General features: G+C 32.7%; 1 protein-coding gene and 1 non-coding gene across 2 annotated transcripts; both read right to left on the bottom strand.

The window, feature by feature from the left end:
* Positions 1 to 4,196: 4,196 nt before the first annotated feature.
* LOC105785710 (homeobox-leucine zipper protein HOX3) lies at positions 4,197 to 7,274 on the bottom strand. Its single transcript, XM_012611837.2, has 4 exons — positions 7,025 to 7,274; positions 6,580 to 6,776; positions 6,348 to 6,427; positions 4,197 to 4,715 (listed from the first exon to the last, which is right to left on the bottom strand). Exons 1-4 carry the CDS (start codon positions 7,179 to 7,181, stop codon positions 4,379 to 4,381), a joined length of 771 nt encoding a protein of 256 aa, XP_012467291.1. The 5' UTR covers positions 7,182 to 7,274; the 3' UTR covers positions 4,197 to 4,378.
* Positions 7,275 to 34,674: 27,400 nt separating this feature from the next.
* On the bottom strand, positions 34,675 to 34,781 carry LOC128032676 (small nucleolar RNA R71). Its single transcript, XR_008188926.1, has one exon. It is a non-coding gene; the product is annotated as a small nucleolar RNA R71 (small nucleolar RNA).
* Between the last annotated feature and the right edge of the window lie 37,308 nt (positions 34,782 to 72,089).

The following is a 72,089-nucleotide window of genomic DNA, read 5'->3' as shown; positions in this document are numbered from 1 at the left end:
GCCCCTGTGATGAGTGAGCAAACAGCTCCTCCGTTAAAATTTGGTGTTTATATATAAGGTATATTAATAAATTTAGCCCTCAACCTTTACACTTTTATTTAATTTGACCCCTACTCTTTTATTGGAAGTAAATAAGAATTTTTTAAACTGATAAGGTTAAAAGGTCGAAAAGGGCTTAGTAAAAATTAAAATAATCAATTAACCCTTTAAAATTTTAAAAATATATATTTAAAATCATAAAATTATAAAAAGTTATAAAAGTTATAATTAATTTTATTAAAAAATAACAATACCAATTTCAATAAAAGAGTTGGGGTCAAAATTTTTATAAGCTTATAATCATTAGATTTTAATGGGTTAGTATTGCTATTTTTAATAAAAACTTTATAACTTCAAAATTTTTATAACTTTATATTATAAATTTTATTTATGATTTTTAATTATTTCTAAATTTCAAAAGGCCTAATTGATTTTTTTTAATTTGTTACTAAGGCCTTTTTCACCCTTTAGCTTTATTAGTTTCAAAATTTTATAATTTACTTCTAATAAGAAAATAGAGGTCAAATCGAATAAATGTATAAAGATTGAAAGCTAAATTTGTTATTATATTTTATATATAAACCTCAAATTTTAACAAATGGGCTATTTTACTTACTCATCTAACATAATATACTTATTTTTTAATAAAGAAGCTAAAAGACAATCCAAAGTGCAGTACAAAGAATTTTGTGATACTTTTACCCATAATAATCTAATTAATGACTTTCTTGTTTTTGATATTACTAATGAATTCTTAATGGGCATGGTATGTAAGGGACCAAATGCAGCACTTGGACATTCAACAAATGCACGTGCACGTGCAAAACTAATTGCAAACAAGCAGCCCACCCGTCAAGGAACGGATCCTTCATTCATTGGGGCTTGTTCATATTTTGTCGTTTGAACCGAGGATGACATCCCTGGGGTCCAATTTTCATGATTCCCAAATAAATATATGTTGGTTTTATTTGGTCCAACCTCCCCTCTTAATAGGCATGCTATGCAAGGAACCAAGGGCCTCACCATTTTCACATGCATAGTTATGTGGACAGTTAAACCACCGGTACAGGTTCAGCACGTGTTTCGTCAAATAGTTGACTCGACATCAATCTCGAGCCATGATCATGCTTCGGATAGGGTTTAGACATAACTAGGTGAACATATAATTAAATATGAAAGAAGAAGATTGTGGGATTAATAAACATGGATAACGCCAATGAGATATACGTATGGCAAGTAGGAGTTGGGTTATGGAGGTTTGCATGCAAAGGTGGGGCATTGCTTTAATCATCATTGTTTATTAAGTCCAAAGCATTCCATGTGAAAGAACATTCTTTTTAAGATAGTGTCACTCCGACCGCAACAAAAAACCCTGCCATTATGGCAAAATGTTAGGCTATATTGTTATTTATTTATTATTGGTTTCTCCCACAATTAGCATTTGTCATAATTCATCTTTCTCTGTGTTCCTCCAAAAAGGAAGAGGAGGAGCAATTTCCAAAAGACAGCTAAGGCTTGTATTGAACAATGTCATTTCCATTGGATTTTACCCACTTGGATTTTAATTGAGAAAAATATGGAACATCTTTGATGGGAGTTGGGGACATGATGAGTTTTTGTTTTTGGGTTGGGTTGGGAAGGTAAAGAGTGATTAATTTGGTGGCATAGTTTTCCAGCACCGCATACCCCTATTGTAGTGAGAGTAAGGCGCAAGTCAAAGTGTTGAGGCCCATGTGATTTGGTTTCTTACCTTAATATGTTCGGTTGGAGGGAGTCCGGATTAACTCAGGTTGTCAGTTGAAATGAAGATGCTCTGAGAAACCTACACAAGGGGAACAAGAAAACCAGTGTCCAAGAAATCAGGAAGCTTTAATTTTAGGCTATGTCACATAAAAATATGACTTCCTTTTACAAAGAAAGGGTTCAAATATGGATCGGAGAAGGAAAACAATGCCATAAATGTTAGAATTCTAATTCAAATGAATTTTATCTTTTGAAATTATGGTATGAATCAAATGAATAAATTTCAAACAGGTGAGGTGTTTGTCCCCAGACAGGATGAAAGGGTGTCTCCTTGGGAAACCTCTCCTGTTTTGCAAGCTGTTATTGCCCAACTCAACTCTCATTCATCAAAGATTTGTGGGGGCCTTGTACACTACCTCTCTCATAAGTCCAAACCCTAAAATAAAATGTACAGTACTTGTCCTACAAGATTTCTCTGTTGAAGGAAAGGCCTCAATATTTTTAAAGTGTAGTCCAATGAGTTTACTCCATGCTTTATTATCCAACGTATACACAGGCCTCGGTACAAAAAAGGCTTTGGTCCAACTTCATTTTTAATATGGCTATTTTTTTAATTTACAAATAGAATAAAGAAATTATTTTTTAAATAGGAATTAATTATATATGGAAATTTTTTAACCTTGCCTATATAATTAAAAAACTCAACTTTAATTTATCAAATTATTGACTTTTATATATGTTTGGGAAGGTTTAAAGGTACGAATCTAGTTTGACTCGACCATTTTAAGTTTATAATATTTTATATTATATTATTTTTATATATTATTTAATTCATAAAATTAAATTTATAGTAATATATAATACTACTATAGTGTAACTATTGAAAATATGAACATAAAAGGGAAAAATGTTAAGATAATTGTATATAAAATTTTAATAAATAAAAATATAAAAATATTAAATATTAAATATTAAATTAAAATAATATCAATATATTTTTAATTTTTATTTGCAGTATATATGAAGCAATTTGAATAAAATTTTATGTCTATATTTCTTATCAAACCGAATTTGAATAAAATAAAATATATTAATATTATACTTAGGCCCGAATCTAGCCCATCCATAGACAAAATAATTAAAGTATATATAATAATCTTTGGATTTATCAAGAGATAAAATATGAAAATAAAAATATAAAGCACTTGTGCTTTTGTAACTTAATTAGGAAGTTTCGGTATCTGAACCAGCTGTCACTATCCTTCTAAATCTCGCATTGATAGTATTAGATCTTCGGCCTACTAACTTAAGATTTTGGGTTCCAGTGAGATGGGCTATTGCTTGCTGGCTTCTTCAACTACACATCAATCCTCGATCTCTCTAAATTGTAGAAATTAAAATCAAAAGCTATGCTCCATTTACCCACATATATATATATATATATGTGGACTTGTTCAAGTGGAACTGAAGTTGAATCTCCTCCGATCCTTCCTTTCTTTATATATGTAGCATTGCAACAAATTCCTTTGACTATATATATACCGCCCACTCAAAGCTGTGAGAAGCTATTACCTTCAAATTTGGCCGCTGGGGACAATGCCTCAACAAATCTTAGGCCATGAACACATAATTAAGTTTTTCATACAACTAGTCTTCTGCTTATAAACCTCACTCGTCTCTCGGTGGAAAGCCTGATTTAAATTTTATCAATTCAAACTTCTCAAATAAGATTTAATTAGCCGACAGAAGTTTAAAGCTTAAAACCATCTTGACGAAATAAGCTTTAGACATTAATTATAGTACATATATATATATATATATTATAGCATGATATAGTCCACCACACGAGAGATGTGTCGACCAAGTGCAAGCATATTCTTCTGCCAAAATCATTTGAAAGTAACATTGCTCATCTTTTTACCGTCACTCATTATTGCGATGCCAACCAAAACCCTTTTTTTTTTTTCCTTTGGAAGTGCTCGTGATGACTAATCAAGACTTAATTTCAAGGCTTGGTTACCAATTTTTGACTTATTTACAATGGTTCGTAATTCGTATAGCCTCAATCTCGATTGAAATTTGGCTCATGAAAGCAAGGCATAAATAATTTTGACTTAGCACCAATGAATTGATTGATTGACTAATAATAGCATGATTTATATATGCATTATTTAATTTTCCCAATTTTAAAACCCAAAACCAAATTGAGTTCTTTTTTTTTCCTATTCCTAATCCTAACTCCAAAATTACTTCGTTTTTTTTTGGGGAGGGGTGTTGTATTTTCTTTACTTTTTGAAGCAAAATAATGATCACAAGTAAAAAGTTGGAGATTTCGAACAACTTTTCGGCTTTGGGGAGTGGGGTTGTTGTCGGCTAATGGCACTTAAAAAGTAGATATGTAAATAGGCAGGCAATAATAAAATATTGATCAATAAAATAAAGAGAAAGCAAAAACAAAGTAAAATCCCTATGTAGATTAGATGCCGATATGTAGTATCTACCCCTTACAATTGTGTGTAAACTAATATGAACATTCCCTAAATCATTTCCCCTTTTTTAAATTAAGTTGATAAAGTGGATCATTAAGCCTGACTAGCTAACAAGCCGCCGAAGATGGCCTTGATTGGAGGGCTGATGTTCCTACCTTAGAGGACAAAGTGGTGGCGGTGGGGTTGGTGGCGGCAGTCATTTTGGCGGAGCCCTTTTCGATGGCAGCAGTGGTGGTGGTGGTCACACGCTCGCACCGAGGACACATAGTCAGGGTGGACGCAGGCAGAGGCTCACAGCTGTGAGGCGATATCACGGTCGGTGGTGCTACTTTCATGGCCCTAAGCTCTTCCACCTCCCTTTGAAGCCTTCGGTTTTGCTCCGTCAGTGATCCGAACCATCTCTTCAGGTACTCACATTCCATCTCTGTCTGCTTCAACTTGCTCCTATATATTTATTCATTTTGGTTTTAGTCATTAATTAATAAGTTGTAACCAAGATAATAACCTCTATCTAACTTTCCTGACGTGCCAAGTATTTTACATTTCATGTGGCGTCATAAACCTAAATGAGTATCAAATAACAACTTAACAACAGATACCCAATTTAGGTACCAAAGTTCCCAAATAAGTAAAATCTTTCTTGTGATTTTCTTTTACCCATTTTTTCCCCTTCCTTTAAACTGATGATGAATGGAGAGTAATAAATTCAAGCTTGGATTTTACTCGTATCTATTTCAAGTTCATTTATTATCTTATTAAATGCTAACCATTACATACAGACAAATCAATTATCACTCAAAACAAACTGCAATTCTGATCAAACAAAAGAAAATGCATGATTATAATATACCAACCTATCTTTCCCTTCACTCATTTCATTCAATAATGTAATACACGTATGTAATAATTCATCAATGCATGGCTAAGTCCAAAGAATGATGGGTCAAACCACGACTTTATTAGAGAAAAGGGGGATGATGATGATGATGATGATCTGACTACCATTCGGGCCTGAAGCAGACAAGCAATATTTCTTAATTTGCTGCCATCATTGTGATAATACCCATTTCTTCTTTTTTTTTTTTTAATCCCCCATGCTCTCTATTATCAGCTTATGAAATCAGACCACATCATTAGTTCTTCATAAGTCTGTTGATCTGCTTTTCGGTCGTGTGTCGTTTTTTGTTTCTATAACCTGGTTTTGTGTTTATACATGGATGATTGCTTTTGCGTCTATGAAATAATAAGAAAAAGGACTTAATGAAATAGTTCTACATCTATCTATCTACCCGGTTTTATTGCTTACTTTATTTTTATATTCATCTAAATTTTATGCTAATTAAGTTTTGCAATGAGAAAATTATATTGATGAAAATAAGAAACTGCAACTTCCTTTTGCAGCATAAAATCATATGAAATTTTAGGTGAAAGATAAGTGAAGGAAGGCCATAAAGACAACGAATGGCAAAATGTTTGCTTTGCTTATTATGTCATGCATACACGACCAAAAATGATATATAGTATAAAAAATAATAATAATAGTTATCCTGTAACTTGTTCCAAGTTGTTTGAAGGCCCTAAAAATCTGAATAAATTCATAGAATTTTACGGTGACAACGTGGTGTTGTATATATAGCTTGCTTTTAATTACTCTAATAAAATGTATATCACAGAGTGATAGTGATATATCAACGTCCAAAGACAACCGTTTTGTCAGGGAAATGACAAGAGAACCCCATAAAAATGAATCTAAGCTTTGAGAAACAGGCCTAAGGCTGATTAGCATCATAAATTATTATATCTCTAATAACTAAATCTTTGAAACAAAATCTTTTGTTCAAATATTTCTACCTATATTATTGTGTGAGAAAAATATACGGATGGAATTATTATGGAATTATTGATTAAGTTTTATTTATTCTGTTATATATATCTACCCTAAGCTACTTTAGTAACACCACCAACGAAATAATGATTCATTGAAAAGGAAAAAAAAAAAAGAATGAGAATTCATTTAAAAGTAAAAAATATATATATTAATTTATGTATATGCATATGTGTATACGTATAGGGTACCTGGCCCTACGGTTCTGGAACCAAACTTCAACCTGCCTTGGCCTAAGCTTCAGCTGCAAAGCCAATGCCCCTTTCTGCTTCTGAAAACACAAAAATCCAAAAAGACATTAAATGAAAGAGATGGTGTGATGAATTTATGGGGTATTTTTTATGTTAAAAGAGGAAAATGTTAGTTTGGTGTTAATTAATAAGTTTGGAAAGGGTAGGGTACTAGTTTGAAAATTTTACATACAGGGTTTAGGGTATGGTTTAGTCTGAAACTTTCTTCAAGAAGGCGAGACTGTTCTTTTGTAAGACGAAGCTTTTTTCGAGGAGGGGCACCATTATTGCAGCTTTCTTCTTCATCTTCCATGCTTGCTGTGATCCATTCATCTTCTGCTGGTACTTGGTTTATATCCAAATCTCTCACCGTACAACCCCCTTGATCACCTTTAACGTAATATTAAAAAGAAACGAGGTAAATAAATCAAATTTGATGCAAAATCAATCTATCTTCATCACCCATGGGGACGACCATCTTAAAAAGCATAAGAAAGAAAAGAAAAAAAACATTTTTCTGGAAACCATGCATGGAATCCGGGTATAGCATAAGATCAAAGACTGATGATACTAAAAGGGTTGACATATGTGTGTGTGTCTATGTTTATCAGTATTAAGAAGCAAACAATATGGCTTACCAGAAGAAGGGAAAGAAGGGGAAGAAGCGAAACCAGGAACAGATATCGTCAACTCCAAGTGTGAAGAGCCGGTGGGTAAAACCGCCATGAAAGTTGCAGAAGAACAAAGAAGAGAAAGATAACGATTGATTTTAAGGAGATAAAAGGTAAAGTTCATAAAAAAGATAAAAATAATAAATAAATAAATAAAAGGGAAACAAAAGGAGACAAATAACAAGCACAAGAATATGAAAAGAAACGAAGGAAGGAGGAAAAAGATGGGGGGATGGTGTGATAGATATAGAAGTCTTAAGTAATAAATAGATACAGTAAATGAATAATAAAAATATTTTAATGAGGAAAAAGGAAAGCAAAATAAAAATATTAAAATTAGCTAGGGTTTTTGACTGTGGTCGTCAAAGTCAAAGGCCTGACCCCATCTGATGTGAGACACGTATCATATCAGATAGATATTGGAAAATCTTAGGTGGTGTAGTACAATAAGGGGTATGTTTCGCTGTTTATAAAGTGAGGAGTCTCATTGTTGGGTTCAAAAGTCAGCTTAAAATGATTGGGAGCTTAGACTGGGGAGCCTATTGGTTTGGAGGTGCCCTTCCTATACCCTACACCTCAGCCTCATTACATCTTCATGGTGATGGAGGCATCTGGGCCATTCATTTGGCTGACCTTTTTGGTGATCAATGAATGATTTTAATAATCAGAAAGTGTCAAATGAATAATTATTGCGAGGGCGCAAATTAATGATGTTGGAAGGGTGTACAGAGGAATTGTAACGTATTAGAGCATAAATGCAAAAGGGAGAAGAATGGGGAAACAAATTAAAAGACATTAAATGGGAGAGAGGAAACAAGGGGTAAGGGCTGTGTAAGCCTAGGACTATTTTTGTTTATGTTTTAGGGATCTCTCTCACTCTTCTTTATTGCTTCTACCTTTTTACACCCATACTTAATTGTACAACAATTATTAACTTGTATATTTCCCTCAAAACTTTCCATTTATTTGGTAAGTTTCATCCATTAATGGAAAAAAACGTTATTCAATGTTTTGTGGAGTTGGTAAGTATAATAACAAATTAGGTAACTATACCATTAATCATCTACTTCTTTCATTACAGTTATTTAAGTATTAAATCTCTAACGTCATATCATGTTTCATCTAATTTTAGTTTCTTTTCATTTTGTTATCTAAAAATATCTTTATTTGAGTATTGATTGGAGTAAAAGAAATATTAAACATTAAAATTAAAAATCTGTTACAAACTAAAATAATGCATTAAAATTTGTCTTTACTCCTTATCAAAAATTTTATTTTTCATATTGAAAATTTAAATTTTAAAACATCAAAATCAATTGAATAATAGAAATTTCAGAGCCATGGATGGTGTGAGAGGATGTGTTACTACTTAATTAATTTAATCTTCTTCTAAAATTTAAATTTTATTTTATTTTCTCAAATTAAAATCAAAACAAATAACTCATCTTTAATAATTGTCTACAAAACTCAAATTTCTTTTGATTATATAATATTGAATCTTCCATGCTAAGCTAAAAGAAAAGAAAAATCATTACAATTAATTAAATTAATTAATTTTATCTTCCAAGCCGAACAAAATCCATAATTATTTTCATCATTTCTTTAACGAAATAACAAGCAATTAATTTAATTAATTGCAATCTTTCCTTTACCTTAGCATGAAAAATTTGAAATTATATAATAATAAAATTAAGTTTCCTAGACAATTATTAAATATGAATTATTTGAGTTGATTTCCTTAAAGATACTTTGTAAACATAAAATAAAATTTTAAATTTTAAAATAAATAATTTTAATTAATTTCAATATTATAGTAACAAATCCATTAAAATTATCAATAGATAAAAATTTTAATAATTTATTTAAACGATTTTGATATTTTGAAATTTAAAATTTCAATATTAAAAAATTAGAATTTTCAGCAATGAGATCAATAAATACAATTTAGCACAATTTTAATGCATTATGTTAGCTTTTACTGTTTTTTCAATTTAATCCTTAATTTTTTTACCCCGATCAAGACTTTAAAAATATTTTTTTCAGTGACCAAAATGAAAGAGACCTAGATATTGGATGACTAAAATGAAAGTGTAAACATGATGAGGGCATGATTTGGCATGTATTGTTAGCATCATTAAGGGTTTAACACTTGTAACTAAAATGAAAATACCCTAAACATTAGGTGATAAAATTGTAAGGATTTTTTTTTACCAAAAAAAATGCACACCAACCAAATTTATAATTGATAAATGTGGCGTGATAATTATTCATCTCATTTCTTAATCATATAGATTTAATCATCTTATAAAATAACTCATCAATTACCATTTCATATAACATGGACATAAAAGAATTAATACTATAGCGGTGAATTACTCTGATATTGAAAAAGAAAATCTAATTGATATGTAATAAATGCAAAATTAAAGGATTGAATGTTATTGATTAATCTTTAACTAAGGTTAAACTTGTCTACACTCTAAATTTTGTCAAGTTTGGTCCAATTCATTGAATTTTTATTTGTAAAAGTAATAAATATATTAAAAGCGTTTTATAAAAATAAATTATTTTTTTCAGTTATTAAATCCGAATTCATAAAACCGTAGGTCAATGCTCATCCATATCAAAAAGCTCTTGCTTCACAACAAAATCAATGCGAAACCAGCTAAAACATTTTAGCTTTTGTTATTAAAATAATGGCTTGGCTTTCACCAAAAATAAAAATTAAAAAAATAATGGTTTGGCAAATAAAAAGTTTAAGAACTATATGTTTTTGCTTTTGAAAATTAGCTTTAGGATAAAATGACTTTGGTATCCTCATATATCTAATTTTTTTTATATATTTCAATTTATTACTGCACCTATTTACAAACTCACATCTTTCCCGCACCACTTTTTAAATACACGTTATTTCAAACCATTTTCTTTTCTAAACCAAGCTTTTAATGTTAAATTAGCCTCAACCCCATGTAATAGCATGACGGTTAAGGGTATTCATTACTTTAAATATAGCTTAGATTTGAGTTGCACTAATCGCGCTATATATAAGTTTCTATAAGGAAAAATTAATTTTTTTAATTTTCTTTATTTTTTCTTTTTTAGAATTATTTTAATTTTTTTCTAATAAATGGGAAAATTCTAGGATTTATAGAAAATTACTTGGCTTTTACATGAAAAATATTTTATCTTTTAATTTACTTTATTATTACTTGGGTTTTATCTCTACAACTAAATAACTCAATTTCGTGTAAAAATTAGATAGTTTTTGAAGCAAAATCAACTTAATTTTGCAGAAGATAAAATGAATTACCAAAATGAAAATTATTAAAGTTTAGTAGCTAAAATGAATGTACAATAACATTGAATTAAAGTGAGTGACCAAACTAAAATTTATTTAAGTTGAATGACTAAACTAAAATGATTGTTAACGCCATTACTTAAATTGCTAATTTTATTTTATTTTGATTGCCTAAAATGAAAATATATGAAAATTAATTGATCAACTGTGTGAATTACCTTAAAAGAAAAAGGAAAAGAAATGGTAAACCAAAAGATTATTAAAGAAAAATGGTTTAATTATTTAGTGACGAATTAAAATTAACCTCATGGTTTGACTCACTAATATAGAAACGAAAGGAAAAGGGGACAAATGAAGCAAAGTGTTGGTGTGGCCAAATTTGACTGATCATATAAAATAAGTCAATTGCACATTCCAGGGGTTTTGCATGTTTTAGGTGGCAAAAGAAATCTAATCATCAACTTGGATTTGAAGTTGGGACTTGGGACCTTGACCTCCCCAAGTTTTTCTGTGTCCACATTGCAAAGCAATTTCCTTGTGTTTTCCCCCAACTCATATTATTATTAATTAGTTTTAATACTAAAAATATCGAAGACTAATTTCATTTTTTAGATAGAACTTTTTTATATTTTATTAATTTAGTGTACAGTTAACTCCATACGAAGGAAAACAAATTAACCTTTGTTTAATTCAATGAACCCCTTCTTGACTCATAACTTACACTTCCTTTTTCTTTTAATTATACAATAAATTCGTCAATAAATGTCACATAATTCGGGTTTTATTTTTCCAATTTCAATTCCTAGATTTGAATACTAGGTAAAAGTGGTAATAATAGGGAGTTGGACGAAATTTATACCTTAACATTTAATATTATAGCAGGAACTTTCATTTCTAGTTAAACAACTTTCTGAAAGAAAATCCTATTCCACATGTTTGAACATGTAAAATCCCCTGAAATTTTCCCTAAGATAAATGCAATAGAATCTTTTTCATTTTTTATTTAAAAAAAAAACATTAACAATCTTGCTTTCTTGGTAATTTACACTGCACCGCTGACCCTATCGTCTCAAGTGGGGATGAGTATTCGATCGAGTCGAGTCGAATCAAGTCAAAAAATTTGAGTTAGTTGAATTGAGGAATCTTATTTTAGCAACCGAACTTGATTTAATTTTTTTCGAATCAAATTGAATCGAGTCAAGTCGAGTCGAGTTAACGAATCATATTATTTATACTAAATGTTGCATTTACATGGACCGATTATTTAATTAGGAGACAAAGTACAAGATTATTTAACTACATAAACAATATAATTATTCTACATTTTAACTTAACGAGTAAATATTTATCAAAACAACGTAATTTTGTCTTTTAACTTAATGGTTTTGACTTTTAATTTTAGAAAAGGTAAATATTTATCAAAACGATGTAGTTTTGCCTTTTCTTATTCGGATTTTCGGATAACTCGAATAACTCAAACTATTTAATTCAAAATTTAAATTTTTATCGAGTTTTTCGAATTGAATCGAATTTTGCTCACCCCTAGTCTCAACTTGAGACTCTCAAGTTCCATTTGCCCCTGATTTGCGCAGCTCAAAAAAGTTCAAACTATAAATATATATTAATAATAAAAATACAATATCCTATCATTAAATAATTATTTGATACATTGGTCATGAAAATTTAAGGTTTATATTGGGATTGAGATTTTGTCACATATTTTATTTATTCTTTTAAAATTTTAAGACATTTGGTAAAATTTCTATCTTATTTGTAGAGTTAAAATATCTTGAGTTTATTTATCAATTAAGTATCCATATAAGGAAAATATTTGGTATCTTGCTCCACAAGTAAAATTAGAAGTTGGCAAGTGTTTTATAAAAACAGTAAAATATTAAAATAAATATTTAAAAAAGACACATGTTAATTTTTAAAGTTGCTTGTGGAATAAAAAGGTACTCATATATATATATATATATATTAGATTATGTTACACTCACGATATGGTGAAAGAAAACATTTTATGTAGAAAATTTTCTTTTAAAATTTATTCAACAATGATTCTAGATGGAGTAGTAAAAAATTGTTTATAAATTTGGTTAAACATACGTAATTTTTAATTATTTTATTTAAAGATTATAAAAATATAAAAATATAATAGATAACACAGATTAATTTAAAGAGTATATTATCCGATTAATGATACCAATCAATTAACCTACTACACAAACACAATAGAAACTTTATGATAAAGTGTGTATACTATTGCAGGCATAATTATTCCTAACTACCCTTTTCTATATCCATAGCAGAAAGTGTAGAAATCCTGAATTTGCATTGATAGCTTTTCCAGAATCTAGTAATCTGCTAGCATGTCTTTTGTGAGAATTTTTAACTTTGTCAGCTTTGTTTTCTTCTTTCTTGTATTTTTTCACTACAATTATGTGGGGGAATTTAAAAAAAAAAAACAGTTTTCATTGGCTTCTGTTAATAAAAATAATATTATATTACATCTGATTTCCTTTTTAAAAAAAAAATCTTAGACCTGTTGTTCTTTAATTGCGTTGGTGGACACACTAAATTTAGCAATCATATCTAAAATGGATTTGGTTTCATTTTCCTTGTTTAATGGCTTTCCTTTTCCTTGTTTAATAAAGAGTGCTTTTTTTTGTATTAAATTAAGCTTTAAATTATTTTTTTTGGGACTAAATTAGCCAAAATAGTTAGTTTAAAAAAAGTTAAAGGAATAGGCCGATTTCTGTGATATTTATCAAAATAGGCTGATTTTGGATAGAAAAGGTAGACGTGGTTTCAGTTGACTTTATAAGAAAACGCGTCTAGTGGGGCGAGCTTTCCTGCACAATCATCAAAAGCATCCTGCTGGATTCGTTTTCACCTTCTCTCTCCTCGATTGAGTTTAGGGTTTTTAGGGTATTATGGTTTAGGGTTGGAAATATGGAGAGGTCGATTTAATTGTGTTCGTGTTTGAGGTAGACATTGTAAAAGCTTAAAGATATATTTCAGTTGACGATGATACGATAGCACTGGGAAACCTATACATTTCTACTGTCGTATCAGGATGGAACCATTGCTTTAGAAGCCCATCACATTGCAACTCTGGCCCCAAGTTTGATGTGTTTATATGGTCACCGATTGTAGTATAAATAAGGCTCCTAGTTGACGGATGTTAATGTGAGATTATCGGGTTTTGGAAACTTTTCTGGGGGTTGAAAATGGTAGGGGAAAAAAATCTGCCCAAGGTGCGTTTTTAGTGATGTGGCAGAAAGATGCACTGAAAGCGCGCCTTGTTGGACGCGTTTTCACCTGATGAAAACCCGTCCAACAAGGCGCGTTTTCAATGCGTCTTTCTGCCATATCATTGAAAACGCGTGCCTAGTGGGGCAATTTCCCCTTCCTAATTTCAAACCCCTGAAAAGTTTTTAAAACCCAAGAATCTCGGTCCTCATGTTTTAGATATCCCAAGAATCGCGGTCCTTATTTTTTAAATGTCCCAAGAATCCCGAGATTTTATTTGATTAACCGAGGCACATTTTTGTTTTCATTTTCACTCATTGCCCACCTAGCTGCCTATATAAATGGGGGGTTTTGCTCCCCCTACTCACTGCCCACTCGTTTTTTAAGAACCTCTCAAAATTGTCATGTCCAAATTGTTTTACTCATGTCAAGTTATGATCGATATCCGGGGTAGTATTTGCTATAAAACGAGTGGCCATTCTGCTAGAGATGTTCCAACTTGAAATTTCGGGTAGACTGTCGCTAGAAGGAGATTTACGTAAGGATAAGGTTGTTTACGTGAAAGAATTGAATTTCATAAATTAACCCAAAATACGTAATTATATCAAGTAAGTTTCGTTATTCTTGTTAATGGATAATTAGTACTTTACTTTTTTGCATAATGTTTTGGTTTTAAACATGTGAAACAAGTTATTTGGTTGAAAATGAGTAAACGAGTTAATGTTGTTGTTTATTACGATGGTGAAATTCGTGACACTAATATTGGGGTCATTTTTTCATCAACCTACACAAACGTAATTGACTTTCAACCCGAACATTCAATTGCCGGAGCTTTGAGCAAGAATTAGGTGGAAAGTGGGCACTTCGAGCCACAAAATATCATCCTTGAAGTATAGATATTTAGCATCAGATGACTCCGTGAAATATGAAATATTTAATGTTAGAGGCCTAGTGGCGATCGAGGCAATGGCCCAGATGCATAATGCTACTGGATCACCTATACTTGAGTTATTGTTGAGTTTGTCAACGTCGATGAAGGTGGTCGAAGGTCGACAATTGTTCCAGTTAATGCTAGAACAGAACAATAAGCTGAAAGTTCAACCACACTATTGTGCGGTGGGTTCATGAATTTGTTACAAAGCTTCATTATGAAATCTCAAAATCATCAATGGGAAAACATTGACACCCTGACACGACATTTTGTTAGTGCTTTTGATTTCAACTTCCAAACACCGATGTTTTACGCAAGAAACACTTCAAGTATGTAGGGAAATGTGTCAGTATTGTAGTAAACATGTAACTGTTTTCTATGTATTCGAACAATTAATAAATAAATTTAATTTCACATTTCACTATTATGTCTTTTTTTTTGTTTGTGTTTCATGTTTTGCATACAAAGTGAAACTGTGATAAGCAAATATTAGCTCATTGATTGTCTAAGTTCAAACTAATGATAAGTGGCACTGTAAGAATGTTTACATTGTGAGAAAGACAACTTACTTCAGTAGATAATCTAAACGAGTTCGTAATCCTGTAAAAGAATCAAAGTGAGCATTTGATTCAAATACTTGGAAGGATTATTATGCAATTTACAATTCCAATTGGGGAGATGATTAGTCTTGGCTATCGGAATAGGTAATTTCACGGGTAGAGATATAAATGTATTTATTGAAAGAGTGATACATTGGACTGGACCCAAGATGAATTAATTTTGAATCCGTTTATGAATTAATTCACTTATAACATTCATGGTGTGATTTACCTAAATCCTGAGTTAGTCACTGACCATGTATAATGTAACTTATGTACTTTGATATAAGTGGAGGGTTATGCTCTAAAGATGATCGAGCCCATTGCTGGTATGTTGGGTACATGACTTGTGTATGACATGGCTTTACTAGCAACAATTGAATTCATAACTCGATTAAAGAGTTAACGTATCCTCTTATTGACATTGTGTGGATTGATAAATATGAAATGAGGACACGGGTTGTTTGTTCTTAAACGAGCAATTTATCACAGTCATTTGTTGACAGTGGTCGTATTAATCATTAAGAAAACATAATGGTGACAATGAAATAAAATAAAATTGTATTGAGTGAACAGATTCAACTAAAAGGAATCAAGGATATCATATGAGGGTAACACGCACATGACGAGGTCATTAGACAAAGCTCCTACATAATTATGGATTCTGGGTTATTTAAAGGTTTGAACACCTTTAGTTTAACCAATAAATGATTGTCATGCTTAGCTTCCAAAACAAAGAAAGCTCTAGCATTTAGATAAGCTAAGTTGATGAGGTTAAATGAATCCATGTGAGTTTCTGCACATTGCTTTCTAGATGATAGATGATATTGCATAACTTGCATGTATCACATTGATGATGTACCGAGGTTGCCTAAGTTATTGTGTGTATGTGCTTGAAGAAAAAGTAGGTTGTGTGTGTGCGCACAATATTGTATGAGATTTTACCATTGTCTGCTGGTTGTTTTATGGTAGATAGTTGATGATAGATAATTTGGTGTGATATATGTTTAAGGATAAATTATATGATATGCTTGAGTAATGTATGCGTAATGCGAAGGGAAATCATTAATGAGTTAGATGAAGTTGGGATTTGGGAAATAAGAATTTTTGTTAGATACCATCATATGGTGTTGTTGAGTGTAAATCGTGATGTGTGAAGCTCCAGGCCTTGCGGAGGAGACATTACGGTGTTCGAGCATTAAGGTTATGAACAAAAAAAATAGAGGAATGGATGGATAGATAGGGAAAATAGAATTTCGTTAAGATACCACAATATAGTGTTACTGAGGACAAACCGTGATGTGCAAAGCTCTAGGCCTTGCAGAGGGGACATTATAGTGTTCAAGCATCAAGGTTAGATATGAGATGAATCGATATCGAAGATTATTAGGTTTCATATAGAAACACCGCAATAGCAGTCAGTAAACTCTATGAGGTGGCACCACAACAGCGATAAGGTCTTCTGAGGTGACACCTCAGAAAAGGTTTGAAGTGTAAGACCATAGCTCATCTATGGAGACCAATGAAGTTCGTCAAGACACTAAACATGGGGTATATTGTGTAAGACCATAGCTTGACTATGACAACATAGAGAGTTCGTCGGGACAGTAAACATGGAAAAGTCTACCAAAACATTAAACATGGGGTTACAAGGTGTAAGACCATAGCTTGACTTTGGCAACTGATAGAGTCCATTAAACATGGGTTTAGGCCGGGTAAGATCGTAGCTCAGTTATGGGGACAGGTGAAGTCTGCAAAAAATATTGGGATAGGAAGATAACAATACAAGGGAAGAGAGAAATCGAAGTGCAATCACTTGGGCTAACAAAAGGAGTCCGCCAAGGGCTACTTGAAACAGATCATCCGCTGAAAAGTGGTAGATTACAGGTCGTTAAAAACTAGAAGTTAATTTTTGTTATCCAAAAGATGGAATAGAGATGAACTAAAAGCTTGGGGCCAAACTGTAAGGGTAAGGAGCGAGATCTATGAGATTATTAATGGAAGTTAGTTAAAGGCAGGCAGATGAACCTATAACCAATTGCGCGAGGCAAGCTAGTTAAGATGTAAAGGAATTTAGGATACGACAGAATCAAGCTTGTACCACCAGAAGATCGTTATTGTAAAAGAACATGCGTATGTCTCAAATAGAGAATAAGTCTGCCAGCGGTGAAATTTGTGAAAGGCCATGGATGATCAGGGAGTTGAAGTCCCGATTTAAAACTTTGTTCCTTAATGTTGACACCATTTTTTGGTTGAAAACGGGTCAACTTGGGTTTTGAAAAATGAAATCAAATGTGGGAGTCGCCACCAATCTTTTTTTGATGAGGTGTGATCGGGTCACCTCGAAAAGTGGTTGTTTTTAATAAATGATTTAATTTTTATTAAAACAACGATTTTGGTCTACGAAATTCAGAAGAACGGGTTCGGGAGTCGGTTACGCACGAGGAAGGATTAGCACCCTCGATACGCCCAAAAATTGGTACCTAGTTGGTTACTTGATGTCTTGGTGCCGAAAATTGAGAACTTTAAAGAATTTAAAAATACGATCCTTCTTTATGTATGTTATTTTAAAATTACTCGAATAAATCAAAGTGAAAAAATGCCTTCTTATCTCGAAGTAACAAGATGTCACATCCAGTAAGTTAGGACACGACATCTCATATTTTAGAGAGTAAGCTTGCCTTTTATTTTTATTTAAACCTCATTTATTTCAATTTTAAAAGGATATTCGCTTATTTAGGTTTAATGCGAGAAAAATCGAAACCCAGTAAGTTAGGGTACGATTTCTCGAATTTTCTAAATGCGGAATATTGCCTTTATTTTCGAAAAATCCTCGTATCGAGAAAACCACGTGTCATATCCAATGCGTTAGGACACAACGTATTGAAATCCCGATAATGGGCTTTTGTTTATGTTTTTTAAAAGAGCATTCTTGATTATTTAGATTCAACGAAAAAATTAGAACCCAGCACGTTAGGGCCCAATTTTCTCGAAGATCCCAAGTATCGAGTATTGCCTTTATTTCCAAAATTTTCCTTTTTTTACGAATTTGGGTAAAAATTGATGTAATGTTAAATTTGATGTACGAATAAATGATTACGTTGATGAATGACAATAATATTAAAATACGAATAAACAATTCATAGTACACAATGACAATGATCTCACAACATTCATCATTCAAATACAAACATTAATAAATAAAGACCCATTAATTAGACAAACAATTAAGAAAATGTAAAAGCAAAATAAAATCGAATAAGATGTAAAACGATGTTAAAATAATAGTGATGAGTTTAAAATAGATAATGCAAAACAAGAGATTTAAGGTTAATAATGTACACAAAAAATGGTATATATATATATAAGATAAAACAAATAATGTATATATATAAAAGTATAAAACAAGTAATATGAAGGAAAAGAAAATCTTTGAAACGAAAAACAAATAAAACATTTTAAATAAATAAGTTGCGTTTAAAAGATATGCAAAACAAGTGTAAATAATAAAACAATTTTAACTAAATAATACATAAAATGGGTTCAAAATAAAGATAAAATGACAATTTAAAAGGAAACAATAGAAAGCAGTTTATAATATTTAACATATATAATACATCTTAAACATAAAATAAAACAAACAATAATAAAAGCAAATCGATATACATATATATAATTTTTTGAAATGTCAGTAAACTTAAAACAATATATATATATATATATATATAAATAAAATGATCTAATATAAATGGTACGAGAAAGAAAAAAATAAAAAATAAAAAATAAAACCGCTTAAATGAAATGATATAAAAATCTACACAATTTAAAAAAAGAAAATAAGGTGAAATCAAAATGAACAAGGAGACTAATAATAATAAACAAAATAATTTAAAAGGGAAGTAAATATATATATATATATATATATATATATATAAAATAAAGAACCAAGGATGAAAATGGAAACGGAACAGAATCTGGGGATTGAAACTGTAAATAAATATAACAGGTGGCTAGGGGGCCGAAATAAAAGGCGCTGAGGACATGGGGGATCGATTGCGCAATATTCCCCGTCCCGTATGCGCATTGATTTGCGCAGGACCAGATTGGAAAAGAAGCGAAATTCTATGGCCGAAATTAAAAGAATAAAAGGGTTAGATTGCACTTCAGCGCAAGATGGAGGGGCTAAATTCATAAATTACCCATTAGGGCATAGAATGCACAAATCCCCCCATCAAACAGCGCCGTTCCACTTTCTTTATTAAAACTAAAGGTTTTTTTTACTCCTTCAGCCATTCAAAGTAAAAAAACCTCACAATCTCTCAACACTCCCCACACCTCTGACTTATGGTCTCTGGTAATGAAATGGTCGCGCCGCCGCCTTGGCCAACGGCCGACGACGGAAAACGATGGGCCCTTCGGCCTCTGTTACGGCGTCCTTGAGAGCCAAGCTCTCTCAACCCGCGAGAAGTGAAACGAAGGGGAGACCGTCGACCCCCTTGGACCTGAATCGGGCAACGGAGGAGAGACCCACTGGCGGCGCGGTCACGGCCAACTCCGATGAATTTCTCCTCCCCCTCTATTTTGATTTCGATTTTTATTAGTTATTTAGAAGAGATTTGCAAGGAAAAAAATAGAATAATAAGATGAAACAAATGAACAAAATCAAGAAAAGAAAAAAAAAAGAAACGAAGAGAACAGTTCAAAATCAACCTTTCTTTAATCTTGATTTTTTGACTTCAATATCTGTGTATTCGTAAAAAGGAGAGAAGAAAACTACAGAGATAGAATTCGGCTTTTTGTAGCCGATTTGAAAAAACTCCTCATCTTAATATTTTTGTCGTTTTTGCGTTTATTTCTTCTGTTGGTTTCTATCTCGTTTCTTGCAGGTGACTGATGCACGTGGAGGACCAGCGATTGGTGAGCAAAGAACGGTGGTGGTGGCGCGTGGCGAGCTAAAGCACAGACAAGGTGTGCGACTAGGGTTCCGAGGCTTCTTTTTTTTCTGCTGAACTAGTTAATGCTGTTAGGGCTAGGTTTTGGGTTTGGGTTCAATTGGGCTTGCTAGGTTAATTTTTAGGTAGTGGGTCAAGAATTGGGTTGGTCAGATTTGGGCTACTGTTGTTTTATTTATTTTGTTTTATTTTGGCACTGGGCCCGGGGAAAAAATTGGGCTCTACACTTAAAGTTTATGAATTATTACTATAGTGTCACCTTACAGATTTTCACTAAGTTAATCCGAAACTTACAAATTTTACTGCTTCTTCGCATGATAAAGTTTATTTCAAGAATCAAGTGGAGAGACCATGTAACACCTCTGACCCATATCCGTTGTCAGATTAGGGTTACAGATCATTACCATACCATTAAAAACATTTTAAATATCACAACATTCATTACTTTAACTATATCATAAACCATTTATTCTCATATATTTCGTCCTTAAATTGAGCCCTCGAGGCCTTAAAAATAGTTTAGAAACAATTCGGAACTGAATTGAAACAAATTGGAAAATTTAGGAAAAAGTTGCAAAAATTGGAAATATGGGTCACACAGCCGTGTGGCCAGGCCATGTGGAATCACCCCAAGCCGTGTAACTTTCAAACTAGGTACACACGGCCGTGTCCTAGCCCGTGTCCTCACCCGTGTAATTCTCTGAGTAGGATCACACGGTCATGTCACACACCCGTGTGCCAGACCATGTAACTCTCTGAGTTGCCCCACACGCCCGTATGCCAGGCCGTGTGCCTCATACGACAATGTCATACTCCCATGTTCCAAGCCATGTGAACCCAAAATTCACTTAAAGTCAAGCCATTTTATAACCTAACCATGCATAAACATTTAATTCATTTGTGCACACTTTCAAGGAACCTAAACACCATTCAAACTTGCATAAACATACCATTCCAAGCATCCTAAATTACCTAACCAATATGCCATTCAAAGGCACCATAAGTACATCCAGAACACCATTTACCAAAACATGTTAACATTGTTTCACTCCATGCATAAAGACCTAGTTCCACTATATGCCTAAAACACATCATAAATGATCATTTCTAAGCCAACGTTAACATGCCAAAGGGCCATGTACATCAATTACCTAAAAGTGATCAAAGAGAGTTATCTTAACAACCATTACAAGTCCATCAACCATATATAAGTTTCAAGGCACAAACATACCATATTACCATTTACTCATACACTAAATACCATTACAAAATAACCTAAACATGTTAATATTACCATTTCCATTCATAATAATCTAGTTCAAATATGAACTAAAACTTGTCACAAGTAACCATTTCCAAATCATCATCAACATGTCAAGATAACCTTATAAACAAACACTTTAAAGTAACCAAAATCACATAACTTGGTAAGGCATCAAAGTATACCAAACCAACATAGCTTTCCAAAGCTTATACATGCCAAAATACCATTAACACATACACCATAATACCATTACAATTTATCTTATATATGCCATTATAAACCTTAGCCAAATTACTCAAAAACTATCAAATTATCTACTGGATAGTGTGTTAGGTCTCCGACAAGCTTCCAACCAAATTGAGCTTCTGATGATCTATAAAACAAGAAAAATAACTACGTAAATAATGAATGCTTAGTAAGCTCGTATAAACTTAAAACATAACTTACCATTTCAATAATGAAATTTATAGAAAAAGTATAAACCTTTACCATTTCCATAAGCTAAATAAAAACCTATATAACACCATCAAACTCACAAGTTAGTATACTTATGCATGATACATATGAAATCAACCACATATAAACATAGCATTTAATTCATCATCATTACACACGATCATGTTTCATTCCATTTACTTACTAATTCCAATATTACAATTCAGAAATTAAACATAAACCATTACCAATGTCATGAGTTTAGTATAAGCCTATTCAAACATCATCAAACTCACATGTTAATAGGTTTGTCAACAACACATAAAAACTCATTTATGCATACGTAGAATTTCATAAGATACATTACATAAGCATCAACCCTTTCATATAGTCATGAACCTTTCCATTAAGTCACTTACCGTTCCATTATTTTTCTTACCAGTTGAACCATCTAGAATTGCATCGGATACTCAGGAAAGCTCACACAAAGTGTGCCTTTACAAATAATCGTAACCTTTCCTTTACATCAATGCTCACACGAGCTACGAAATGGGCCTACTTACACGAGATGTGGGTCAGAATGTAAGCTACACGATGCTGCTCACACGAGCTATGGAGAATCCACAACGAATGCAGTATCGTAGCCATGGTAGGACATTTAAGACCAGGACCTGAAACATGAAATCCTTAATGACATGTCATTTGTATTCTAAGAAATCTTATGGTTCAATCGGAACTTGTTACCCGTCAAATCATCATATCATTGATACATTTATAATCTAATTCATTTATATTACAACAACATAATAAATGATTAATTTAACTAACATTAAAACAGTCATAGTTCATACGAACTTACCTCGATAAATACAATTGTAAAACGAAGCCGACGACTAATCTATCACTTAACTTTTCCTCAATTTTAATCTGTTTGACTCATTTCTTAATCTAAATAATAAATTTTTATTCAATTAAACCGTTCAAATAAATTAACATAATTAATTCAAGCCTATAATCCATTTTAAGGTGAATTTACAAAATTACCCTATTATTTTAACATTTATGCAATTTAGTCCCTAAACCCGAAATTCTAAGTTGAACAAAATTTTACAATTTCCCAAGTCAACCAAATTTCTTCTATGCTAGGATAGTCCACAATTCTCCACAATTTACAAAAATTCCATAAAATTTATATATTTTATCAATAAAACCTATTAACTAAAAACTATCAAAAATCACTTAATAAACTATTTCTAACCATTATCAATATTTCAATTTCACTAATTAATATCAAATTAACTAAAAAACATCAATGGAAACATCTAAAATCCTTAACAGTTTCAAAAACAAAGGTATTACAACGATCACAAAAACATAAAAAATACAAGAAACGAGTGAAAATTTCACTCACATTCAAAGAAAATGTGATGGCCGAACCTTCAAATTTCAATGGTGATTTTCTCCTTTCTCAATTTCAGTCAAACACAATTAGGAAGATGACAATCCACTATTGTTTTATTTTACTAATTATTTCTTTATTACATTACTAAATTACCCTTCAATTATTCATACATTTTCAACCTATTTCATGCCTTAACCGTCCATACAAATTAGAAGTAGCATAATTACATTATAAAACTTCCCACCTTTACTAATTACTTCCTTTAATCACATAATTCAATAAGAAATGAGTTTTGACATCTATTACAATTTAGTCTTTTTATTCAATTAACGAACTAAACATTAAAATTTCTTAACTAAATGTTAATACTACCTTAATAACACTTCGTAAATATTTTATTAAATATTTACGACTCGGTTTATAAAAAGAGGTCTTGATACCTCATTTTCTAAAACCACTAGACTTTAAGGTCATATCACTTGAACCTAATTATTCTTTCAAATAGCATAAATTGCCTATTCAAAATTCATTTTAATACTATATTTGACTCATAAATATTAAATAATAACATTTATGAACTTACTTGTTGGATTTGTGGCCGCAAAACTACTATTTTCGACACCACTGAAAAACGGGCTATTACAACCAAGCCAGACATTGCCAGTTTAGGGGAGTGGTGTAATTGTCGTCCATGCATATTAAGGAGCACCCTTAAAGGCCACGCCTCAAGGTTAAATTTAGTCATCTTTGTAATAAAGACTAGATTCAAATCTGTAAATAAATGCCAGGCTTAATAAGGCATCAACTTTTGAAAGAATTTTTAATTCACACATAGTACGAGTTGCAGTAGGGGTTGCATTCTAATCTCGATATGGTCTAACTCTTGAATAAATTCGTTAAAATACTGCAAAATAGAACAAATTTTGTTCTTGTGACACTTGGTACCCGCACCTTGTGATCGGATCGGATAAATAGTGTTACAATTTAATTTAATCGATTTATTTAATATGGAATTAAATTGGGTAGTCGCGAGAATTGTTCAACAAGAGAATTTGACTAAAGAGTTTTCTTAAAAATTAATTTGGAAAATCTTAGTGATTTTTGAGAAAATTAATTTTGATCAAGTAAAATTAAATTAATCAAATTAATTAAAATAAATATGATGTTTTTGGAAATTAATTTTCAAGTCAGACAATTGACCAAATGGGTAATTGAAATTGAAAATTGGACTAGAGATCGATAATTGAGCCAGAGAACCCCAAAGTGAGATTGAAACCCAAAAATTGATCGAATCGGGGTGACGATCTAATTGGTGGGACCAGATCAGTTGGGCTATCACTGGCCCGGATTGAACTTGCTCATAGTGCCGTGAGGGTATTGCACCTATAATGGCACCACAAGACATGACAGTGTCTGTGGTGGCAACTGCGACATTTTGGTGATCGACAGGTGGTCCTTCGATAGTTGAGCAGTGGAGGAATCACACTCCTACTAAGACTTTATCGAATAATTTGATTTCAAATTAACTATTCTAAAAATAATATTATTTTAATAGTTTAATATTAAATTTAATTTAATATTTATCTTGTAGATAACTATTCTATTAATTTAATAAATTTAATATTAAATTTAATCTAATATTTATCTTGATAAGTATTATATTAATTTAATATTAAAGTGATTAAGTTTAATCATAGTCTAACTCTCTAAGCTCTCCCTATATAAATAGAGTCATGAGTCATTATGTTTCACATACTTGAGTTCAAGAGAAAGTTGTAGAGAGAAAATTCTTTGAAGAAATTATTTCAGAAGATTTCTTGAGATATTTTTCTTATTTATAACTTGACCCAGAAGTTTAGAGAAAATTTGAAATTACTCCACTAGTAGTTTTGTGATTTTTTTTATTTGAAGTGAACCCACACTTGGCAAATGTGAGCTTGAGAATAGCAGAGAAGACTATTCGGTCGAAATGTTCATCCTATACGAATTGAAAATGTAAAATTTTGATTAAGTGTTTATTACTTTAGATATCACAACCAAGTTCTTGTTTTTGGAAAAAGATTTTAAACCTCTGGTTTTTCCCTTAAACTTATTTTCTGCTGCATTTTAAACTCGTTTTTCCAATAGGATATGCTATCAAGTTACACAAGTGGGTAATCTACATGTGATTTTGGTTGTAATGACATGTATACAAGATTAGATGATTTACTTCCTACAACCTGCATCAGTGAAGGGGCATCCAATTGTCTCGAGATGATTTGATTGATGTGCAAGTATACACAATCGTTAACAAGTAATAAAGTAGTGAGTAAGAGTTATCATCTCTACATAGATTGTTTATGCAAATCAATTATTGCAAAATTAATTACTCAACAAATTGGTCAGTGATGAAAATAAATTAAGAGTGATGGATTTCTAATTATATTAAACAAACCTAAGTATGTTTAAAATTAAATTAAACAAAGAAAGAAATAAGTATGCAAGTTTTAAGAGTAATCACAATAGCATGCATGTATTAGAATAATTTTCCTTCCTAACTTAGAAATATTTAAATAATTCTAATGATGTTATAGAAAAATCCTTGTTAACCTGTTTTAATTACAAGTACTTTGACTTCTCTCGAAATCCTAAGTTTAACCTCTTGTCTGCATATTTCTATGTTAATTCGACTTCAAGGTTACATTTTAGGCATTGTCTAATAATTCACACTTATTAAATTATTAAGTCTAGTATATGTCTATGTCTATGTCAAGAACTTAGTATTTTAATAAGCAAAAATAGAATATGTGAGGTAACAATAATATTTCTATATTGAAATAGTTTAATCACATAAATCCTAGGGTTATGCAAGGTAATAAAACTCTTTCAATATTATTACAAATCGACCTAATATTTCATAAAAGATCAAACATGCACCATTCAGATATTGTGTCAATGAATTACAATCTAGCTCGATTTAATGATTAATTCAATTGTATCCCTACATTTATAATGCACAAATAACATATTCATGATTTTATCCGAACGAATAAGCAAACAAGGCACATAACATCATGAACAAAATTAAATAATCTAAGCTATAGTTACCAAATCATTCTAACATCATCAAAATTAAGCAACCATGATTATATTAAAAGCAAAAAGCTCAGTTGCAATAATGCTTTTTGAATTGAACAAAAATAAAAGATTAAAGGGTGAAGAAATGCAAAGCCGCTTCTGATGGTTCTCTGAGGCACAACTCACTTCGCTCCTCCTTTGTTCTTCGCTTCTTGTCGTGACAACCAGGCTTGAATGCTTCTAATATGGCTGAATGTGGTTGCTCTCAAAGCCTTGTAAAGCTCTCTTGAAGAAAATGAGAAATGGGAAGTGAAAAAAAAAAGAAAAGAGAAAAGAGATGGTGAGTGATTGATGAATGAAATAAGGGATCATTTAGGGCCTATTTATACATGAGGAGGCTGGCTATTTTAGGCAAATTGGAGTCCTTGATTTTCTCCTCTCAATGGCTGACCCTTGCTTCAAGGAGAATGGGTGGAAGACTTTGCTATTTTTAGCTGATTCATGCATGATTCATGAGAGAAGGAAGCTGGAAAAGGGAAGAGGGATTGGATGGAACATGTAGAGTTGTTTATGGCTAATTTTAAATGTTTTAATTAGCCTTGGATGGCTGATTTGGGCACATACATGGACGGTTGGGCCCTTTCTTCATTTATGGACAATTCGGGCTCTTTTCTCCTTAGCAGACTGTCCAATTTTGCTAGCCAATTCCTGAGTTGGATCAAGATGTCTCATGATCCAAAAAATTATTTAATTGGACATTGCCTACCCCTCGCCTCCTCCGATTGTAGATATGGCTTATCGTGGTGTCTAAACCATGGCATGTACTCCGTAGCGGTGGCCAATTCCCAAGCGATAATTGGTTCACGAATAAGTATGAAATCGTACCTACACTCACAAATGTTGATATATTCATCGTGGAATTTAGGCCAATCTCCATCGATTCTATCCTGCAAATCGACCTTGTACAGTGCTTCGGTGTCTTGGGGTGGCGGCATAATAGTTTTCCTAAACCTGAACTGCCGTATCACTCGATCGGATTCATGCATATCCACCATAGCGTAAGCTATCAATGGCACCTTCACGTGCCAGATATTAGGATTGACCAACATTTTGGAAGGGATGTGTTGTTGAATTCTCGGATTAAAGTATGACATTCATTCCAACTATAGTACGAAATAATAAAGTTCTTTATCTACTTAATATTAATTTTGAAATCCTTACATAAATATTATATAATTAAAAATTTTAAAATACTAACCTTGGCTTTTAATCGTTGATCTAATAGTAACTGGATTTCTTGGGTAGTCCCACATAACTTGGGCTATGGTTCCACCTATTAAAATAATATGTTTTTCAAAAATATAATAATGAAATATTATTATGATAATTATATTATTGAATTAATTTTACCTTGTTACAAGTGAGAAAGTATAAGGGTAGTCAGCTCAGGGATGTAAAAATGGTAGCCAAAACCATGCCCATGATAGCAGAAGGAGTATGTACCCACCAATTTTAATTTTTTATGGTTGCATCGCCCGACACATCTCTCGTTACAATGTCACCAACACAATTGATCCCCAATTGAGTCGGACCGATTTTTTCAAGTTGATGAGTTGTAGCAACCACCTTAAATGTACAAGAGTTTGAGATTTATCGGACATTAGAACACCTCCAATTAACCTCAAGATGTACGCTAGGGTATGTTGGTCTCTTTCAAGGGGACTAGAACTCTAGTGGTGATATTGGAAATTTTCTTGCAACCATTTCATTTCTATTCGGCTATCGGAAAACTTGTCTGGCACCTTGCTTAACAGTTGCTCGAAAATGCCGCTCCAATCGCCAACGACCATTGATCCCATACTGACTAGCCCATCCATCAGTAAACCGATCTGTAATTGAACGTCCTTAAGTGTGATTGTACACTCACCGTATGGAAGATGGAATGTATGTGTCTCGGGTGTCCATCTTTCGACCAACGCGCTGATAAGTGTGGGGTCCAATTTACACCCCCGAGCATACATGACACGTGCACGAATCTCGCATCTTCCAAATAGGGTTCAATCATAGGCGATGGCCTTGAAGATAGATTGTGTATATATGTTTCTAAAATCTGATCTTTGACCTAATTATAAAAAATATTAATTTAATCTTTTTAACAACTTAAAAATGAAATTAAATAAAATTAGAAAAATTAGAAACATTTTCTTACCATTTACAATTGGACCACGAAAATGTGGTTGTCATCCAAACGAATAAGAGTATTTGCCATTACAAAATTCAATTAAAACGAATAAAAATTGAAATACAAAATTAAATCAAGATGAACTTGAGAGAATTTTAATTAAAATTTTAGAACTAAAATCTTAAGAGAATTGAGAGAATTAAGAGGCTTGAGAGAACTGATAGAAATGGATTAGAATGAAAAAAAATAGGAAAAAGCTTTGGTTTATATAGAAATAAAACTAGCCGTTTTTATGGCCGTTGGGGAAAAACGCGTCCAGCGGGAGGCTTTTTCTGGCCTCGTCAAATACCCCTCTTCTCTCCAAAATTGGCCTATTATGATAAATATCACAAAAATCGGCCTATTCCGTTAATTTTTTTTAAACTAACCTTTTTAGCTAATTTAGTATTTTTTCAATTTAGTATTTTTCCTTCTTAAATTAATACCTATCATTAAAAAAACCACTGACATGTGGTGCTTATTAAAATATATCATGTAGCACTTCTAGTGAATTAGAACGTGACATATAGTATGTATAGAAATAAAAAAACATATAATCCTTTTAGAGAACAAATATATATTTTAAAATTTTCTAAAAGAATCAATATATAAATAAATTTAAAAATAATTTATAAATTAAAATATTAAAATATTTTAGAAAATTATTGTTGATATTATTTATCGGTCGCTGATGATGACCGATGTTAATCAGTATTAATTGAATATTAGTTTAAAATTTTAAGAATATTTTAGAAATTATGTATTTTTATTTTTGAGTTTTTAAAATATTTTAAAACTATTCAAAATTTTCAAGGATTTATACATATTTGACAATTTTTAATTTTCTAAAGGATAAATAATTTTTTCAATATTTTGAATTTTTATAATTATTTTATATATATATTTAAAATATTTCAATTTGTTTGGAGTTTATATATTTTGAAATTTGAGATTCTTTTTATAATTTTATAAAGTTTAACAACAGTTTTCAATTTATATAATTTCTCAAATTTTTATTTTTTGAAATTTTAGAACTTATATTTATACACTTTAAAATTTTCTAAAGTTTGTAGAATTTATAAATTTTTAAAAATTTCCGATAGTTTATTTAATTTTAATTTTTAATTTTGTATTGTTTGAATTTATATTTATAGATTTTAAAATTTTCTAAAATTGAATTTTAAAAATCAATTTTCAATTTTTCTAGAATTTTTATTTATAATTTATTTGTAGATATTTAATTTTAATTATTCTATTCTTTTTCCTAGAATTTTTATTTTAGTAATTTATAATTAAATAGTAAAATAAAAATAGTATAAATTAAGCCTCAAATGTAACATTAAGTTGAATCTAACCCTAATGGCTAATATAGTCTTAGGTGACTACCACCACCAAGAATATTTTATATATATGCTCCAAAAATTGATTTGTATTTTTGATTGACTTATTTTACCCAGTACAATTAAGTGCATGTCTTGAGGTGGACTGTTCAAAACACTTTTTGTTGAATGATATCATATGCCCCAGCAACACATTACATACAGATTAAAATGATATTTTAAAAAATAAAACTCTAATTATAATATTTTATTTTAAAATTTAATAAAATAATGTATTTATATAGTTTTAAATTTTATTTGATTAGTTCCCATAAGCAACTGTTAATCCCACCATTATATTGAGAGGTGCCCTTTTAAATTATGGAGAGGTGCAGGCAACTGGGAAAAGCGCGACAGTACAATGCCGACAGTTTGGTCGCTAAAAGTAAAAAGAGTCAACCCATTGTTTCATGATGTTGTGGAGTTGTCCTCTACTCTTAATGCATCAAATAGAACATGTTCCTGAAACCATTTACGACACACATATCTACATATATATAATATATGTATGTATGCATGGAAGAAAAGCTTTCGTGTCTTCTCTACCAAGAAAAAGTAGAAAAGCTTTCGTTTCTAGTGAATGACATAATATATAATATATACGAACAATTAGGAAAATAATCAGCGAGTTTTTTTACCCTTTGCGAAGTTGATATTTTGAATTAATTACTATTATTAATATATTTTCATTTTTAATTGTAGCTTTTCTGTTTGTTGCATTGGAAAAGGTGCTAAAAGATTTCATCGCTTCTTTTATATATTCTTAAAATTTTCATAAATAATATAAAATTTAATTATGAAAATAAAATTATTTACTAAAATAGTATGTTTTGAATAATAAAATATGAACATGTCATATTGTCAAGTGATATTGACCTCAACAGTACATCAATCATGATCAAATAATTCCAACTAGAATTTTTTTTAAGTGGTGTTGTCAATTAGGGTGGCGACACTAAAATTTTAAATATCCCCCGTTATTTTCACTTTTTCTTGACCATATATTATCGTATAGAATAGCTATGTCATTGTATAAGGTGGCAACACCACTTTATTGAGAGTAAAAAAAAAATTTGAATGGTTCCGCCAACTAGGAAGATGACCTTGAACTAGCATTTTAAACGCCACTTCCTAGCCCAAAAACAGATCTTTGGTTGTTTTTCAATTCTAAAACAAATTGAGAGAGAAAAAAATCGAGTATTTAAAGTTAAACGGGAGAAATCTTAAGTTTGAAACAGTGGAAAAAGTCTCAAACTTGGATCCCTATAACTAGTAGAAATCAAGATTGAAGATCAAGAATATATTTTTTTCATTTCAAAAATCAAGTTTGAGTTGATAAAGTTAGTTTGTAATTATTTTTATGTTATTTCAATTTATTTTACTATTATGTATAATTAAGTGGATATATAGGGTTTATAATTTCTAATATGACTTGCAAATTAAATTATTTGATACAAAGTTTTTATTGCTTTAATATGATATGAATTGTTTTAATAGCAACTAATATATATTTTTATTTTTAATTTAATTTACAAATTTAGTATAGAAGATGAATAGCTGATTCTTCATATAAGTCCATTTCGATGGGGTAATTTTCCATACAGAAGTTGGTTGTATATTTGAATCGTGCCATCAAATAAGAATGAGGTTTAACAAGAGTATAAAATTTGATGAAATCAAACAAAAGATTGGTGTGAAAATCATTTGACTTTGTGGGAAGAGGATGTCCAGGCTATTCTACAAATTTATAGTTTTGCAAATCCGTCCAAATATAGGGAAATGCAACTTGTAGCGGATGATGATGTGGATACTATGATCGCACTATATTATTCACTCAATAACATTGAATGGGTTGAGTTGTTCACTGAGTTAGCGGATCTAGTACAAAATGTCACTTCATTAAATCAATAATATGGAGTTCATAACCCATATACAATGGTTCTGAAAGTGTCCGTGGATAGGCGATCTTCTGTTCACGGGTTTTATAACACCCCATACTCGACCAGATAGCCGAGTCCAAGCTATGAGATTTCATATTCGTTGCTGGAGCAACTATGATCTAATACATTTTCAATTAATTGTCAATACATTTCCTTAAGATCAAAACATCAATATAACATGTTATACAATCACATTTAAGTCTTATATGAGGTTACGAAAGCTTTTTAGATAACTCAAGGTTGAATAAGGATCAAATTGTAATATTTTCAAACTATTGGGTTGACGTCGTAACTTCAATGGTTTCAGGTCACGACGTGACTCAGTGGCTTGTCCTCTTCGCAATGTTGAGAGTACGTCGTTGGAAACACAAAAATATATATACTTTTTGATACCCTTTTTCACTCAAATTCATACAGTTTCGGTGTAATTCTTGTCAACAAATATAATATAATTATAAAATAATTAAATTATATTTAATTTATTAACATATTGAGTTTTATTTAATTTTATAATAAACTTTGATTAATTTTGATTTATTTTCGATAAATTAGCACAAAGGGCAAAAATTGGCTCGGTAGACACTACTAGAAGTGCAAAATCGAGAGGCGATTTTTTAAGTATCGAGGCGAATTGATTTTTCAGCCTAATATGATCCAAATTATGAATATTAGTTCATAATATAATTAATTTTAATTTTAATCTAATTTATTTTGGGTTAAATAATTATTATTAATTAAATTATGAAAGGAGGCCCAATTGTACTAAACCGAGAGACTGATACAACCGAACAAATGGGCTGCCCAAAACCATCCCACATGCTGACCCAATCAGCTTATTTAGCTGATTATTTAGCTTGCAAAACAGCCCTTGAAGTTTCCTTGAAATTGCATTACACCCCTCCACTTATCAAGCTTTTGTAGATTTGCCCCTAGCTAAATTTAGTAAGTTTAAAAGCTTCAAACTTGCCATGTGTGTGGCCAACCATGGGTGAAGTTAATGGCTGATGATTTTTTCTATTTTTAGCAGCCTATCCAACCTATAAATACCCCCTTGGCTGCTAATTTGAAACACACCTCTCATACTTTCATTCTTCACACTTATCTCTCACTTTCCATCTTCAAAACCCTTCCTTTGTTCTCCAATTTTCCCTTCCATTCCCTTGCCGATTTCCCCACTTGGAAAAGAGCCCTTCAACCACCATTGGTAGCAACATTCAAGTACTTGTAGAAGCCTCAGTTCAACAAGAACTAGTGGAGACGAAGGATCAGAGCAAACTAGTCAAGCTTCGGAGAAACACCAGATTTGATTATAGTCCCTATCCTTTAATTGTTATTGTTGTTGTTATGAACACATCTATAAATAATTGTTATGTTGATATGTTTAATTTAATTAATATGGCTTAAATTTAATTCATGTTAGGTTGATTGCATTTCGTCCACTTAAGTTATTAAAATTTTGTTTGTGTTGTTATAAGTCTTGGTAAATTGTTTGATTAAGTAAAACCATGATTAAGTTAATCTTGCATTATCGTTGTAAGGTAACTAATGAATTAATTATTAAATCGTGTTGAAATTGTAATTAATGGACACAATAGTTAATCAGTGCATGTTTAATCATCTAAGGTAGCCGAGAGGGTTAAATTAGCGATAATATTAAACGGTACATTAGCCTTGCATAAATGGCAATATTGTTGTGATTAAACTGTTTCAATGTATGTGTACATTGTTACTTCACTTAATCTTTTACTTGCTTATCTAAATTGATTAATGGTTTGAATTGTCATAGTGATATGTTCAAGAGATTAGTTAATTTAGTGAGTCTGTATGTGCTATAGTTAACAAATTACCAAGTTGCTGTGAATTTATTCGTAACAACATGAACATTGTTTTAGTAATATTAAGTTAAAAAATGTAATTAATCTAACACAATTATATCATCTTGATTAAAATCATCTTTTGAAATCGTGCATTGGAACTTTTATTTTATTTTATTTACTTAGTTAAGCTTTAGTTTTTAATCACTTCCTCAAAATCAAAATATTTTTCTCCACCAAAGTGTTTTTAATTACATTCATAAATAATTTCTTACACAGTCCTTGTTGGCACGATAACTCGACATTTTCTTGTCACTTTATTATGTGTTGCGATTGTGTCATTTTCTTGTCACTTTATTATGTGTTGTGATTGTATACACTTGCACATTTCCATCGTTCCAAGTTTTTGGCACCGTTGTCAGGGACTATTTTAAAATACATTAATTTTGAAATTGTTAATTTTGCATTTTGGTCTTTTTTTCTATTAAATTTTAATTCCATTTTTTTGTGTTTGTTTCAGGTGTTTATGAGTACTGATCGGATTATCAATTTACTCCATGTAGACCCTAAGACTGAAGGGAATTTTTGACAACGAAGGAGACAAGCAATTCAGAGAAGGACAGAAGAGATGAACTACGAAAATTCGAATAAGGAAACAGAGCAAGCCTTGCTCAAAATCCTATCCTTAATTACTGATGATAGGGATAAAGCTCTAAAACAATATGCAGTGCCAGTGTTTCATAATCTTAATCTGGGTATAAGGAGACCCGAAATTGAGGCACAACAATTTGAGCTAAAGCTAGTCGTGTTCAGATGCTTCAGACAGTGGGTCAATTCAGTGGAATGCCTACCGAAGATCCTCACCTTCACTTAAGACTATTTATGGAGGTGAGTGATTCTTTCAAGTTAGCTGGACTACCCGAAGATGCACTACGATTAAATTTATTCCCCTATTCGCTAAGGTACAGAGCTCGAGCCTGTTGAACTCATTGCCACCACATTCAATTACCACCTGGCAAGAGTTAGCAGAAAGATTCCTCATGAAGTATTTCTCGCCTAGCAATAATGCTAAGTTGATGAACAAGATAACTATTTTCCAACAAATGGATGACGAGTCCTTGTATGAGGCATGGGAAAGGTACACATAATTATTATGGGAGTGCCCTCATCATGATATCCCGTATTGCATCCAACTTAAGACATTCTATAATGGTCTCAATGCTCACACGAGAATGGTAGTAGATGCTTCTACTAACGGTGCTCTCCTTTCTAAGTCTTATGACAAGGCTTATGAAATCATTGAAAGGATTTTCAGCAACAATTATCAATGGCCAACCAACTGAGTAGCATCAGAAAGACGAGTTGCAGGAGTACATGAAGTGGATGCTCTCACTTCACTAGCATCTCAGGTATCTTTGATTTTTTTCAATACATAAGAATTTTATATCTAATGGGTTTAATAATTTTGCAACTCAGCCACCCAATCAATTTGAAAATATAGCTTACGTTTATTGTGGGGAAGGACATTTGTTTGAAAAATGTCCATCAAACCTAAAATCCGTGTATTACATGGGTAATCAAAACTGAGGAAGGCAAGGACTGCAATGCAATTTTTATATCCCAATTTGGTGAAACCACCCAAACCTTTTTTGGAGTAACCAAGGGTTGGAACCAGTAACACTTACGCCCAACCTAGACTGACCCAGCCACCTATTTTCACCTGACAAGTTTAGAAACCAACTCAATCTGAACCTTCCAATAGTTTTAAGAACCTATTGAAGGCATATATGGCAAAGAATGATGCCACTTTAAGGAATTTGGAGAATTAAGTTGGTCAACTTGCTACTGAACTTAGGAACCAACCACAAGGTACTCTGCCTAGTGATACAAAAAACCCAAGAAATCCAGGGAAAGAGTATTGTAAAGTATTGACATTGAGGAGCATAAAAACATTAGAGCCCAACACTGCCGAAGTTGAAGAAGAGCTAGCTGGTGCTCAAGACTCAGTGGAAGTTCAACCGAGTGTTGAAATTCCAGCTTCACTAAAACCAGAATATGCAAAATCTGATAAGGTAATTTTGGAACCAATTAATTCAGATAAACTAACAATTTCATTAGATGCAAAATTGCCACAGAAGACGAATCAACCAGTTCCAGTAAAGAATCTTCCACCACCCTACCCTCAAAGACTTTAGAAGAAAAAGCAAGAATTCCAGTTAAAAAAGTTCCTAGGCATACTCAAACAAATTCATATCAACATTTCGTTGGTGGAAGCACTTGAACAAATGTCGAACTACATCAAATTTATAAAGGATATCCTATCTAAGAAACGAAGACTTGGAGAATTTGAGACGGTAGCCTTGATGAAGGAATGCAGTGCATATCTTCAAGACAAACTACCCTCAAAGATGAAGGACCCTAAATGTTTTACCATACCTTGCAACATTGAAGCAACGTATTGTGGTAAAGCACTATGCGATTTAGGTTCAAGCATCAACTTGATGCCCATGTCCATATTCAGAAAGTTGGGGATAGGTGAAGTTAGACATACTACGGTTACACTTCAAATTGTAGATTGATCTTTAGCACATCCAGAAGGAAAAATTGAGGATGTATTGGTACGCGTAGACAAATTTATTTTTCCTGCCGACTTTATTATTCTAGACTTTGAAGTAGATAAAAAAGTGTCAGTCATCCTAGGAAGGCCTTTCCTAGCAACTGGAAGGACCCTTATTAATGTGCAGAAGGGAGAGCTTACTATACATGTTCAGGAAATTGGGTAACATTTAACGTTTTTAAGTCTATGTGATTTCTTGACACAGTTGATGATTGTTCTGCAATATCCGAGTTAGAAGAATTAATCATAGAAAAGGAACTTAACTAAGTTGAGTACCCATTGGAGAAAATTTTGACATCAGACCCTCTAAGTGATGTAGAGGAGGATGATTACTTAGCTTTTCTACAAGCTAATCAAATCCACAATCCCGCTTTGAATCTTTTGAGTTACAGAATAGGGATTATGCCCAACCAAAAGTGTCAATTGAGGAGCCACCTAAATTTGAACTTAAGGTAGTTCCCTCACATTTAAAATATGTTTATTTAGGTTACGCTTCTACTTTGCCTGTGATTGTTTCAGTAAAGTTGACTGAAGAGCTAGAAGAGAAACTCATACTAGTATTGAAACAATTCAAGAAGGTTACCGGATGGACCATTGCTGATATTCATGGCATTAGTCTATCTGTATGCATGCAGAATATCATCCTAGAAGATGGCGAGAAAGGGATGACTGATGGATAACGATGACTGAACCCCATCATGAAGGACATAGTAAAGAAAGAAATCATTAAGTGGTTAGATTCAGGTATAATTTACCCTATCTCAAATAGTTCGTGGGTAAGTTCGGTCCAGTGCGTGCCAAAGAAAAGAGGTATTACGGTCGTTGAGAATAAGAATAATGAATTAATACTGACTAGAACGGTTATGGGATGGAGAATTTGTATCGATTATCGAAAGATGAACAAGACGATTAGGAAAGACCACTTTCCTTTGCCGTTATTGGACTAGATGTTGGATAGACTCGTGGGGTGAGATTATTACTTTTTTCTTGATAGATACTCTGGGTATAATAAAATAACAGTAGCACCAGAAGATCAACACAAGACAACATTCACATGCCTGTACGGTACATTTGCATTTAGACGCATGCCATTTGGTTTATGTAATGCACCTACTACATTTCAAAGATATATGATGTCTATTTTTACTGACATGGTTGAGAAGTATTTGGAAGTGTTTATGGATGAATTTTCAGTATTCAGAGATACATATGATGATTGCCTAGCCAATCAAGCCAAGATACTAATGCGATGGGAAGAAACAAACCTCGAAGTTAACTAGGAAAAGTGCCATTTCATGGTATGATAAGGTATTGTTCTAGGGCATTGGATAATGAAACATGGAATCGAGGTAGATAAAGCAAAGGTAGATGTTATTGAGAAACTCCCACCTCTAACATCTGTAAAGGGTGTTAGGTGCTTTTTGGGTCATGCCGGTTTCTATCGAAGATTTATGAAGGACTTCTCCAAAATTACTAAACCCTTATGCAAATTATTGGAGAAGGACAAAACATTCAACTTTAATGAAGAATGTTTGAAAGTGTTTAATGATTTGAAGAGTCGGTTAGTTTCAGCACCCATTATCGTCACACCAGATTGGGAATTGCTATTTGAATTGATGTGTGATGCAAGTGACTTCACTATAGAAGCAGTGATAGGCTAACGAAGGAACAAAGTTTTTCATCCCATCGACTATGCAAGTCAGACTTTGACGGGAGCTTAGTTGAATTATATGGTAGTAGAGAAAGAGTTACTTGCTATTGTGTTTTCTTTTGGTAAGTTTTGATCTTATCTTGTAGGTACCAAGGTGAATGTCTACACGGATCATTCGATAATTAAGTGTTTAATTGCCAAGAAAGATGCCAAGCCGAGATTGATCCGATGGGTACTCCTACTCCTAGAATACGATCTAGAAATTGAAGATCGAAGGGGAGAAGAAAACAAAGTAGTAGATCACTTATCCAGATTGGAGTCGCAAGAAGGAAATTCTCCACTTATACCCATTCAGGAGACATTTCCAAATGAGCACATACTTAGGGTATATCATGTCCATAATACCCATTGGTTTGCTGACTTTCCTAACTATTTAGCTTATGGTTTGATGCCGATTTATAGGACATATAAACAAAAGAAAAAGTTTCTTCACGATGTGAAGTATTATTTTTGGGAAGAGCCATATTTGTTTAAAAAGTGTGCAGATTAATTGATCAGGAGATTCGTGACAGAAGATGAAGTACACAAGATTTTATATCATTGTCACATAGCTTTGAGTGGGGGACACATCAGAGGTACACGTATTGCAGCAAAAGTATTGCAAGTTGGATTCTTTTGGCCAACACTATTTAAAGACGTGTATGCTTATGTAAAGAGTTGTGATCGATGGCAGAGGGTTGGAAATATTACCAACAGAAATGAGATGCCCCGAACAAACATCATTGAAGTAGAATTATTTGATGTTTGGGGAATTGACTTTCTCGGTCCTTTCCCTCCGTCTTTCGATCACAAGTGCATATTGGTAGCAGTAGACTACATTTCTAAGTGGGTTGAGGCTGAGGAATATCCGTCGAATGATGCTAAGATTGTGATGAAGTTCTTGTAGAAACATGTGTTCACAAGGTTTGAAAGCTCGAGAGCTATCATCAGTGATGAAGGGTCCCATTTTGTGAACAAATGGTTGAAATGGTTACTCGATAAGTATGGAGTGAAGCACAATGTTGCCACAGCTTACCATCTGTAGACAAATAGGCAAGCTGAATTGGCGAATAAAGAGATAAAGGGCATAAACAAGAAGGTCGGTTGTCCGAATCGACGAGATTGGTCCAAAAGACTAAATGATGCTTTATGGGCCTACAAAACAACATACAAGACACCTTTAGAGATGTCACCCTATAGGTTGGTCTTTGGGAAAGCCTGTCACCTGCCCTTGAAGTTAGAACACAAAGCTTACGAGGCTCTCCAACAACTCAACTTGGATCTTAAGCTTGCTAAAGAGAAACGGATGCTTCAATTCAACGAGTTAGAAGTGTTTCGAAAGTTCTCATATGAGAATTCTGAACTATTCAAGGAAGACTTAAAAGATGGCATGACAAGCACATTCAAGTTCGAGAATTTGAAGCAGGTCAACAAGTCTTGTTATTCAATTCCAGATTAAGGTTCTTTCCAGGTAGGTTAAAATCACGTTGGTCTGGTCCATTTATGATTCACCAAGTTTTTCCATATAGAGTTGTCGAACTTCAAGGTAGGGGAGGTAGTTCTTGAGTCAATCTCAGTGCTTAAAACATTATTGAGGGATAAAATTGAGCGGGATAAAGTCTGGTTCATTTTATTAGATAAAATTTTTTTAATTTAATTTTAATAAATAAGATGATAATAACTAATATATAATTATATTTATTATAATATATATTAATTATTATCAACTTTATATAGAATTTTAATTTTATTTATTGAGTTTTTATACAAAGGTGGTAAGAAAGTTTTCTTCTAAATTTTAATTTGTTTTAATTATTGAACTCTTCAATTTATTTTGAATTGTTAATATTTTATACTAATTGAATTTTTGAGAAAATATTTGTTTCCATCTTATATTTAGGTTAATCATGCCTTGCAAAAGGATTCGTGCCTCTGTCTAACTTTAAGAATCACAAAAAAATTTCACTGTGAAGAAGCCAAAGCGAGATATGGAAGCATTTTCGAGAATCAACAAATACACCCTGAAAAAGGCTTTACATTGAAAGAAAGCAACTATATCGATTTCATGGTGTGCATTCAACAAATTGCTGAAGCTCTCAATTGGGAGTTGTTTTATGAGAAAAGACCTAGTGTAATTTAGGAATTAGTTCATGAATTTTATGCGAATTTGACCTCAAGCGAATTAGCGAAATTTTTTTTCTGAGGAATCAAGGTACCAATAAGCTCAAACGCTATTAGTGATTCTTTGAATTACCTGATTTTGAAGACGAAAAATATTCTTCCTAGATGAGAAATATTGAGGCTGAAAATCTACAAGAAATTATCGAGGAACTTACAGTTCTAGGTGCTAAGTGGACTGTTTCAAAGAATGGAGCTCATACTTGCCGTAGAGAATATTTGACACCAATAGCGAAGGTATGGTTCTATTTCATTCAATTCAACCTTATGCCTATTTCACATGGGACTACAGTTTCATTAGAGCGAATGGTCTTATTATACTCAATTTTAACTGCAAAGATCATTGATGTGGGAAAAATCATTCTAAGAGAAATGTGAAATTGTGCCGTTAGACGTTCTGGCCCAGCTTACTTTCCCTTTATGATAACAATGTTCTGCTTGAAAGCTAAAATTCTTACAAACGTAAAGAAGACAGGTTATAACTAGGGCACAATCACAGATTGTGGCCTCTATCTGATAGCCAGAGATTTTGTTCTACAGTAACGAGTTGAAGAGAGCGATGATCTTTAAGAAGAAGAAGAATATCCCACAGAGATCAAACCAATACAGTCAGCTGAAATCCTTGATAAAGCACAACCAATGGAACCAGTAACCGAACCTGACATGTCAACCTCAATGTTTAAAACTCAATCGCCTCGCCCGGATCTTCAAGATGAGTTGTCAAAGTTTATGGACATAATGCAACATATGTAGTGGTAGCAACAAGCTTATTGGAGATATTCTAAAATACAAGATGACTCAATAAAAGGCACTCTTATGAAAATATTCAATGACACGTTTATTTTTGTGTCTGAGTTTCCAAATTTTATATTTGAACCATGGAGTCCACTATCGAAGAGGGAACGAAGCGATTCATGCAAAAACAAAGATGATGGAGCAAAAGATGAGTCAGATTCTGAGGGATTTGCAAATAAATAAAAAATGGGGGATCTTTACCTTATGTTATTTTCTTTCCTAGGTTATTTTAGGATTATGATCTATTAGGATTTTTATTTTTTGCATAATAAAACAAGAGATGAAAATCATAAATAAAAATGAACAAAGTTGTAAAGTACAAAGTGTGGCAATAGATATGTACATGTTTAGGATTGGATCTAGAGAGAGCTTGGTTCTTAAGCAGTCAAACTGACTCACCTCCTCTTTTCTAGAATCCTACATGGTGTATAGTATCTATTCACATCTAACAATGAGGACATTGTTCATCTTAAGTCGGGGGGATCGAAAAATTGAAATTATTTCCTCTTAGAATAAAATTTTCTTTTAATTTTGATTAGGTTATATTTTTTTTCAAAAATTTGAAGTTTTGTTAAGTATGCTAAACTTCAGTATGAATAAAGTTCTATTATTTCAATAATTGTATGTTAGCTGAATTGTGACATAAATGTACTCTTAATAAGGTATGTAAATCATACCATAAATTTTTTAGTTCCTTTGGAAAGCTAGACACGCATGAAAGTTTAAGTCTCTAGAATTAACTTAGTAATTTCTCGAGGTGAAATCTTAAGAAACATGGAATGTTGAAAATGATTTAGACAACTTTTGTTTGGACCTTTTGAGCCTTTCAAGCTAACCCTGATGAATTTTTATCCCTTGAAACCCAACTTTTGAGACTCTATGACTTAGTTCTATTTGAACCTTTGCAATATTTAGCCATCATTTTTCTCCTAATTATATTTAAATTGTTCCAAACACTAGACTTGGTACTAATTAGAATATTCTTTGAAAATAAGTTTGGGGGAGTTGAAAAGAAGTATCAAATGCTCAAAAAATTGTAGTACATATAGCAAAATGCTCGTGAAAAAAATAGAAAGAAAGAAAAGAGAAGAATAAAAAGAGAGAGCATATGTTCTTGAAAGAAATAGATGTACAAAAGAGCATGTGAAAGAAAAATAAGTTGGTGTATTGAAGGTAATTATTCCGAAGGTCCGATTCAAGCTGAGTCTAGGTTTTTACCCCAAATTTACCTATCTTTTACGTACCCCTAGCCTTGTCACGTTACAACCTATTTAAAAGACCAACTGATTCAAGTTTCTGTGCTACCTACATTAGTGGAGAGAAATTGCTATGTTCAACATAGAAAGATATAAATTAAACTTAATGATTGCAACTTAATCTTAAATAAGGTAATAAAATCAAATTGGTAGGGATTTAACATGTTTTTATTGAGAACGCATTTAGTCTGTTTTTGCTATCATAATGATAATTGAGATTAATTTGAACGATATGCATGCTTAAGTAGCATAAATATCAAAATTTTTATTCTTGAGCATAAGTGTACTAAATTCGTAATTTTGGGAAGAATTTTTCTGAAAGAATTTTTGAAAGGTGCTCCCAAGAAATTCTTTTCAATTTGTGCATTACTCGGTATGAGCATTGAATTAAGTTTGGGGGTGTGGAAATAAAAAAAAAAACTTTTTCATGCCTTTTTTAACTCAAATTGATGCAGTTTTAGTGTAATTCTTGTCGAAAAATATAATATAATTATAAAATAATTAAATTGTACTTAAACTATTAACATATTTAATTTTAATTAATTTTATAATAAATTTTGATTAATTTTGATTAATTTTCGATAGATTCGCATAAAGGGTGAAAATTGGCTCCCAAACACTGCTAAAAGTGCAAAACCGAGAAGTGATTTTTGAAGCATCGAGGAAATTAATTTTCAGCCTAAGATTATCCAAATTATGAATATTAATTTATAATATAATTAATTTTAATTTTAATCCAATTTATTTTGGGTTAAATAATTATTATTAATTAAATTATGAAGGGAGGCCTAATTATGGAAAATCGAGAGACTGATCCAACTAGGCAAATGGGCTGCCCAAAACTGCTCCACATGCTGACCCAATCAGCTTATTTAGCTGATTATTTGGCTTGCAAAACAACCCTTTAATTTTCCTTGAAATTGCATTCAAACCCCTCCACTTATCAAGCTTTTGTAGATTTGCCCTAGCTAAATTTAGCATGTTTGAAAGCTTCAAAATTGCCACATGTGTGACCGACCATGGGGGGGGGAGTTAATAGCTGCTAATTTTTTCTATTGTTAGCAGCCTATCCAACCTATAAATACCCCCTTGGCTGATAATTTGAAACACACCTCTCACACCTTCATTCTTCACATTTCTCTCTTACTTTCTCTCTTCAAAACCCTTCCTTTGTTCTCCATTTTCCCTTCCATTCCCTTGCCAATTCACCCTCTTGGAAAAAATCCCTTCAACCACCATTGGTAGCAGTATGCAATTGCTTGTGGAAGCCTCAGTTCAACAAGAACAAGTGGAGACAGAGGAGCGGAGCACACTAGTCAAGTTTCAGAGAAACACCAGATTTCATTCTAGTCCCTATCCTTTCAATTTTATTGTTTTTATTATGAACACATATATGAATACTTGTTATGTGAATATGTTAAATTTAATTAATATGGCTTAAATTTAATTCGTGTTAGGTTGATTGCATTTCGTCCACTTAAGTTATTAAAATTATGTTTGTGTTGTTATAGGTCTTGGTAAATTGTTTGATGAAGTAAAACCATGATTAAGTTAATCTTGCATTATTGTTGTAAGGTAACTAATGAATTAATTATTAAATATTGCATTATCGTTGTAAGGTAACTAATGAATTAATTATTAAATCGTGTTGAAATTGTAGTTAATGGACACAATACTTAATCGGTTCAAGTTTATTCATCTAAGGTAGTTGGGGTTAAGTTAGCAGCGGTATTAAATGGTACATTAGCCTTGCATAATTGGCAAGATTATTATGATTAAACTATTTCAATGTAGGTATACATTGTTAACTCACTTAATCTTTTACTTGCTTATCTAAATTAATTAATTGCTTGAATTGGCATAGTGATATGTTCAAGAGATTAGTTAATTTAGTGAGTCTCATATGTGCTATAGTTAACAAATTACCAAGTTGCCTTGAATTTATTAGTAACAACATGAACATTGTTTTAGTAATATTAAGTTAAGAAATATAATTAATCTAATACAATTATGTCATCTTTATAAAATCATCTTCGAAATCGTGCATTGGAACTTTTATTTTATTTTATTTACTTAGTTAAACTTTAGTTTTTAATTTTTAATATTAAGTTAAGAAATATTAAGTTAAGAAATATAATTAATCTAATACAATTATGTCATCTTTAGTTTTAGTAATATTAAGTTAAGAAATATTTTTCTTCACCAAAGTATTTTTAATTGCATTCATAAATAATTTCTTACACAGTCCCGATGGGTACGATAACTCGACATTTACTCGTCACTTTATTACTTGTTGTGATTCAGTACACTTTCACATTTCCATCATTCCAGTCGTCGCGATGTGACTGATTGTTTCCAAAAGAACTAAAACAAATTTAAGACACCGAAAACAAAGTTTAAATATCTCAAGTTCAGCCATTTCAAATGGTAGACCAATTCCATACATGCCAAACGATACCAAAATCTTGAGTCAAATTAACATGAATTAACCGACTTTCAGAACGACCAACTACAATACAAAATCGGTTAAAACCTTAGGTACATACCATTTTTCGAAACAAAAGAAACTATAAAAACATTATTGAGTCAGGTGTCATGTTTTGGATGTTGGATCACTTCTCGTAACCATGAGATTCACTTATACTTGTGCACGGAATAAACAAAGGGTATGCCGAGCGATAAAGCTCAGTGGTACTTTCATGATTTAAGTCAATAATATTAACATTAATATGAACTAGAAATTCAATTGATGATTTAGTCATAACCATTTCATTTCCACCTATTCATGTCATATGCTTAAATCCACACATTGCCACAATTAGCAAATCTAAATAGACATATCATATTAATATTCTACCTCCAATGATGCATACATTACCATTTCAATTCATATATTCATAACTCATATGTCAATTTCATCTACTATCTCAATTGGCAACTCAATGTATGCATTTCATGCCATACTTTCTAACAACCAAATACAATCGCTTTCATTTGTAGTTCATGTCAATTTAATTCATCATTCATGTATATAAGTATATGCCAATGGTATACTCAACCTCATTTTACTATCTCATCCTCTCTTGAGTGTATTGACTCGTTCATATTCAAATTGACCCCTAGGCTCATTTTAACCGATTCGCATGATCATTCACATGCTATTGATAATCTCATATAACATATATGCTTTTGTAATATCATTTCGTGCTATCAAATCATTTCAAATATCATTTAGTCGACTCACATTTTATAATCCGATTTCAAAATTCAATTTAACGTTTCTCCCAATACAATCTTAGTAAAAATTGTACTTGGACACATGAGTGAACTACACCACACCAAAGCACTGAAGTACCAAGCCCGTAGGCATCAAATTCATGTGCATATGCAAATACATCCCTCCACCATACCAAGGTTTCTGAAGAGATAATGAATACTCGATGATCTACAAAAAATGCTAAATCCTAAATGGCAGATCATAATCTTCACATTGTCAACAAACCTGTACAAAAATACGCATATGGCCCTATTGGCATGCCAACTGTATCCTAACCTTTCTATTACGTTTACATGGGCATCAACCGTTTATATATCATAATCCCATTCCATTTCATCATCAATTCATATATGCCCAATTTCACATAACATAGTGCATACTATATTTACGTCACATACAAATATCACACACTCTTCTATACTATATTCAATTTAGTCCAATTTTCTTGAAATTCTATATCACTCAATATGAATCATTTTATATGTCAGTATTAACTTACCTCAATAGTTATTCATGTAATCAACATGTAAATGTATATATAATGATATTAAATCATAAAAGTACAAACGACAAATGTCGTTACTCGTCTAGAACCTTCACCTTTCTTTTTCTCTAATGGAGGATGGCGATAGCTTGGTGAAGATGATTGTTTTGTTTTCATCTTTCTAGTATCAATTTGTTTATATAGTTAGATTAATAAAATATTAAGTTAATTAATCATGTTTATGTTTTAATTAACCTTGTTTATTTAATATAATTATAATCATATAAATTTAATAACTATCATCATCACCATCTTAGTCCTTTAGATAATTGCTATATAAATCCTCAACCCTTTTCTAAATTAAAACTCAATAATGATTGGACTTTTACAATTTATTCCCTAAGCTTTAATTAACTACCTTTTCGCTAAATTACTTAACCAATCTTTATTTTATTTTCATATTAACTCTACAAATATTCTTATTTTATATTTACAGATTCGATTTAGAAAAATTAGGTTCCAAAATTGTACTTTTCGACGCCATCGAAATTGGGTCGTTACAATTCTCCCCCTTAAGAAATTTTGTCTTTAAAATTTACTTTGAAACAGATGAGGATACTGAGATCTCATTGTCTCTTCCGGTGCCCAGGTAGCTTCTTCTACATTATGGCTGTGCTATAGGGCTTTCACCAATGGCATGTGTTTGTTTCTCAATTCTTTCATGTTACACCTTAACTATTTCCATAGGAATCACTTAGGAAGGATCGGATTGATATTGTCGAAGCATTGATACATGAAATACATTATGTATCATTTGCAACTCTTATGGTAAGACTAAGCGATAAGAAACTGACCCTATCTTTCTATGATTTCGTACGACCCAATATATCTGGGACTTAGCTTCCTTTTGCAACCAAAGCTCAAAGCTCAAAAAATTCTTCCAAGGAGAGACTTTTAAGAATACCTTATCGTCCACGGTATATTCATTTTCCTTCTGCTCACATTAGCATGAATTTTGCCTATTAGAGGTTGCTTTTAATCTAGCTCTTATCAACATTACCCTTTCTTTTGTTTCTTACACCAATTTTTATCCCATAATCTTTCTCTCACTCAGCTCTGACTAACACAGAGGTGTTTTACACCATCGATCATACAGAGCTTCATATGAAGCCATTTGGATGCTTAATTGGAAATTGTTATTATAGATAAATTTGGCCAAAGGCAAGAAATGTTCCCAATTAACATCAAGCTTCATAACACAGGCTCTAAGAATATCTTCTAGCACTTGAATAACACATTTTGATTGACCATCTTACTGGGGATAAAAAGTTATGCTAAAATTCAACCTCGTACCTAAAGATTCGTGCAACTGCTTCCCGAATCTGAAAGTGAAGTAAGGATCTCGATTCGAGATAATTGACACAAGCATACCATGTAGCCTCAATATCTCACAAATGTACACTTCAACAAGCTTTAGAAGTGGACAATTGGTTCTTATTTCCATAAAATGAGTAAATTTTGTCAATTTATTCACTGTCACCCAAATAACATTTCTTTTGTTCGGTGAAGTTCGTAGGCCAATAACAATCCACCTCAATTCGTTTCTACTTCCACTCAAGAACCGAAATAGGTTGAAGCATCCCAGTGTAAACCTGATGTTTAGTTTTTAGTCGCTAGCATGTCAATCATTTAGCAACATACTCGATGATTTCTCTTTTCATACTTGGCCACCCATATGATTCTTGTAAGTCAAGATACATTTTCACACCACCAAGATGCATAGTAAAAGAAACATCGTGAGCTTCACGCATAATTAGTTTCTTCAGTTTAGCATCGTCAGATATACAAATGCAGTTGTGAAATAGAAGGCAATTATACTCTTCAATGATGCAATTCTCCTTATCACCTTGTTGAGCAAGCTTTATTTTCTTTGCCAGCTTAGTATCTGCAAATTGCACTTTTTTTTTATCTAATCAATCAACATGGGCTTTGCTTTCAATTTAGCTAACAAGTTGCCATCATCACAGGTACTCAACTGAGTGAACATTGTTCTTAGTTCAAATATCAAATTTCAGCTTAAAGCATCAGTTACAACGTTTGCTTTCCCAGGATGGTAATCAATTATGCAATCATAATCTTTAAACAATTTAGTTCAGCGACGCTGTGTGAATTTTAGTTCTTTTTCGGAGAGTAGGTATTTGAGACTCTTATGATTTTTAAAAATATAGCATTTTCACCATAGAGGTAGTGCCTCTAGATATTTATAGCAAACACCATAGTGGCTAGCTCCAAATCGTGCGTCGAATAATTACTTTCATGTGACTTCGGTTGTTAAGAGACATATTCAATTACCTTACCATCCTATATCAACACATAGTCCAATCCACTTAGTGAAGCATTACTTAGTACAACATATTCATTCCTTGATTGGGGTAAGGTCAATATTGATGCTTCTACCAACATGACCTTTTATTTCTCGAAACTTTCCTAGCACTAGTCATTCTACACAATCGACACAATCTTTTGCAAGAGCTTTGTCATAGGAAAAGCTATTTTGGAGAATCCATTTATGAATTTTTCCAGCCAGGCCTAGGAAGTTTCGGATTTCTGATACATTTTTCGACAATTACCATTGCAAAATGGCTTCAATCTTTTTGGAATCCACACGGATTCCTTAGGTTGATATAACATGGCCTAGAAACACAAGTTCTGATAACTTAAATATATATTTTCTATACTTCTTATACAAGTGCTTTTCACGCAACACATACAACACAATTCTCAAGTGCTAATCAGGTTTTGCCTCTAACTTCGAATATATCAAGATATCATCGATAAAGATTACCACAAAATGATCCAAATAGTGTTAAAAAAGTGTAGTTCATGAGATCTATGAACGCTGCAGGAGCATTCTTCAACCTAAATAGCGTCCCTAAAAATTCAAAGTGACCATACTGTGTATGGAACGTTGTTTTTGGCACGTCATTATCTTTTTAATTTTAGTTAATAATATTTGGATCTCAATTCAATCTTGGTAAATACATCCAAAGATTGTGGTTGACTTGTAGACATTGCTTGCTTACGACCAAAATGACCAACCGAAGGCAAGGAAATGAATTATCCACTTTTTATTCTTGACATTTGATCCATGATTTAGGGCCTTTCCTCATTGTAACCCTATTGTGCAAATTGATGGAACCTGATTGTATGGGAAATATAAGCAAATCCTCGTTGTTACGACAACATAAGGTAGTAATTGAAACCTATTATTGATAGTGTTTTCCATTATGGAGGAAGAGAACATGGAATTGTTGTAATTTTTTTGACAAACTTGTGGAGGCATGTTGTTAGGTAAGACAACATTTGCTTGATTTTTGATTGATCAAAGAGGCTTATTGCGACGATTAAGCATTCCAAAGTTCCATGGATATCCGTGTACTGCATTCGTCACATTGCAATTAAATTTCAAAAGGACTTTAAGAATGTAGATTGGCATAAAAAAGTTACGAAAATGGGTAATTCAACAATTCTATTTTTAATATTTTGAATACATTTAGAAACATAAAGAAATTATAACATGGCTTGTGAAAATATGTACGTAAGGTACAAGTTGCAACAACACCATTTAAGAAAAAGAATGGTAAGACTTTAGGTTAAAACAACTACTAATGTAATGAACTTTGTTAATAGCATGAAGTTGTTTCAATGGCTTAATGTTTCGATAACGAGTCTTGCCATGGACACATAACCACCAACCTCACAAATCTGTTAATACTGCCTTGAAGTGTACACAACATCTGGCCATTTTGGCTATTTTCTCAAATATGTTCTTCAAGTTGGCAACCTTGATGCAAAGAATGGAGGAAAAATAAGCAAAATAGATGGCGGTGGGACACGTCTACTGTGAGGAGTAGAGGAAAACGATGACAAACAACACATGAAAGGTGAGGTCGATGTCTATTGATATGACATAAATTGATACGTCAAATCAAGCTCTCTAATATACATAGATTTGCTTATATGTTTTTGTCAATTTTTTACTTCTAAGCATTAATAAGCATTTTTGTTTAGTTTTACACCTTTTTGAGTCTTAAATTGGCCAAACGTGCCATAGGAAACCTAAAAATGTAATTGAGCTAGTGTAGGGAGACAATAAGGGCTCAAACTCGAGGAGAACGTCATTCACAGTGAGCGTTGCGACACTAATGCCATGAAATTTGTGATATCCCTGAAGGTGCTAAAGTTAAGAAATTAAGTCCTTTTTTAGTTGTATCACGACACTGAGACCCCCAAGACCCCAATTTAGCTACTATTTTGGGTATTGTGACACTAAAGGTTGGGTGTTGTGATACCATTGCCTAACAGGTGAAAAACTGCAGAGGCAATTTTATGTCCAAACAAGCTTAAGTCTTTTTTTATTATTTAAGGGCATAATGATCAATGTTAGGTTAAATGTTAGTAAAATGTAAATACTATTTTATAAACTTTAGAAGAGAGAGATTTTGTTGGATGAACATTTTCTCCTTAGCTTTTCATAGTTTTAGGTTAGGTTTTCTTTTCTTTTCTTTTCATTTTCGATTAGGTTTAGAATAGATTTTTTGTCTTCTATTTCTTTTATTGTTGAAGAATATGCCAAAGAAAGATGATAAAACTCTTGGGCTTTAGTGGACTTCCATAAATTAAATGAGCATTTTCTTAAACCATTTACATTTATTTTATGCTTACCATGTGTTTGATAAAATGCTTGTAAGAAATCTATGTTTGATTATGTGCTAAATTAGTTGATGGATGGTTGATTGGTTACTTTTTAGTTTAAGTTAATTTTTATTCTTGGTTAATTGATTGTTCTTTTATATAGAATTGCTTAGAATGTTATACTTGACACCTTGGAACGACGGAAATGTGCAAGTGTACACAATCGCAACAAGTAATAAAGTGACAAGTAATTGTCGAGTTATCGTACCGACAGAGACTGTGAAAAGAATTATTTATGAATGCTATTTAAAACACTTTGGTGAAGAAAAATATTTTTTTTGAAGAGGGTGATTAAAAACTAAGATTTTAAACTAAGTGAACTAAATAAATAAATCTCAAATGCACAATTTCAAAATACGATTTTAATCAAGATGATATAATTGTTTTAGATTAATTACATTTCTTAACTTAGAATTATTAAACTCATGTTTATATTGTTAAGATTAAGTTCACAGCAACTCGATAATTTGCTAACTTATGAACATACTCACCTACCAAAATCCATTTATCTTTTGACTATACCCTATGTAAATTCAACCGATTAAACAAGTCTTAATAGGCAAATATGTTATTGCAAATGCATACTTATTAAATTGAAATAATCTCTTGTACATATCCCTATGTCAATTCGAACAATTAACTCGATTTAATAAGCACGTAAAAGACTATGTGAGGTAACGAAGTATCCTTACCTTGAAAGAGTTTAATCACAATAATCTTGCAAGTTATGCAAGGCAAATGTATCGTCAGATACCGTTACTAATCTAACCCTTAGCTACCTTAGATGATTAAACATGCACTGATTAAGTACCGTGTCCATTAATTACAATTTCAATCCGTTTAAATAATTAATTCATTAGTTACCTAACAATTTTAATGCAAGAATAACTTAGTCATGATTTTACTTAATCAAGCATCTTACCGAGGTCTATAACAATATAACACAGTTTTAATAATTTTAACAAACGAAATGCAATCAACCTAACACGAATTAAATTGAAGCTAAATTAATTAAATTAGCCATTCCAACAACATAAATATTCATAGATACGTTTAGCATAACAACAACAAAAATTAAAAAGATAGGGAACAAGAATCAAATCCGGTGTTTTTCTGTGGCTTGACTAGTTGCTCCGTTCTTCCTTCTCTGTTGTCCTCGTCAACCAAGACTGCTATGAACACTTAATTGCTGCTCCAAATAGCTAATGAATGCCCCTTTCCCAAGAGGAGAAATCAGCAAGAGGGAAAGGGAATTTTGGAATGGAAAAGAAGAGAGAAAGTGGAGAGAAGAGAGGAAAGATGTGAATGCTTGAAGTGTGTTTCTAAATTGACCAGCCTAAGGGGGGTTTTTATAGCTGAGGAGGGCTGCTAAAAATAGCTAAAATTATCAGCCAAAGAGTCGTCCCTTGGCCGGTCACACATGTGGCAAGGTTGATAGTTTCAACTTTGCTAATTTAGGCTTGGGGAAAATATATAAAGCCACCAATTATGGAGGGGTTTGAATGCAACTTGAACAAGTCTTCAAGGGCCTCTTTGCAAGCTTAAATAATAAGCTAATAAGCTGATTTGGGTGAGCTCTTGGGACGGGTTTTGGGCTGTCCATTTCTTGGTCAGTTCAATTCACTCAGTTCAGTTCAACTGGACCACTTTTTCATACTTAATTAATAATAACTTATTAACCCGAATTAGTTTGGATATAAATTAAAATTAATTATATTATGAATTAATACACATAATCTTGGACCGCCTTAGGCTAAAATTTATTTCTACTCGATACTTTAAATTGCTTCTCAGTTTTGCGCTTTTAGTAGAGTCTACTGAGCCATTTTTCGCCCTTTGTGCAAATCTGTCTAAAATAACCTAAATTCATCAAAATTAATTACAAAATTAACTAAAATTCAACATGTTCATATTTTAAGTGCATTTTAATTATTTTTTAAAAATTAATTTGTTTTTTGACAAGAATTTTATCGAAACTGTATGATTTTAAGTTAAAAATGGTATGTAAAAATGTGTAAATTTCCGTGTTTCCACACCTTTAGTGGAAAATCTAGATAAATAAGACCGAAAGGAGAGTCTATCATTAGATATTTTGATATAATTGTACCAAATAATGAGACTGAGAGGAAATCTATATGCCTAGGTGAGGCTAAAATGAGAGCTTAGGTGGTATCATTTAGTCTAGGATGAGACTGAGATGAGATTTCTAGCTAAGAGTGGCAAACAATATACTCGGTATTGTTTCATTAGTTTGATTGGAAATCGACCATCGTTTATATTATCTAAAATAATAGGGAAGGAAATTAGATTAGATTAGTTTGTTTGATTGATAAATTAAATTTAGTTTATAAACAATTTATATTTGAATTTGCACTAATAATTCCCAACTTAATTAGATTAGTAATTGCTTAAATTGTAATTAACTTAAGAAAATATTTACCAATTTGTCAATCCCTTGGGTTCGATAATTGGAATAGTCAAATTGTTCCTTTGCAAGACTTACAAATATTACAACTGACCTATCACAGTTGTTGTAAAGTTGCTTTTAAAATATTAAATTGTATGTTGATTCATAGCCCTGATTTATGCACATCGAGGCAAGTTCAAGTTCTTAGTGTTATTGCTGGGGATTGTAATGGAGTAAATGTATGGTCAAGTTAGTTGCTTTGAGGCAATATTAGTCAAAAGACAAGGAAATTAGGTAGTTATTTTTATTTTATTGTATAATGTTTTATCTTTGTGTTTTTATTTTAATTTACCTTGTTGAAGATTTAGCTTAACATGTTTAATAAGAATAGATATCGGTGGCCAGGTGACCAATACAACTATGAAGAGTACTTGAGTTCGGTGAATGGAGATTTGACAAGCCATTGGAGTTATTATGGAAACCATAGATGGCACGAAAATTCATACGAGCATCCTCATGGGTCGTATGGGTATGCAAACGGTATGAATAGCTACAACCTTGAGTGGTTCGCTAGATATCCGAAGGAAGGTTCATATTCACCTTATTACTATCCAGAAAGTAATATGGAGAGTGACAAGCACAAGGAAAACCTATCCCTTGCTAGATGGGTTGTGATCTGCTATAATTTGATATCTCAAATTACGCTCTCCATTACACTTGAAGAGCTTATTCTCGAGCAATTTTGATGTCTTTATCGTGTTTTTAGTTAATTTAGCTTTTCGTATAAATAAGCAATTTGGTGTGATTTATGCTATTTTGAGATCCAGGTTGGTCAAATGGTACCCGGGGAATCTAATGAAATTGGTGAGTGATGCAGGGAGTCAAATATGACTTGAGTTTGAGGAAATTGCATTTTAAAGTGGGTATTGCAACATCAATACCCCAGATATTGTGACATTGAGTCCATACACCTCGAGGATGCCAAACTTCAATGAAAAAACAACTCGGAGCATTCTGCCATGGGAAGGAGTGAATGTTGTGACATTGGAGAGCCCACAAGCCAAGTTTGAAGACTACTCTCATTGTCGTGGCACCACTGTTTCAAAGGACAAAAAATGATTACAGGGGCAGTCCTTGTCCAACATGTCCCCCAACCAAAATTAGATGATTAGAGGCATTTTGGTCTCATTTTTTGAGGTTTGTATTTTTGCTGAAGCAAAAGAGGATACATCACTTTACATTTTTTTTATCTTTTTAGGGATGGAGCTTTCTTTTATAAATTTTTAGGGTTTAGTTTAGTTCTTTTTTTGGTTTTCTACGTGTTAATAGTTGTTAGTTAAGTTAGTTATTACTATAGTTAGTTTTATTTGCTTGTTTAGTACCTTAACTCTTCTTATTTTTAATTTAATCTATATAACTTAAAATAACTCAACTTTGTTTTATTTTCTTGATAAAAATTGTTTCTTTTGTGTTTCTATTTTCCACCATTGTTGCCATTATTGTTTTCTTTAAGCTTTTTCAAGAAAGCTTGAAGATTTTCTCATTTTTCTTGTGTTTAACTTTGATGCTTATTTGTTTCTTGTTGGGCTTATGTTTGCTTAAATATGATTATGGGTGACTAAATCTAAGGTGGTTTGTTGATGGGACTTTGACCTAGTAAATTGTTGGTTTAGGGACTAAATTGTGAAAATTAGACTACATTGAAGAAACTTCAAAACATAGGATTGATGTCCCGAAGGGAAAACTGAGATAAGTGAGGCTGAGAGAAGATCTTAACACTAATTTGATAGTCCCGGGTTAGTAGGGTGAGGTCAAGAGGTAAACCATATAATTTTTCTAGCTTGGTAAAATTGAGGCCTAGAGGTAAGATTGAGGCAATTTAGGAGTTTAAGTGATTTAGTTCTCTAATTCAAAGAGTAATTAGCAACATGGAAGTCAACCAAATGCTGTTTGTTATTAATTTGTTAATTTCATAACTTTACCTAGTTTACAATTTAGTCTTTGATTGTAATTAGGTAGTTAATTAGAACAATTAACCTCAATTATGGCCTACCATAATATGACACTTAGTGAGTAGTTAGGTAGACTCCTTAATTGCATGCCAATTATTTAGGGATCACTGAATCCCTAACTCCCGTGGGTTCGATTCTTATAATACACAGGTATACCATTGAACATTACATATATTACAAGTGACCTGTCACATTTGCAGCATACCATATCATATTTGATTTTTTAGTGTTGATTCTTAGCCCCGGTGTAACACCCTGGTTCTGGCGAGTATAAGGTTTGGCGTGTAGGTTGAAATAGTTTAATTGGTGGAGTGGTACCTTCCCATGAACATCTTTTGGCTTACGTAGTAGGTGTATCCCTTACCTGTGTAAGTTAATGGTAGTCTAATACAAAAATTCCTATGTGAATTTAAGTAGGGTGTCAAATAAATAAAAAGGTTTTGTGGTTTGAGTTCACACTCGATGAGGGGATATGCGCCCTTTTTGTCTATAGCACTATGCAAGTTGAGTTGCAAGGTAAGCTAGTTAGGAACCAATTGAATATACGTTTGGATAGTTAGAATAAGGGGTACTCAATTAGGTTTCTCGTGAAGTGGTAAACCTTTAGAAAGGACAATTCAGTAGGGATGTGACACTTATCAAGTTCCAATAAAGACTTAAATTACATTAATGGATAATCAGATTAAAGAAAGAGAGAGTTTTCTTCTTTCTTCTTGAAGAAGCACTACTATTTAAATCTTAAAAAAAACCTAAAGTATTACCTTCTTTCTAAGTTGGAGTTGCAAATCAGGATATTTGTTAGTGACTGCTCCATGTCAAGGTAATTATTGTTACTCTGTATGTTAAATTTATGAAAGATTAAGTCTGAATAAGTGCATGAATAGTAAAATAAAAAAGGAAGGCTTTATATAAGGGTTATCTGTGTTTGTGATGATGGTAAAGGTTATGAATGAGTTTTAATAGTGTTCTTCTATTATATAAGCAGTGGTTACTACAGTTTCTTATTGGATATAGAGTTCAAGCTGCTATCTATGGTTGTCAGGTGAGTCTCTGTGCTGACCCTAGTTTGTGTGCTATCTTTACCAGAAGATCTGCAGAAAACTAGTTAAAATGATGATATTGAAATATTGAAATTTATAGTATGATATGTGTGTGACTATATAAAAGATTATTGAATGATATCTATGTTTGCGTGTTTGTTTGTTGAGGATGATAGATACATCCAGTATAGATCTGATGATTTCAAGTAATGTGATGGGAAGTAGGTTGTGTATGTATGTCTCAGATGTATGCTATGTAGTATGTTTTGTTAAGATTTTCTGTCTGTCTTTGTGGTATTGTCTAAAAGGGTCTATCGGGACTTTAAATACGAAATTTGAAAGGAAGTAAAGGACGATGATTACCTAATAGGGTTCCCCACGTGTCCTAGGACAATGATGGGCAAACCTCACGTAACATGAGTTTAGGAAAATTCATATCGTAAACACGTTAGGAAAGAAAAGCCTTTGTGGCGAATCATAAAAAGTAAAACCATTATGGCAAAATATGAAAGGAAAGCCTTTGTGGGGAAATATGAAAGAAAAGCCTTTGTGGCGAAAGATTTAAGAAAATCATTTGTGGCAAAATATGAAAGAAACGCCTTTGCAACGAATCTTGAAAGAAAAGCCTTTGTGGCGATATATGAAAGGAAAACCTTTGTGACAGAATATGAAAGAAAAGCCTTTGTGGCAGAATATGAAAGAACAACCTTTGTGGCGAATTAATTTCCCTAGTGGTGCGTTCTATATTACTCTTAAGCATAATCAGTGGATTCAGTAAGGAGAAAGTGTATCTATAGACTACATGGTAAAGTATTATATAATACTAAGACTTGGTCGGAAATAATGAATGGAAGAGAAATAGAAATGTAATGTGTTAGCATTGGAAATGTATTTTGACTAGGGGCATGGATTTCTATGATCAAAGAATGTACTTGTATTATGTGTATGTGTTTCTTTTGGAATCGTGATGAGGTGATGACTCAGACATTTTTTAATAAAAAGAAATAGTTTTTGAGTGAGGTATAGTATCAAACAAGTATAACGGAATAGAACTTGAGGAAGTATTCATCAGGGACAAAGTTGAAGGTCAAGAACTATAAGATCGTCTATGTATATTACTGGTTACAATGTGCAAATATGACTCAGGTAAATGATGTTTTTCTCACTAAGTTCTTATGAGCTTACATTAGTTTATACTGTTATTTTAGGTTGAATGTGAGTAAAAGCCAAGAGGAACAATGATAGGACTACGCATAAGGAAAGGACGTATCGGGTTATTATGAATTGTCACTGAGAATTCCATACTTGAGGTGTCTGTAATATATTAGGATTTCAATTCAAATATGATTGTATTTTAATTACCACTTATTGTAGTTGCATTTACTTCTTGTACATGCTTATGTATTCAAGTTAGAAATTTTGTAATTAAGCCGTAATTGATTGTAATTCATATAAGTACACTAATTTTATGTCTACATTTGTTTTGTAATACTCAAGATCTAGATTGGGTTACTCAAATCGGGTTGAGGGTGTTACAAGTTTGATATCAGATTCCAGTTTAGCTAGTTCTTGGACCACGAAAGTGAAGAAGCCTTGTACACATAATACTCTGAACCTGGTAGAGTTCTTCAGGTATGTTGAAATTATCTTACCATGTGATCAATGTATTAATAAAAGTTTAATTTAGAGAAATAATGATGTAGTAAAGAGACAAAAGAAGGGTAAAGGATCGATTCATAAAAATGAATAAAAAGATAGTACATAAAATGAGGAAAAAAAAAGATAGTACATAAAATGAGGAAAAAAAAGAAAGATAGAATAAAAAGAGATTTAGTTCTCTCTTTCAACATGATGCTCAGTAGGCTCAGTAGGAACCTTATAGATTAAGGGGTAATCCTTTATTTGCTCGACTTTCTCTGGAGATTTCCCTAAGTCCTTAAACTCCCCTAGATTCTTTTCGCCCTTTACTTCGAGTGAGTTAGAGATGAAGAAACCAACTACTTGTTTCCATTTTAGTTGGAATTCTTCCTACGCATTACCCTCAGTGATATAGACATCAAAATCAAATGAATTATTGGGAATTTCTTTCAGGAAATCAAAGTATACCTGACTGAAGTTCATGGGACCTGCGATGGTAGCTGTCGTTTACGTCTGCCAAATTAAATTCACTTACTCAACCAACATTCACTAGTAACATAGGGTAAATAGGGAATCGTCCCACGAGGAAGCTTGCAACAAATCTATTTGAAGTGATTTAAAATTAAAGTAATATAAAAGGCATGCGAAAGAAAAGAAAACAAAGGAAAAAAAATGGGGGGGTTTATGTTTTATGATTGCTAAAAAAAAATAGTCTCAAGTAATAAATAAACTTTGGCTCGAATTAAAACGGCTAAAGAGAAAATTTCAAAAGGAAAAAAAAATGCTTAGTTGGCGACGTCTTCATCCACCAAGCACAAGTCCTTTGCAACCTGAAATTAAGCTAAGAAATCAAATTAGCAGCAAGGCTGAAAAAAATCGCTTACGAAGCATTTTTTTATCCCTAGTAAATCATTCAATTAGAGAATGTTCATGATTGAAACCCTCCTTTAATTACCTTTGTGTCGACTTTGTTGAAGGAATTTAAGAGATTTAGAGACTTCGCCTTGCCTTAACCAAAGAAAATCCACCAGCGGCTTCTAAGATTAAATCCGAAGTTGTCCTAATTAGCTGCGGCCAATTATTTATCACTGATTCTAAGTTCAATTGAGAAATTCGATTTCTCAACTTACACTTAAATGATTATAGGAAAAATTCCCAAATTAATTAGGTGATCACTCCAATTGAGTTAGAAAAATTCCTTTGAAAATAAAATCAAACAACTCAAGAGTGCCGAATTTGATTTGATAACAAAATAAAATTTTCAAAGTACTTGTGCCTGGTTTCAGAAGTGTCGAACTAAGCTTAACTAAACTAGCCTCTCATAGCTAGCAAAGTAGAACATGAATCCATTGAAAAGAACATGAATTAAAAGCTGATTCTTGGAAGGCAAAGTTCTTCGAGTCATCCGATTTCCCTTCTCCCAACTAGCCAAATTTACTAGCTGCTACTCTAGCTCCTTGGTCGAATTTGCTGGGCCAATTTTAGAAAATTCTGCTCACTTGAACCACGCCTTTCCTATGCTACTGAATATTTTCCTCTGTTTCTCCTCTCATTTTTCAGCTGATGTCATCTCTATTTATGGGATAATAACCTCCCACAATTCAAAATTAATTCTAATCTTATCCCCTTTTTCTTAGCCTCACCCGTCGCATGAAAATAGCTTCAGCTTAGAAGAATTTTAATTTAACTCTTCAAAGCTGATTTGGCTTCCAATTGATTGAACTAAAATCGGCCACCGCTTGGTAAGAAGGAAATAATAATTCCCTTTTTAAGTTTGTCGCATGTTTGGCTTCCAATTGGACCGACTGCTCCTCCTTTATTTGTTTAATTCATTCGGCCTGCTGTACATCCACTTTGGACCGAATTTCCTTCTTTGTTTTATTGTCAATTCAATTTCTTTAAATCAACATCTGACCACCCTCTTCCAGCAGCCTTATTTATGCGAATTATCCTCCCAATTTGAGCTTGTACGGGCATCAACCTGCACATGAAATAAAATTAAAATTAAATTGTTGAATTGGAGTGCAATTAAATTATTACGGCATAGAGTGTCTCTAATCAATTCAAGCTGAATTATAACTTAATTAGCCACAAATTAATCAATAAATTAAATAATTTAAGTGAACAAATTAAGCTCGAAATTGAACTTAACATGCGACCACTTGGGTGTGGAGAACTAGGTTCGCCTTTAACTCTGGTAATGCCTTAGTCAAGTTCCTTTTCATGATCTATTGGTATTTTGTAAAGGATTCATGATTGGATTGGCGAACGTTTGAGTTGTTCTTTTAGAGAGGACTCACCTTTCTCTAACAACTTGACATTTCTCTCCAACTGTGCATCTTCCTCCGTGTCTTTATTTTTGAGCTTTCAAACCATGATACATGAGTCGAGACATTCAACTTTGCTTTTAAGAACCTATTTTTTGTAGCGCAACTCATATATAGTATTATCTTTGGATTTATTTGACTCCTCTATGGTTGTAACCTTAGCCTTGTGGTAGTTATTGAATCTTGACGGACTTCACCCTATGGCCCATATTCCACAGGTAGAGCCTGGGCAGATTTGGCCATTTGTGAATTAGGAGATGAGTCTGATTTGGACGCAATGTAAGATCGGAAAACATTTTTCAAATATGGAGGGATTATGTTGTATTGACCTTGGAAGATTGAACTTAAAGAAATAGCGGATGAACTAGTGTAACAGCCTGTTTTTTCGTGATGTTAGAAATAGTGGTTCGGGGCCACAAATTCGATGAGTAAGTTTGTAAATATTATTATTTAATATTTACGAATTAATTATGGTTTTAAAAAGGTTTTTGATATGATAATTTATGTTTTATAAATGATTAATTAAGTTTAAGCGGTAAGACCCTAGAGTCAAGTAGTTTTAAGAAATGAGGTATCGGGACCTCGTTTGTATAAACTGAGCCGTAAATATTTATAAAAATATTTAGGAAGTGTTTTTAAAGTTGCATTAAAGTTTCATTAAGAAATTTTAATGTTTCGATAGTTAATTAATTAAAAAGGACTAAATTGTAAAGGATGTAAAATTTGATCACTATTTGATTTGAGTGATTAAATTTCTTATTGAATAAAGGAAAATAGACTTAAATGGTAATTAAACTATTTAAGGATTTAGTGGACGGTTTTGGGCAACTAAAAGCATGAAAGTTGGATGATTTTTAAGTGGACAAAATGGTAATTTTATAATTAAATGAATTAAAAGAAAACAAAAGGCTAAATTAATATAATCCTTTTGGCTTTCTTCTCCAATACAACCGAATGTCCATGGAAGTTAAGCTAGGTTCGACCATGGTGATTTCCTCATGCATGGTAAGTAATTCTTGCCCTTTTTTAGTAATTTTGATGTTTCTGAGATCGTTGCAACTAGGTCCAGCTAGCCCGTACCTTTGATTTTGAAACTGTTAAAGATATTGAATGTTGCAATTGGTGAATCTATGTGATTTTAAGTATTAATGGTGAACTTGAAGTATTATTTTCTATTTATAAGTATTTTATTAAATGTTTTTGGACGAATTTACTAATTAGGGACTAAATTGTTGAAATAGTAATAGTTCGAGGACTTGATGTAAAATTGTTGCAAAAATAAGCTGAAATGGAAGCTAAAGATATTTTTCTGGTATGGGTTTGTAATAAAAATGGTTAATTTGTATGTTTTAGGCTCAATGACTAAATTGAATAAAAGGAAAATGTTAGGGGTGATTTTGTAAAAATGTAAAAATGACTAAATTGCATAAAATAAATTGTTTTACTATCTAAATTAATAAATTGAATGAAATTATTAATTTAGATCAAGAGTGAATGGAACATCGAGGAGAATGGAAAATGATCAAATAGCCTATCTACTTCGATATTTCTGCAATTTAGTCAGGTAAGTTCGTATGAACTATAATCAGTGAAATGTTGGTTAAATTAAATGTTTAATGTGTTGTTCTAATATAAATGAATCAATATATATATGTTATTATGCAATTTATAATGTCATGAAACGATTGAAATCCAACGACGTACAACGGTTATTGAACCCCGTTTGAAACTTAGGAATTCGTAGGATACAAATGACATGTCATTAGGGTTACCATGTTTTCGGGTGCTGGTCTTGAATGTCCTATTGATGGCTGAGGTCTGGAATTTTGTTGCGGATACTCCACAGCTCTGTAAGCAGCATCATGTAGCTTACATTCCGACCCATAACTCGTGTGAGCATGCCCATTTCGCAACTCGTGTGAGCAATGATATAAAGAAAATGAAATGTTACAGTTATATGTTAGCACACTTAGTGTGAGCTATCCCGTGTACCCACTGGTATTTAAACAGTTCAGCGAGCATGGAAAAGGAAATGAAAGGTATGTGTTCAAATGAACTATGTCATGAAATCATAAAAGGGAAAGGAAAGGTATGTATTCGAATGAACTATGTCATGAAATTATGAAAAAGATTGGAATGGAAAGTTTATACGAAAGTATGTTATGTTCATGGAAATGATGCATTTAAAAGAAGTATGTTCATGTACCATTAGTTCGTCTTATGTTAATTCAAGTGAATTATGAATTGATGAACTAACATGTGTTGTTGATGTGCTTAGGCTTGTACCAAGATCGTGGTTATGATTAATGTTTATGCTTATGCTTTGTACTATGCATAGGAAATGGGTAAGAAAAGGGAATGAAACGGTAAGTTCATAATTAGGATGTATTATGATGTTATAAAAGGTTTTATGTGATAAATGATGTACTTATATGTGAGAAGTATAATTATGCTATGGAAGAAGTTACCTATATCATGGATAAATACACTAATTCGTGAAATGGTAATGCTGTTTAGGCTTATGCTAAGCATTTGGAATGGAAGGAAAGTAAGTAAATAGAATGATTCATAATCTTATGAAAAGGTTGATGATTATGTATTATGACTTTTAAATCCCAATATGTTATATATAAAATGTATATGTGATGCTGATGAATATACTCAATTGTGAGTTGAATGGTGTTCAATAGGTTTATACTAAGTTTAAAGTATTGGTGTTAACCTGTGTTTTATAGTATTGAGTTGAATGGTGTTCATTGCTTACGTAGTTATCTTTCTCTTACTTTACAGATTATCAGAAGGTCGATCTATTTGAAAACTCATCGGAGACCTATCACACTATCCAATGATTATATCGGTAGATTTGGATGCTTTGGGTATGTTATAATGGCATGTATAGGTGGACTTATGTCTAATGCTTAGTTGATGTTATGGTATGTACTGTTGCTTTGGAGTTGTGGTAATTATGGCATTCTGATGCCTTGTTGGTTGTTGTTAATATGGTTATATTAATGCATGTTTGAATGGCTAAAATGGTAGGTGATGGATTGACCACAACATGGTCAAGTTATGGTACGCTTTGGAAAGGTTTTGAATATATGTAGGTGATGTATTGACCACAACATGGTCAAGTTATGGTATGCTTTAGAAAGGTTTTGAATATATGTGCATGAGTCAAATTTGGTATGTATATATGTTGGTTGTTGGAACCATTTGGAAATAGCCAGATTGGTGTCATTTAGATGGTTTTGATACATGTGAGAAGTGGTCCAAATGGTAAGGTTATTTTGAGATGGCATGAATCTTGTATGGTATGGATAATGTGTGTCAATTTTGATATGTTTTGGTATGGAAACAAGTAAGTTGATAAATGGTTAAATATGCACATGTAAGGGTGCCTTTATGGCATATTGGTTGAATGAAATAGCCAGATTTTTGTCATTTAGATGGTTTTGATACATGTGAGAAGTGGTCCAAATGGTAAGGTTATTTTGAGATGGCATGAATCTTGTATGGTATGGATGATGTGTGTCAATTTTGATATGTTTTGGTATGGAAACAAGTAAGTTGATAAATGGTTAAATATGCACATGTAAGGGTGCCTTTATGGCATATTGGTTGAATGAAATTGGTCATTTTATGAATGTTTAACATGTTTAGATACCTTGGTCATATGTGCAAATGACTTGTAAGGGTGTGCTAGAATTGGGTGAATTAAATGGCTTGAATTTGGCCTATTTCTTGTCCACACGACTTAAGACACGGGCATGTGTCTCTGCCGTGTGCGACACACGGCCATGCGACATGACTGTGTGTCCCTTGTAGGTTTTAATGTTTGCTTTTCGAAAGATACACGGCCTAGCACACGGCCTTGCACATGGGCGTCTGAGGCCATTTTGAAGATTACACGGCTTGGCATACAGGCATGTGTTTGGCGGTGTGGTCCAAGTTAGAGAGTTACACGGACACGGGCTGGGACACGACCGTGTGTCCCTATTTTGAATGTTACACGGCTTGAGACACGGGCGCGTGTCTCAGCCCTATGAGTCAAACGGCCTGGCCACATGGCCGTGTGACCCCAACTGTGTGAATTTTTCCAACTTTTTCTTTAAGGTTTCACATGTTCTGATGTAGTCTCGAATTGTTTTTGAAGTGTTTTTAAGGCCTCGACGACTCGTAGTACGGGGCGAAATGCATGCGTGTGAATGAATTATGTTATGGTTTATTTAATGTTTGGAAATGAATATTTTAAGTTACTTTTTTACGGTAATACTCTGTAACCCTATTCTGGCGACGGATACGAGTTAGGGGTGTTACATGAAGCATATAGGCTATGCCATGGAAAAATTTCATCACTCTGTATAGAAGAAGAAGGTTGTGGTTAAGGATTTGTAGGGATCACATGTGGATCCAATGGTAAAGTTTCTATTGGGATATCAGCATGAGAAGGACCTGTTGCTTGAGTAGGGGAATCTGCAATATGGGCGAGTTCCATTGGGACTAATGGCATAATAGACAATAATGGAACTGAAGGAGAATGAACTTTTGGATTTGAGAGTCCCTTTTTAATTCTACACCACTTTGGCTGTAAGGGTTCACTCTCTTTAGCAACTGGAGCATCTTCATTTGCTCTAGGCCTCTTTTGGTACTTATTTGTAATTTGTTTTCTAGAAAGAGCAGCTGAGGCTCTCTCCTTAGCACGATATTTTTCAAAAATGGCCTTAATGTCTATAGTTGTTACTGGATTTAGCAAAGTATGAGCTTTTGGGTTAGACCTTACACCACCAACGCAAATATTAGCTTTGCTTGAAGAGGAAGAAGAAGAGTAAGAAGTACACAGAGAGATAAGCCAATTTCGGGAATGTATTCCAAAGAATTCATTGAAGTAAAACAGAGGTTCTCTTGTGCGCCCAATTAACATCTACGCTAAGACATTGTTACCATTGAATGGCTAAGCTTCCGAAGCAGAAGGTATATGGCAGTTTCCTAGCTAATTGATGTGATCAATATCTTGTCTACCATTGGGACTTTGGTTTAGTAAGCATTATTGGAAGATATTCGTAACTGTAACCAATTCCACTAACTCAAGAATACGCCCTCTGCTCAAACACTTGAACTGCTTATTAGCAACCTTAGAATGAACTGGCAGACTTTGAGAACAAATGGATATTTTGACTTAGTAAGTTATGGACACAACTTGCCTTTTTAACTCTTCGTGATGAGTTCATTATTTGAATATTTGGACTTTCCACTTTTATCTTTGGCAAATACCTTCACAATGTCAATTGTATACTATCATATTTATACGCCACTTACCATTCATATTCTCATTCATTCTAATACTTGGCTGACTTCAGGTCTTGATAGTTGGAACTAACTTCTCTTTCTCTTTCTTTTTCTCTTCAAATAACTTCTAACAATGAATCTCGAATAGATAATCATATATACTATGCTTGACGGATACCACTTACTGTTCATACTTTTGGCAGATACTCATACTGGTCTTACTAAATCGAATTATAATTTAGACTATACCCTAAGTGAACTTAAGACATTCTTATATAGTGAACAAATCAGATTCCATCAGAGCTCAAAACAAGATATAATACCATACCAATACAATGAAAACCAAATAACTTAGAATTACACTTTATTAGCATGGTTTCAAAAATTGGCAGACTCTTTCATCGAATATGACCATATACTAATCTGATTGATAACCACGATGAATACCCTCTTCTAACATGCTAAAAGATACTTCTTTTCAAGAACTTTCATTAAGACTTAATCGATTTTTATCAAAAGACCTTTCACATTAGAGCTTCAGTCAGATCATATCCTTGTCATAGACTTACCAGAATACGCCATTAGGGCCAGACAAAATACACCACAAAGGCGACATATAGATTACGCTACAAAGGCAATATACATAGTATGCCACAAAGTTAAGAGAATGTCGTAGAGACCATACAGTATGCTACAAAGGCTAATAGAATGTGCCATAAAGGCTATAAAAGAATGCCACAAAGGCTAATAGAATGTGCCATAAAGGCTAGATCAGAGTAAACCGTAAAGGCTAGCAGTATGCCACCAAGGCATCCCACAACTGTCATGTTTGTGATATGGATTTGCCTAAACTCACATCCTGTGAGGTTTGCCCACCATTGCCCTTGGACACACAGAGAACCCATTCGATAAATGTGGGTTATCCGTCCTTTCCAAAATGTGCCATGCCCATGGACTTTCTTCAAAATTTGCATATCAGAATTCGTGTTTACTGTCCCAATGGAATCCATCATATACCACCGCAGCGACCAACTCACAACTCTACTTTTCCACACTCAGATACACCCCTTTTTCCCAAACAATTTCAAATAAAATATTACACATTCAAAGTAAACACACATTCAGGTAGACTAACTCATTGTCTTACCCACAGCATACTTCATGACATGCTTCACACCCATCAACATAATGACACTTCACAATGTACATTCCAAGCACATACACTTAGTTACTTAACATTATCATAGACATCCACACCCAATCCATTACATTCTAGACTAACAAAGATCTATATCAAGAATACATACATATTTAGCAGTTAATCATGAATTCATTCATCGATTGTAAAACTTCGATCACAATAGGTTTTCTTAGAAAACCTTGTAGCAGTCAATATTAGGGACTCAATAAGACTCACATACTGCAATTACCAACTTTTGAATCAAACATCCAATTCCAACCAGTAGCAACTCTATTGGTTGCTAACATTTCAATTATAGAAAATCCCCATGCAAGGCCTCTCATTCGTAACTTACTAATCATATACTTCATAACATCCTTATTCTTAACATGAAAAGTTACCAAACTTAGTAGGAGATGGAAAACCTCTAAATTATCCAAGAATCCTTAGCTTTCCGATCACATACGAAAAGTAACCAGAAATAACATTTAATACTTAAGTAAAGAAATAATTAGAGAATTACTTTAAAAGAAGTGGAAAAACTAAGTAGTGTTATAATCTACTTTCATTGTAACAGATGGTTTCAGTGGTTTCTGAAATTGGCGGGTAAACTAAGTAGTGTTATCTACCCAACCGATTCTTTTGGCGTGTAAAAGTGGGCGTGTAGCAAGCAATGGATTATTGCGAGGGATTTTCTTAGAAAGGATGAATTGTTAAGGAAAAGGACTTTGGTAATGTATTATGTAATTTTAGGTAATCGGGTTATCACTAAAGAGTATGGTACACCAAGTTTGGTTGGTTACGGTGCTTGCTATGTTCTAACAAGGTGGTTAGAAACGAATGATGAAATTACTATATATTTATGTTAGGTTTTTGTACACATTTCTCTACAGTTTTAAACCACTAGTATGACAGATTGAACATGATTATGATGCATGTCAAGTTTCTATAGGGATAAAGGTTGTATATATAAATAATCAGGACTGGAAAAAAGGGAAGTTTTTCTTCTTCCACTTAACATGGAGCATTCACTAGTAAAGATCTACAACTAGTGGCCTATGGCATCATACGGAAAGAACCAAAGGAAGGTTATTACCTAATAGGGTTCTTTGTGCAACCCAAAATGATAAGGGGCAAGCCTTGCTGAATGTGAGTTTAAGTGAATCCCTGTCGTAAAAACCAAAAAAAAATGGAAGCCTTTCTGGCAACCTATGTGATGGAAGCCTTTGTGGCAATCTAAGAGATGGAAGCCTTTGTGGTGACCTGAGAGATGAAATCTTTTTGGGCGATCTAAAAGAAGAAAGCCTTTGTGGGAATTTAAGAGATGTAAACCCTTGTTGCGAACTAAGAGATAAAAGCCTTTGTGGAAAATTTGAAAAAGGACGACTTTGTGGTGCACTCTAAAGAATGTCCTTTAGTGGCAACCTTCTAAAGGAAACATCTCTGTGGTGGACCCTAAAAGTAAGAAATGATCTCCATGACTTATTTTGAATGGATGGAATTCTTGATGAATAAGGAAGGAATAATATGAAAGGCAAGTTTTAGACTTAGAGCTTTCACAGCTAAGAATATCTTCTATGGTGGATCCGATAAAGATGGTTTTCACGACACACACATAGGATGGCTACTCTTGTGGCATGTTCTGGAAAGGCTTCCAAAGATAAACCATGAAAGACGCTCCTTGTGGCGAAATCTATATTGAGTGATAGGTGTATTTCTTATTATTCCTAAATTCAAATAGTGAGCTCAATAAGTACAAAATGTATCTATGAGTATTATGGTAAGCTACTCGATATGATTAAGATTTGTGCATAGATGGAAATATTAAGAGATATAGCAAGGTAATGAGAATGTATTATGAAAATGAACGTAAAGATGATACTTTAAAAAAGAAGTATAGATCGCCTATGAATGGGTCTCTTCCTGAAGTTTGAGGAAGTTATAGCATGGTGAACGAAGAATGTAGGTAGGGTTTCAAAGGCACTAAAGAGGAGGAAATGGTCTCAGAGTATGGTATGGTAATGATCGTGAATGAAGAAATGGAAATGGAGACTACCTTTTTTAGAGACTTGAGGAAGAATAAAAGTAGAAAAATGGTTCTTGAAACCTTAAATGCGGTATGCAAGTATGGTACATGTAAATGGTATTTGCTTCACTAAGTTTTGTAGAACTTATCTTTGTGTGTTATGTTTTAGGTGGGTTTTAAGTTTTGAAGAAATGAAAAGGTTGAAGGTCCATCTACAAGCTTGACGCATATGGAAACATAATCTTCAAGGATATGCAATCTTAGATATGATATGCAATCTTAGAAGATATGATTTTGTAATCTTAGAGATTTAATTTGTAGATACCCTTTAATCTTTGCTGTTGATGTAATTGATCTGTACCGTTGGATTTGGGGAGGCTCAACTATAAATAGAGGCCTCTCCCTACATTGTAAAAGACTTGAGTTTGGAGCAATAATAATTCTAAAGAGCATTCGCTCAAAATTCTCCCTCTCTTGTGTTCTTATATTCTGTGGCTTGTTCTTATTTTGTTCTTCGTTCATCTTCGTTTATTTTTAAGTTGCTTTCATTTGAGTTGGATTTTGGTGGAGGAATTTCGTTGAATCTTCATATTGTGAGAGTTAGGTTGACTTAAGCATTTTTTTAACCTTTTTTATTTATCCTTTTAATTGTTTAACCATTAATTATTCTTTTATTTATCTATCAACTTTCTTATCTACATATTGTTCATTCATTTAACCATTCTTATTGTAAGGCCCAATTTAAGCCTGGGGTCCAAAACCAAACCTAGCCTAGACTAAACCCGGGCCCAGGCAAACCAAAACACCAACCCAATTTCCCACGGCCCAAACGGCCCAAAACACAAAAAGGGTCTAGAAACCCTAGCCCTGGTACGCCGCACCTAGGGTCTTCTGACTGCCTAGCGCCGCACGTCCCATCACCCACTGCCATGCCCACTTACCACCATCAAGTAGCTGCAAAGCAACCAAAGCAGTGACAGAAAAGAGTAGAAAGAAATAAAAAACAAAATGAATACTTTTTTGTATTTTGGTGGGGGGAATTGTTTTAAAAACCGATCTTTGCATCTGTAAAATGGAGGGGAAGAACATTAGAATACCAAAAAAAGGCAATATCAAAGTTTAAGAGGTTGGGGCTTCCTTTCGTTTTTGCGATTTGCTAGTTTTATCTATCATTTTTTTACATTTTAAAAAAAAATTGTTAACAAAAGAAAATAAAAAGGGAAAGAGGGAGGAAGAGAAGAGTTTACCTGACGTGGTCGGGCTTTTTCCCCTCTCCATCACAATTGGAGACCGGGGCGACGACAGAAGCCATGGGATGGCCTTGTTGGCGGCGGCGACAGAGAAAAATGAAAACCCTAGCAGATGGTTCATCTGCTTTTTTTAAAAGAGCGCAGAAAATGAAATTTTTAGAAAAATTTTATATTTTATAACAGGCATGAAATGGCGTCATTTAGGGCCTGCTTAGTGGCCCCAAAACGGCGCCGTATAAGACCATACCCGCGTGCCTGACTCGACCCGCCTAAGGATCCACGTGTTTTCGTCGGCGGGGATTGTGCAATCGGCCCCCCACTTTCGTGGCGCTTTCAATACAATTTTATTTATATATTTAATTTTTGCCACAGGATTTTCTCCTGTTTCAGTTTGGTCCATAGACCGTGCACATAGGCCTAACTATAACGACGTCGTTTGATCGATAGGGAATAATTTCCTGTTTAGCCCTCTCCTTTCGCGAGCGTCCTGATTTAACCCTCAAATTTTGGCCCTGTTTGATCGATAGGGAATAATTTCCTGTTTGATCGATAGGGAATAATTTTTTACTTTGATTTTGGCCCTCAAATTTTGTTTAAGTTTCAATTTAATCCTCATTTGTTATTATAGTTATTCTCTTTCTAAATTAACTATTTTAATATTGTTATTAATGTTACATAACATCATTAATATTGTATTATTATTATTATTATTATTATTATTATTATTATCGCCATGTATTCATGTATATCTTTAGATTCCAAGTTTTATTATATATATACATACACATCTTTTATAATGTATATAGGCATGTACAAACACAATTTTTTATAATATACATACATACGTACCTATATTTTATGTTTTATATATTTATATACATATGTTTTTTACATATTTTATGACTTCAAAATATATATATACATGCATACATGTATATAATATATATACGTACATATTCTTTATTTATTATAAATATATATTTTTATATTTCACATTTTTACATACATATATACGTATATATACCTACATACATTCTTCAAATTTTTATGTATATATACATACATACACATCCTTTATTGTTTCGTTGTTGCGCGCGATGTTTGTTGTTTTTTTGCCTATTTTATTTCACAAACATTTTGATTCGACTTGTTTATTTACTTACTATCTTACATAGTTGATTTGTCTCTTTATTTATCTTCTATTTACTGTCGCTCATGCTATTTATGCTTGTATCATCGTATTCATCATTGTTTTGTTATGCGTACCAATAATGTAATTTATTTTCGCATTTTACTACGACATCGTGTTTCATTTTTACTCGACATATAAAAATTTGTTTTAAATAAATAGCATTTCGTATTTTGAGATTCGGAAAAGTCGTATCCTAACTTACGGGGTTTTGATTTTCCCAATAAATCTAAATATACGGATCTTTTCAAACAAGTTTTTTTTGATCTCAGAATTTAACAAAAGATCATGTTCTAACTTACGGAACATGATTTCTTTTCTAAACTCGAGCTAATCGAGTATCTCTCAAATAAGTAAAATTTTCAGCATTCATTCTTGTATTGGGAATTTTAGACATTGTGTCGTAACTTATGGGACATAATTCCCTTTCCCGATTAACGTGAAAATATGCCTATGTCTCAAATATTTTCACAAAGGATCGTATTTTTTAAAACTCTTCAAATTTTTCAATCTTCGACGTTACGACACTAATTAATCAACTAGGTATCAATTTTGGGCGTTACGAGCGTGCTAATCCTTCCTCGTATGTAACCGACTCCCGAACCCGTTTTCTAAATTTCGTGGACCAAAATCGTTGTTTGGATAAAATCAAATCGTTTATCAAAAACAACCATTTTTCGAGGTGGTCTAATCACATCCTATCAAAAAGGATTGGTGGCGACTCCCATACTCGTTTTCATTTTTTAAAATCCAAGTTGATCCCATTTTCACAAAAAATGGTGTCAACAGCTTGGCGACTCCACTGGGGACTTAAAAAGAGTGTCAAGCCACGTGTTCATTACTTTTTGTCTTTTTGTCGAAAATAAAAAATTTGGTTTAAATTTACGATCCTTTCATTGCATTTTATTCGTCTTTATTTTGGTTTTTATCATTATGATTTATAATTGTTGCGTTAGTTTAAGTTTTGATATAATTTTGCACATTACATTGCATGACCACTCGGTTATACCCTTTTAAATGGGAGTGAGAAACTATTCCTTCGTGAGGTTTTCACCTCTGTGTAGGATAGTGGATCACT

Source organism: Gossypium raimondii, chromosome 1 (assembly GCF_025698545.1).
Source record: "Gossypium raimondii isolate GPD5lz chromosome 1, ASM2569854v1, whole genome shotgun sequence".
In the NCBI taxonomy this organism is placed as follows: Eukaryota; Viridiplantae; Streptophyta; class Magnoliopsida; order Malvales; family Malvaceae; genus Gossypium; species Gossypium raimondii.
This window is presented reverse-complemented; position numbering and strand designations above follow the sequence as displayed.

Bases quoted from the DNA above. Each gene is read 5' to 3' on its own strand.
- LOC105785710 (XM_012611837.2), bottom strand. From the start codon at position 7,181: ATGAACTTTACCTTTTATCTCCTTAAAATCAATCGTTATCTTTCTCTT. The intron at 6,428-6,579 runs GTATGTAAAATT...TTGTGTTTTCAG, and splicing joins TAAACCATACCCTAAACCCT to AAGCAGAAAGGGGCATTGGC. The intron at 4,716-6,347 runs GTACCCTATACG...ATAAATATATAG, and splicing joins TTCCAGAACCGTAGGGCCAG to GAGCAAGTTGAAGCAGACAG.